General features: G+C 36.9%; 4 protein-coding genes across 5 annotated transcripts in view; all 4 read left to right on the top strand.

Moving 5' to 3' along the window:
- Window positions 1-274: 274 nt before the first annotated feature.
- LOC130216180 (uncharacterized) lies at window positions 275-1,552 on the top strand. Its single transcript, XM_056448073.1, has 6 exons — window positions 275-313; window positions 472-729; window positions 898-945; window positions 1,026-1,158; window positions 1,293-1,396; window positions 1,470-1,552. The coding sequence occupies exons 1-6, from the start codon at window positions 286-288 to the stop codon at window positions 1,481-1,483; spliced, it is 585 nt and encodes a 194-aa protein (XP_056304048.1). The 5' UTR covers window positions 275-285; the 3' UTR covers window positions 1,484-1,552.
- A 12,275-nt stretch (window positions 1,553-13,827) lies between these two features.
- On the top strand, window positions 13,828-21,003 carry dnal4b (dynein, axonemal, light chain 4b). Its single transcript, XM_056448039.1, has 4 exons — window positions 13,828-13,929; window positions 14,471-14,553; window positions 17,237-17,320; window positions 19,997-21,003. The coding sequence occupies exons 2-4, from the start codon at window positions 14,482-14,484 to the stop codon at window positions 20,159-20,161; spliced, it is 321 nt and encodes a 106-aa protein (XP_056304014.1). The 5' UTR covers window positions 13,828-13,929; window positions 14,471-14,481; the 3' UTR covers window positions 20,162-21,003.
- A 7,650-nt stretch (window positions 21,004-28,653) lies between these two features.
- Window positions 28,654-42,114, top strand: fam20cl (family with sequence similarity 20 member C, like). The gene is made up of 10 exons (XM_056448041.1): window positions 28,654-29,030; window positions 35,317-35,492; window positions 37,459-37,537; window positions 37,796-37,888; window positions 38,401-38,516; window positions 38,590-38,770; window positions 39,566-39,675; window positions 40,938-41,019; window positions 41,100-41,159; window positions 41,827-42,114. The coding sequence occupies exons 1-10, from the start codon at window positions 28,654-28,656 to the stop codon at window positions 42,074-42,076; spliced, it is 1,524 nt and encodes a 507-aa protein (XP_056304016.1). The 3' UTR covers window positions 42,077-42,114.
- Window positions 42,115-53,667: 11,553 nt separating this feature from the next.
- The window catches only part of LOC130215478 (sialoadhesin-like), a 16,646-nt gene continuing 4,885 nt past the window's right edge, over window positions 53,668-65,428 (top strand). Inside the window, exons 1-8 of one of the 2 annotated variants that reach the window (XM_056447285.1) lie at window positions 53,668-53,734; window positions 53,857-53,918; window positions 54,052-54,393; window positions 54,468-54,701; window positions 58,461-58,790; window positions 58,858-59,067; window positions 59,149-59,239; window positions 59,330-59,562. In XM_056447285.1, coding sequence (XP_056303260.1) covers window positions 53,873-53,918; window positions 54,052-54,393; window positions 54,468-54,701; window positions 58,461-58,790; window positions 58,858-59,067; window positions 59,149-59,239; window positions 59,330-59,399 — 1,323 coding nt within the window. In that variant the 5' untranslated portion in view covers window positions 53,668-53,734; window positions 53,857-53,872 and the 3' untranslated portion in view covers window positions 59,400-59,562. Of the gene's footprint in view, window positions 53,735-53,856; window positions 53,919-54,051; window positions 54,394-54,467; window positions 54,702-58,460; window positions 58,791-58,857; window positions 59,068-59,148; window positions 59,240-59,329; window positions 59,563-65,428 lie in introns of those variants that run through there. The other variant, XM_056447284.1, reaches the window with a different exon arrangement.

Genomic DNA, 65,428 nt, shown 5'->3' on the forward strand with positions numbered 1-65,428 from the left:
GAACATGCCCATTTCAATGCTTCTGTAAATAAATACATTTAAAAAAACACCAGTTTCCTTAATTTGCATGCTGTAGACATTTCTCTCAATTTAGTGTTTATTAGCACCTCTTCAGAACTGTTTAAAAAACCTATCCGCTGGTCACTCCTCCTCCTCCTGTTGTCCTCTGCGGGACTGCAGACGGTGTGGCAGGCACACAGGTGTCGCTCATTACCACTCACACCAGAGACCTATAAATATGAATCAGTAAAGACTACATGCATCATTGAGGACGACAGCAGAACCATGGTCTCTCTCAGTTTGCTGCTTGCCTGTGAGTTTCTTGTTGGGTTTGACAAGCAGATGTGCAGTAAATTTTCTTTTTGGCTGCACTGTTGTGAATATTTTTTTTTTTTTATTAGGCTTTGTGCTAATGATTATGTGATTTAGCAGTGTACAGGTGTCTTAACAACTCTCTGTTTGTGTTTTTAGTAATGCTTCTGAACTCCAGCCTGCTGATATCAGCAAGTGGTGGTCGTTATCGTGATGGTCATGGTTATCACGATGGTCATGGTTTTCACGACCACGATGGACACGGTTTTCACAATGGACACGGTCATGGATTTCACGACCACGATGGACACGGTTTTCACGATGGACACGGTCATGGTTTTCACGATCACGATGGTCATGGTTTCCACGGTGGACATGGTCATGGTGGCCATGATGATGGCTGCAGAAGGTCTACTGGTGAGTTTCTCATGTCTCCCAAATTTGTTTAATTTTAAGGCTTAAGCAGACCGTTTTCCATAAGTGATGCGGGTTTTTTTTTTTTTTTTTTTTTTTAAGTATTAAAATTCTCAAGTGCACTGACTAAAATCTACCAGTTTGTGACTAAAGTGGCACTTTATTTTACAGATACTGAAACTGTATGTGAAGACCATGTCATGCAGCTGTCCTGTCCTGGTAAGATTTAGTCTGTTGGGTACATACTTTTTTTTTTTTTTTTTTTTTTTGTTACATGCACTTTGTTCCCTCCCATGTAGGACGCAAGATCAAGATACTTAATGCAAACTATGGACGTACTGATAGCAGTACCTGCATTACGAATCGTCCACCAGGTCAAATCCTAAACACCAACTGCCATTCATCCTTTTCTCTGTCTGTTGTGTCAGGAAGGTATGGATTTAACAACTTTTTGTGACGTACATTAACTGACATCTGGCTGCTAAAGGGTCAGTTTATGAGCTAAACAAGCATCTAGAATGCACAACTACTGCTTCTCAAATGAGTTTGAAGTTATTTTTGTTTAGCTGTGATGGACATGAGAGCTGCTCTGTACCAGCCACCAACGGTGAATTCTCTGATCCATGCTTTGGCACATACAAGTTCCTGACAGTCAAATACTGCTGCAGATGTAAGTCATTACACCAAGCAAAGTTGTAGAACTGGTGTTTTGTTTAACTTTAAGCTTTGGTTTTCTTTCACAGATCGTTGGAGCTGATCTTGTGGTTTCTCTCTCTGCCAGCATCTCCACATTGGGGTTTACTTGAATAAAAAGCTTTAATGCAAACGAGGTCTTAGCTTTTTTTTTTTTTTTTTTTTTTTTCCCTTCCTTAAGCTTTTTATTATAAACCGTCTTTTGAAACCTGTTACTACTGGTGAGATGAATTTAAGTCTGTTTGTGGTGAAATATGAAGCATATAAGTAGCAGCTACTTTAGTCCCAGATTTGAACTCTTGTGAAACACAAAGCTGCTGCAACAGAACCACACTGGTGTCAAGTCCTGTCTGCCAAGATTTACATGATTAGATGAAATTAGGCCAAAAGAATATTGGATGGGTTGCTGGGTCTAAATCATGATTGACTTCTATTGGTCAGTTTGAATTTCTCAGCCTTTTGGTCGCAATGTTAAGGAAAGGAAAGAACTAGATTGTAATATTGCTGTGTTACTCTTGCTTGGACTTTTTTCTTTTTACATATGGGGTATAATTAATGTTTATCCTTTCATGTTTAATTTTATACAGTCATTTTGTAACCAATTCAGTCACCACCATTTCTAAATATCATATTTAACGTTTAATTGTTCCATGTTGCAATACAAAAACCTCATAATGGCAATGCTCTCCCACGTATTTAGCTACTATAACTTGCGCTTCAGTTATTTGCAGGGATGTTGCTAGTAATAAAGCTCTACTGGGGCACCCCTCTCCCCCATCAAAAAAAAAAATATATACATATATATTATAAATAAAAGTATTCTTGTTAAACAATTATTCTAAATCTTAAATGTTACTGGAAAACTGTTTAAAGACAACTGGAGTGATGCTAAGGTCATTTTAAGAAATCTCTTGCATAAATATTTCATTTTAATTAAATTCTATAGACAATTCAATAAAATACAAAAAGAGATGTTTTATAGAATTATCTGTTGTCTTAAACTTGACACATGGCAGAGAATTAGGTTTGAGTCTTTACCTCCCTGACTCCTCCTCCCTCCTTTTTGCTTAATATAAAAAAATATATCAGAATGCATGCTTAGTATGATCACCGTCATGCATCATATTGTTTAAACTTTAGTTTTGTCGACTTGCAAAACAAAAAAAAGGCTGTTACGCTGGTTTTACAATGCATGTAGCCTGCTTTTTTTTGGCACACATGTTAACTACCGGGACTTGCATCGGGAGAAAAGCAGCGCATGTGAAAGGCACGTGGGTTCTCTGCGCACACGCGGAGATGCATCAGTTTGCTTTTTGATTAAACGCATTGCTTTCAACAGCGTTGGTTCAGTTGCATATATAGAGTGTCTTATTTCAGAATTGCCACTCTTAATAAATACACTTGCATATGAAGTAAATCCAATCTCAATTCATTTACTGGGGCACTGGAGATTTTTACTGGGGTACGTGCCCCAGTAAATTTGGTCTAGCGACGCCCCTGGTTGTTTGTATAATATTGCAGAGGGTTGATTTGGCCAGTAATTGTTCAGTTATTCATCATTCTTACATTCGTAAAATACAACATTGACTATGTTTACATGGACATCAGTAATCGAATTATTTGCCCTAATCTAATTAAGACAATAATAAGATTAAGGTGTTTACATGAGTTGCTTTTTGAATTGTTTCTTTCATGATCCCGTTTTACATGTTATAGCAGATACTTAGATTAACGTCATTGCGTTACCGCGCTTTACATTTCCTCCGGTGTGTAATTTCGGGTGTTTTATAATTAATTTGTTGATTTTTAACTGCAGTTTTGCACTTTCATTCAGGCATGCCCCCCTGTGACAAACGAGATATTGAATGCAACTATAAACTGCTGCAAGACTGTTGTTTTAATGGAAGTTCGTACCGCATGCTGAATGGAAGAAAAAAAAAACCTCTGCATTTCACAATGCCCGTTTCTGTGGTCTCGGTAGGTGCAAAGATTGTCAAACAGCCGTGTGTGTGTGGACTATCCTGTCGCAAAATGCGGCGAAAAACACTACATAACGGTTAGAGAATAGTTCGATTAAGGGGTTTACATGTCTGTACAGCAGTTCAATAATGCTGGGTCCCACCCCCCCCACCCCCCCCCCCCCCTTCGTGTTAAGTGATCAGTGAGTGAAATCTAGCAGTTTAAGTGACTAATGTGGCTCTTCTATTTACACTAAAACCGTATGTGAGACTCTATCCTGCAGCTGTCCTGTCCTGGTAAGCAATTTAAGTGTCACAATCTGTTAAATCTCTGTTGGTTCCATAAAACTGCCATTTTGTTGTTGCATGCACTTTTATTTGTGTTCCCTCCATGTAGGTCGTAAGATCGAGATACTTGCTGCAAACTATGGGCGTACCGATCGAAGAACCTGCATTAAAAATTGTCCACCAGGTCAAATCCAAAACACCTACTACCATTCATCCAACTCTTTGTCCGTTGTGTCAGGAGGTATGGAATGAACAAACTTAGTCTTAATTCAGAACCAATGTCTGTTTTTTTTAAGTGTCTTGGATTTCCATTTGACTTTGAACCATGTGATAAGCATATTAACTGATGTATTGGTGCTAATGGGTCTGTTTACGAGTATATTGTATTACTAGAATGAACTGAATCGAGTCCTGTTTACTCAAATGGGTTTCATGAATTGTCATTTGTGTAGTTGTGACTGACTTGAGAGCTGCTCTGTACCAGCCACCAATGGCGTATTCTCTGATCTGTGTGTCTGCACATACAAGTTCCTGAGGGTCACATACTGCTGCAAGTGTAAGTTTGTTGTTCTGAGCAATTGTTTTGTGTGGTGTGTATGTGTGTTTTATTTTATTTGTTTATTTATTTATTATTATTATTATTATTATTATTATTATTGTAAATATAAAATCTCTCTCTGAGCATGCTGGGAGTGAGTGTGTTGTGTGTGTGACTCGGGTGCTTGAGTGCCTTTTCAAACTTTTCCTATTCTTATACTCTGTTATATGATGTAGGAGATTATTCTTTTTCTTATTTGCTTTGTTTTTTTCGGGGGGAGGGGATTGGGTTGTAGGGGTTTTGGGAATGGAAAGCATGGCTGGAGCTGGTACAGCGTCAAGGTGTGAAAGTGGCATCTGCAGTGAGCGTGGAGAGCTGTTGTTTAGCTGTGGGGGAAATTGTGGGACATGAGAATATTTTGTCTGCATCTAAAATTAATAGTGCAATAGTTATCTTAAGCACAGTAGAGAATGTAAATTAAGTGGTTCAGAGAGTAATCAAACTGGAAGGTGTCCTTTTACAGCTGTCAAAATGAGTAACTCTCTCACGGATGACCTGCTATTTATTAGTGGTGAAGTTTTAACACAAGCACTGTCTCGCTGTGGTAAACTGGTTTCCTTGATTTAAAAAAATGCCAAATGGTCCGTGTTTGCCCCAACAAACACAAAGAAAGCAATCGCCCCGCTAATGCGGGCGGCGCAGCTAATGGCGACGAGCAACCGACTGATGAGGCCGCCGCGGTGGAACCTGCGGTGGTGGTGGCGACCGGTCATGATGGTGATCACAGTGTGGATCCTGTGGAGAACGCATCGGTTTCAGTGGAGGTGGAAGCGCAAAATGCAAAAGATGTTGAAGACGAGGAAGCCAAAAGTGAGTTAAGCGATTAAACACAAATTCGAAGTTGTTTTGGGGGATGTACAGGAGGTTGACGGTAGGCATAATAAACAGACGTGGAGAAAACAGTATTTAAGGTGCCATTAAAAAGGAATAAGTCAGACAAAGTGCATGGTTTTCGGCAAGTGAAAAAAGTTGATATGGAAGATGAACTTGAGTCAGAGAGTGATTAGGGAGCTCACTGATTCAAGCCACTGTCTAAAAGTGAGTTTTCCAGTCGCAATTATGGAGTAGATGACATCAACTATTTCTAAGGTCAACGAAGAATAAGAGGGGGGTCTTGGTAAATGAATACTTTCCAGATGTTGAGCAGTTTGTGGATAAAGTTGAAGGTTTTATGGCTGAAGGTTGATTTTAAAACAGTGTACTGATTGAAAAAAAAAGAAATGTAGAAACTTAATGCAGACCTGAAGGATGGAAGTGAAAAAGCATAAATTTATGAATATGAATCACAATAGTTTGTTTCTTTTTATGTTTGACAATGGCTGAAGTGTGCATAGCATCATTAAATGTGAATGGTGCACGAAATTGCAAAAAAAAAAAAAAAAAGCTGAATTGGTTGGGTTTATTAAACAGAAAAACATAGATGTTGTTTTTATTCAGGAAACACAGTGACGTTAAGAATGAAGTTAATTGGATGCAAGAATGGGATGGGAATGCTGTTTTTAGTCATAACACCACACTCGGTGGTGGAGTGGGCATTTATTTACAAAAATTTTGTCCTGTATCGTTTCAAGTAGAGGTGATTGTGAAAGGAAGACTTTTGTAAATAAGAGCAATCTTTGAAAAATACATTCTCATTTTTATATGCGTTTATGCTCCAACATCAGCAATAGAAAGATTAGTGTTTTTATATACGCTTAAGACTGTGCTACAAAAGTGCAATACTGAAGAATATTTGTTTTTAGGTGGAGACTTCAATTGTACAGGAACCATATTAAACCTCATATGCCTTCACGTGAAACTCTCATCAAATTTATTAATATGAATGATTTATGTGATATTTGGAGGCATTTTCATGAAGGACAGAGACGGTATACATGGGCTCATGCTCGTGATAATTTTCTTTCTCTTGCGAGACTGGATCGTTTTTAAACATCAGTTGAGCATTTTTAAAAGTTGTATTACTTCTCCAGTCAGTTTCTCTAATCACCTTATGGTTTTGTTCCTTTTTAATTGAAGTTAAGCCCCGCAGTGCATTTTGGCACTTTTAACACCAATCTACTATGCAATAAGCATTTTAAGGAAGGTTTTTTTTTTGGGAAGATTTTAGAAAAACAAAAGATTCATTTCGAGATTTAAATCAATGGTGGGATTTTTGGGAAAGTCCAAATCAAACAACTGTGTCAACAGTACACTCGTAATGTCACCAAAGAGTTAAATAGTTCCATGAAAGCCTTGGAGACAGAGATAATCAAATTGCAGATTCTAGCTGATTCAACAAACAATCAAATAGAAACTATTTCAAATAGAAAAACTCAGTTGACATACCTACTGGGGTTGAAAACACAAGGGGCTCTAATTCGTTCAAGTTTTTAAAGTATTGAACAGATGGATGCACCATCTAAATATTTTTTTAATCTTGAAAAGAAAAACCTATTCTACATGTATTACGCACTGAGATGGGGGATATTTTAATTAGACCTGAAGAAATGCGTAAAAGAACAAACAGTTTTTATGAAAATTTGTATAAGAATGAGTTGGGTGCAGAGTGGGACTCAGAGAGTGCCTTTTTTACAGGTTTGAATCAAATGACTGAGGAGGCAAATGCTGAGATCTCTGGTGTTTTAAGAATGGAACAGTTGTATAAAGCATTACAAAATATGGAATCTGGCAAAGTGCCAGGACTGTCTTTCAGATGATTTTTATAATTTTTTTTGGACCGACGTGGGTGATGACCTTTTGCAGGTACTTAATGACAGCCTAGCATCAGGCAGGCTTCCATTGAGTAGTCATAGAGCGATCGTCACACTCCTTCCCAAAAAAAGGAAATCTTTCAGAAATTAAAAGTTGGCGCCCTGTCTAACTTTTTATGTGCTGACTATAAATTGTTATCTAAAGTGTTTGCTAACAGGTTAACAAAAGTAATAGATTTAGTGGTGGATCCAGATCAGACTTTTCTTGTCCCCTGAAGGTCAATTTTTTATAACCTTACCCATATGCGGGATATTTTTGGTATCTCCTTGTTACTTATTATTAAAATTGGTCTTATATCATTAGATCAAGAAAAAGCTTTTGATAGGATTGAGCACCTTTATTTGTGGAGAACATTTAGAAGCCTTTGGTATTTGTCAAGATTTTATTGATAAAGAGAAAGTACTTCATGGTGATGTTGAAAGTGTGCTGAAAAACGGTAAACACAGTAAGTAGTAGTAAAGAAAAAAAAATATATAATAATTAAAATATCAACAAACATCATATTATTCAATATATCATAATGTTATTCAATATATCACATCAATATTTAATATATCTTATTATTATTCAACATATCATTCATACAAATCGATACAAAAATAATAATAGATCAGAATAAACTGAACAATCAACATTTTAGGGTAAAACGGTAATAAAAACAATAAAATCAGTATATTTACAATGATTCATTTATAATTGTATTATAATTGTGTGTTTGCAAGCACATCACTGATGTTTTTACTGGTCTGCTCTCTCTTTTTGTGACAGGCATTAATGTATTGCGCCGCTGGGACACAGTCAGTTTTTTTCCCCTGGTAAATATTGCAGTTGTGTTTTATTGTCTAACTCTGAATTGTTGGTAAATGCTCTGTAGTTTGGGGTAGAATGTTTCTCTGATGTGCTGATAGTTTGTGCAGTGGGTGAGGAAGTGTTCCTCCATCTCCACCTCTGCCTGGGCACAGTGTGGGCAGATGCGGCTCTCTCTGGGTTGCCAGTTCTGTCTGCATCTGCCCGTCTCTACAGTCAGACTATGAGCACTCAGCCTGTATTTGGTGATTGTTGTTCTTAATTTACAGTCCTTTACTGCACTCAGATATGTTGCTGTGGTATAAGCTCTATTTAGGTGTAAATAACATTTAAAGTTTACTTTTGTTTTCCTGCTGCTTCATTCCAGTAAATCAGATACTCTTCTTTTCGTGCATTTGTCATTTGATTGGGCTTAATTCTGTGGATGAGCATGTCTGTGTCCTGATGCCGCCTGCTGTTAGTCATATTCATTGTTTTGGTTTGTGTTTGTAGCTTCAGGACCATCTGAATCAGGGGACTCAATCTCCATCTCTTGGTTTTTGAAGGCTTTAAAATGATGAGTTGGGGTCAGTCATTTTTATGTGCATTATTCAATGTGCATGAGTAAAGGATACTGGCCTAATTCTGCCCTGCATGCGTTGATGGGTGTGTTCCTCTATACCCTGAGGATGCTCCTACAGAACTCCTGCATGTAGGCTTTCAATTGGATTTTTATCCCACTTATCAAACTTATGACTGAGGAGAGGACCCCACACTTCGCTCCCATATAGCACGATAGGTTCAATCACTGACTGGAAAAAGGGTTCCCAATCTCAGGCCAACTTTACAGTCTAGTTATTGAAACTCTACTTTATAAATTAAGAGAATATCTGAGTGGCCTACAAGTAAATTATTTCCAAAGACTTTAAGGTTTCAGCGTATGCCGACGATATCTCTGTGATTATTAGAAATGATGTTAATGTATTATGGCAAAGCTTCATCTGTGAAGGTAAATTGAGAGAAAAGTGATGCACTATGGTGTGGTTTTATTCAGAAAGGTCCAACTCTCCCTGGTGAGTTAAAATGGGGAAATTTTAGTTTAAAGTATTTAGGAGTATTTTTAGGGACTGAAAAATTTAAGAAACAGTGTGTGCACTTTTGTCTAAATGACATTGGCTGCTGCCCCAGTTATCTTATAGGGGAAGAGTCCTGGTCTGTAATCACCTGATAACTTTAACTTTGTGGCACAAAATGAATGTGATTGAACCTCCTGAAGATCTTATAAAGAGTACTCAAAGGATAGTAGATGTTTGTTTGTTTTTGTCTGGCCAACATTGGATCAAAGCACCTGCGCTGTTTACCAAGAGTAGAAGGCGGTCAGGGCCTGGTGGACATTAAATGTAGAGTCATGGCCTTTAGACTACAAACAGCCAAAAGACTTCTCTACAGTGAGGACATTAGCTGGTCTGATGTTGTTTGTGCTCTGCTGAGAGCTGGAGGGATGGGACTAGACTGACATTTGTTTCTTATGGACATGGAAATTACGGATCTTTATAAATTAACAACTTTTTACCATTCAGTGATGAAAGCCTGGAGAATTCTAACTATTAAAAGGAACGTAGAAGTGAGAGACCTTTGGGGTAAGGAAGAACCGCTTTTCCATTATCCTGTTATCGATGCAAAAATGCTCAAATCAACAGTAATGAGCAATGCTTTTTAAGAAGGTGGGAATTACGAAAATTGGACATATTACAACCTCAGATAGATGGATAACTCTTGAAAATCTAAAAGTAAAACTTTGATTTAGGACTGACACAGAGACTTGTTAGTTAGATACTTGCAGTGTTGCCAGCAGATTTTAAACACATGATGGAAACACATCGAAGGATCTACTTGCTCTTTCCCAGAACTGAAGATTGCTCCTGCAGTAAGGGAGTGGGAAAAAAAATGAAGAGTTTTTTACTTCATTTTAAGATCCCAGAGTTAGACACTTTGAAACAAACGGCGAAAGACTAAGTAAACGTGTCTAAATGGACTGAATCTTTTTGGACCAGCCTCTTTCCCTTAAAGGATGATGGAGGGCCTTGTACAAACCTCCAATTGAAAAAAGGTTTGGAGACCTTCAGTGAAGAATTGTGCATGGATTGATTGCTACGAACAGATACAGGACGCATAGATATCAAGGTAGGGGAGGGCTGCCCTTTTAGTGGGCTGACTGAAACGATGTTGTACTTTTTAAAATGTGCGAGACTTGCGCCTGTACTATCCAAAGTAGAAGGGTGGTATACTGTACTAGGTGAAGTGTTTACACCATTGTTTTTTTATTTATGGACCTAAATATAACAAACACAAAAAACAGATACATGTACTACTCAATTTCTTAATCGGACAGCCGAAAATGTCAATGTGGCTTTCACAAAAAGGTAAAATGTACAATGAATGATCCTCTGATGTAATGATTATTTTAAAAGGTTTAATAGCATCAAGAAATAAGGCAGAATACGCTCATCAGGTCAAAGATCTACCAACCTTTAATAATATTTGGGGAATAAATCTGTGTGTGTGCAACAGACATTAATGGTTGTTTGGAACTATATGTATACTTTGTTTCATGTTGAGCATGTTTCATGTTGATATATAGTCAGTCAGTCATGTTTACTCTGTTTCATTGACTGCACTGCAAGCCATTAGGCATGGGCTTTTTTTTTATTATTATTTGAAGTATTTCATTTAGCAAAACCTAAAATATTTTGGAGAAGTAAACCATGTCAAGCTGCTGTCTTGTTTCAAACACATTTCTTTAAAATTTAAATGGCATTTTTGGGTATCTTTTCTGCTAAAGATACTGTTGTCCTTCAAAAAAATCTGACATATACTTAAGAAACAGTATAACAGAATCTCGGCGGTTTTAAAACCATGACTATTCCAAACCGTGGTATACCTTAAACTATTATCATCCCATGCCTACAAGCAATACACCATTGTAATGGGGAAAAAAATTGGGATGTGAAATCTCAAAGGTGTGCGGCGCAGTAGGTAGTGCTGTCGCCTCACAGCAAGAAGGTCACTGGTTCGAGCCTCGGCTGGGTCAGTTGGCGTTTCTGTGTGGAGTTTGCATGTTCTCCTTGCATTTGCGTTGGTTTCCTCAGGGTGCTCCGGTTTTCCCCACAGTCCAAACACATGCGGTACAGGTGAATTGGGTAGGCTAAATTGTCCGTAGTGTATGAGTGTGTATGAATGTTTCCCAGAGATGGGTTGTAGCTGGGAGGGCATCTGCTGCGTAAAACATATGCTGTATAAATTGGCAGTTCATTCCGCTGTGGCGACCCCGGATTAATAAATAGACTTAGCCGAAAAGAAAATGGATGAATGAATCTCAATGGTGTTTATTTAGCCAAGAAACCTTAAAATGTCAAAATAAATAGTTATACAGTTTCAATTGGCTGCCTTTTAGATTAATGAAGTTGCTCCTTGACTGTTGTCACTGCTGTGCTCTGTTGATGTTTGATGGTCCGTTTGTTGAATTAAGTTACATTGCATCTACATGCCAAGTAATTCTCATTAGATAAGTAGAGGTTGGGGTTAGGGTTAGTGTAATTTACCATGTACATGCAAAGTTTCTTATAGTCAGTTAAATGTCTGTAAAGGAGCAGTATATGTAGAGAGAGACAGACACACACACCTGCCAACGCAACACAACCGATATTAAGCAGACAGTCTACTTGCACTCAAATGGACCAACAAAATAGTGTTACCAAAAATTCTGCAGCTATATAGTTTCATTCCGCCATGGCTACATTACAGCTTCTCATTCAAAACATTCAGTCGTGTTTTTTTTTTTTAATAGTGGCTTATAATCACACAAAAATGTATTTAAAAGGTAAGTGAATTATAACAGCGCAAACTCTTCTGTAACCGTAGTAGTGCTGTGCTTTATTTGTTTAACTCTTTAAGCTGACTGACTGACAGGTGCGTGATGTGTGAGGCCAGCAAACACTACATAGCTTTCAGTTAAGATCAACACGGTTTTCCATAATTATACTTCATTTACAGATAAAGGTCTATGGCTCTGCAAACAATGACTTCATCTTGCTGGAGTTTATAGCCGTTTCACTTAACTTCAGGATGCGTTAATGCTGCTCTGTAGCTCTATTGGAGACATTCATAAATAATCCTAGCAAATCTAATAAATGTTGGAGACATACTCATAAACGCACTAAATCGCACTTCAGCAGCATTTATTTCAGAGCGCACAAGAAAATATCATGCAATTCCTTGGCCCAATACTGGTCCTAGATAGAGCATCCCTGCCAAGGAGTACCGAAGCATTCTGAAGGGCCATGTGCACCCAGTGATTTAAACATTGTATCCTGAAGGCGTGTATCAGGATGATAATGCACCAATACACGCAGAAAGACTGGTGACAGTGGTTTTATGAACATGAAAGTGAAGTCTCCCATGGCCTGTACAGTCACCAGATCCAAATATTATTGAGCATTTTGGGGAATGAGTCAGGAATTGTTTTCCTTCAGCAGCATCACGTAGTGACCTAAACACTATTCTGCGAGAAGAATGGCTCAAAATCCCTTTGGCCACTGTGCAGGACTTGTAATTCCCGAGATGAACTGATAGTAGATTGTTTGCAAAAGGAGACCCGACACCATACTAATGAATTCATTCATTTTTTTTCTTTTCGGCTTAGTCCCTTTATTCATCAGCGGTCGCCACTGCGGAATGATCCGCCAACTTATCTAGCATATGTTTTATACAGCCCATGCCCTTACAGCTGCAACCCATCACTGGGAAACACTCATTCACACACATACACTATGGACAATTTAGCTTACACAATTCACCAATACCACACATGTTTGGACTGTGTGGAAACTGGAGCAACCAGAGGAAACAGATAAATCTCAGCCTTACACGTGCAAAAACTGTGTGGTTATGCTTAGTAATTTTGTAAATTGAGTTTAATAAGTGTGTTTGAGTTTGCTATTTTTTTCTAATAAATATCTAATATTTCTCTACATTAACACTGATTCATTGTCATTTCCACAACACCCTGTCGTTTCCATCACCACACACATTTAAAAAAAATATTAAAAAAATTCTCATCCCACATTAAAAGTGTATTCCCAATTTATGAGTTCATGCTCTATTCAATATACAAATTCAGTATATTTATTTTCCAATGAGCTCGTAACCAAATTAATATTAAGTTTTAGAGTGTGTCAGGTGTACAATTCAGCATTTAGTCCTCAGAGACTAATTTATTTCATTGACAAATGTATAATTATTGTATATATTGTGGAAAGATTGGTTAAACTAGATAAAAGCTGTATGTTGAGATGTGGTGGAAATGACTTTTTCTTTTTTTTTTTTTTTTTTTCATTTCATGTCAGAATTAAAAAAAAAATATATATTAACAATTTATCGTCTTATCTACGTTTGTCCTCTTTTTTTGTCTTGTCTTTTTTTTTTTTAATCTTAATGTTTGTCCAGATCTTAAAACTTAACAAATTGTTTAAACTTATGAGGCTATGTTGTTACTTTTGAACAAGTTTTTTTTTTGTTACTCAACTTCACAAGGCTAAAAGTGCCTGTAGTTGAAGAATTGCCTATATATATATAATTCATTCAAACAACAACAAAACAAAAAAACGAATGAACAAACAATGGTAATATATTTACAATCTGTAAAATTGGGTTTCTTTCCACAAACGGTTCTAGCTTTACATTTTCCTAACACATTATCAAATAAAGAACACATTCAAATCTTTTTTTTTTTATTAATTATTTTTATCATAATTATTTTATTATATTCTTTTCTCATTTAATCCTTCTTGTTAAGGAACGAGAAGTGATTTTGTTGTAAAATAATACTGTACGTGCTGGCTCTTATTATATTATTCATTATCTCATCTTATATATTAATAGAGCAAAAAAAATCACTACCTCGTACCACGTGTTCTAACAAATCCACGCCCACTAACCAATCACTACACGCGACGCATTACAGGGGGCGGAGTTACACACACAGCTGTCGGCTAGGAATGGTTGCCATGGTGGACATGTCTCCATAGCGACGTCGTTTTAAGCACATAAAACTTGTTTTCTTTGATTACGGTACGTAAATGTCTCGTTGTGGTCTCGTTTTCGGTCATTTGCATTGATAAACAAACAGATAGCGAAAAAAAACATTAATTGAAATGAAAACAAATAACAAAAAAATACAAGTTAGCCGAAGATGCTAGGAAGCTAGCAGGTTTCCTTAAAGCTGCTAACGTTATAGTGTTCGTTTTGTTTTAACTAGGCTAATGATCACTTCATAAGCAAGTATAAACTACATTCCCAGTAAGCACGATAAACTATCGTTTTATCCAAAATTGATGTCAACGTGAAATACTATGATTTGGTATGCTAACATTTCATATTATACCATGGTGATGTATACCTTGTACTGGGTATTTTATTGTATTCTTCGTTTAAAACATTTTAGTGGAACGCTAAAAGTTATCTGTCCCCAAAGCACCATATTATTACTGACATAAAATTTCTGAAGCTATTATACAAATATGAATATTTGATTTATTAAATCTGATTTTATTATTATTATTGTTATTAAATTTTTTATACCTTTAATCTTGTCCATATTTCTCTCACCTAGCGCTGAACATCATGGCAGAGACGGTTGATGGCAAGAAGGAAGAGGCAGATTATAAGAGACTACACAACTTTCCTCTTATAAGGGTAAAAACTGCTGCATGAATGCATTTGAATGGACATTGGTCTGGTGTTAGGGTCAGAATCAGGGTAATGTTCATTTGCTTTAATACAATTCACCCATCACAATAAATAATATAAACAGTATTTAAGTTAGTTTTAAACAGACGTGATTTTCAATCAATAAATGAATCAATCAATCTTTAGCTTTGTTTTTCTCCCTAAGAAAAATTTTCTTCTCAGGCAATCGAAATTACATTTAGTAACAAAACATATATTAATAATATTTAAACAAGACGGGGTGACACGGTGGCTCAGTGGTTAGCATTGTCACTTCTCAGCAGGGAGGTTACTGGTTCGAGTCCTGGCTGGGACAGTTGGCATTTCTGTGTCGGGTTTGTATGTTCTCCTCGTGTTGACGTGGGTTTCCTCCGGAATTTAATAAATAAAATTGGCTGTAGAGTATATGTGTGAATGAGTGTGTATGGATGTTTCCCAGAACAGGGTTGCTGCTGGAAGGGCATCCGCTGCATTAAACATATGCTGGAGAAATTGGCGGTTCTTTCCGCTGTCCTGATGAATAAATGGACTAAGCTGGAGGAAAATAAATTAATATAAACAATATATTAGAGGCACTATGCAAAAACCCCAACACTTTTCCCACAGAGAGACACATAAAAACTATTTCTTAATATTCCATAAAGTGATTGATAAGGTGAATTTTCAATGAGAATTTATACCCATTTTTAATAGGGTATGAATTTTACCATTTTTACCTAATTTATACCTTGGGTTTTATTCCCAGGTAAATTAACAGGCATAAAAGCATGTAAATATACAGTATAAAAACCAAATGCTAAAAAAGTTTTTTTATTTTTTTTATTAATTTTTTTATCATTTCAGTCATGAAATATCTAGCTCAGAATGACATGCAAATATAATTAAAACACAAATTCACAAAATTAGTATCGACACTTTACATACATCATTATAGTTCTGATAAGACTTTTTCTTTCTAAGGCTTTTTCTTTGGCTTTTAAACACATTTGGTCTGTCATTGATCTGTGATCAATTATATAATAGGTAGGTCTGGCTCTAGGGCTGTAAATCTTTGTTGAGGTCAGATGTCAACACTGAAGAGCTGTTTTTATGTTCACATTTTTTATTGCAAAAAAACAAACACCATTTCAGTACAAATAGTTACATCTTTGTTGTTTGTTTTTTTACAAAAGAGAAGAAAAAAAATACAAATAATAATAGGGGAAAAAAATGGAAACGTAGTAGAATAGGACGCCTAGCTGATAATGAGGTAAATGCCAAAATATCAAGTTGTTTACAATCAAACTGGGGCCAAATCTTTGGAACCCTAAAAATGGCAACATCAGGGAATGGGTCTATATTTACCTGCAACACCATTTACATAATTGTAAAATAATGAATCCAGTAATTCTGAAAGAGCTGTTTTTATGGGAAAAATTTGTAATTCTAGTGTAATTCTATCTGGGCAAAAAAGATGTGTTGATGAACTGCAAAAAATAGGACGATTCCATAAACCAATCTATTTTATAAATGTGATATCCTCATTATTCCCATATCCACCTCTCAGTTGACAGATGCTTTCTTTTCTGCTATTCCCAGCACCTTAATTTAGATTGTTTATTACATTGTTGAGGGGAAAACGTGCAGATCATACAGCGGGGAAATTAAGTATTGAATGTGATGTTTTTTTTTTCTGGGAATAATATTTCTAAAGAAGCTGTTGACATGGAATTGAACCAGATTTTGATAAAAACCAAACAATACAAACATAAAAATACAACAAAACAAAAAATCTGAAAAATGAGGTATGTGGAATAGTGGAATGACACAAGGAGAAAGTGCTGAACTACTGAATTCTATTTAATACTTTATATAAAATGCTTTTTTGGTGTTGGCAGTTTAAAAATACCTCTCATGTGGAGAATGAAGTCATCTGCATTGCTCAGGTGTGAGTTTTTCACAGACTTCAACAAATTGTGAAAAATCTTGATGGTTCAGTGGGTCTCGTATATCTTTACTCTGTACTTTCTATTGGATTTAAGTCAGGTGATTGGTTGGGCCATTCTACAGCTTGATTTTCTTTCTCTGAAAGCATTTGAGAGTTTGGCTGTGTTTTGGGTCATTGTCTTGCTGAAATGTCCACTCTGGTTTCATGTTCATCATCCTGGTAATGTAGATATTGGACTGAAGCAGCTAATATTGATTTACAATGAGGAAGGACAGAGGATTGCTGAAGAACTACTGAGAGATTTCAGCTGCTGTCTGGGATTTCTCTGCCTTTCTACACCTTCCTTTCTTCATGTGTTCAATACTTTTTCCCTGTGTTATTTCATTTTATTACACATAACTTGATTTGTAAACTAATTTGATTTATTTTCTTTGCATATATGGATTTCTTTGGTTGTTACCAACATCCGGGGAAAGTTTCAAGTCAACAGCACCTTTAGAAATATGTTTTCTGAGAAAAATGGTGACGTGTTCTTATTTTTCCCACCGTATATTCACACATTCATCACACCATTCTCAGCAGGGTGGCCAGTGTAGGGATGTTTGCCGATATTATATGTTCAGTATTACAAACTTCTTTTTTTTTTTTTAAAGCTTAACAAAGATTTCAGAAAAAAGTTAATCAGGGCCTTTAATGATGATTAATCCTATATTTCCTCCACAGCACACTGATATGCCTGAAGAGATGCGGGTGGAGACCATGGAGCTCTGTGTTACAGCATGTGAAAAGTTTGCCACTAATAATGAGGTCAGTGGTCATTGCTATCAAAAAACTAAACAAACAAAAAAAAGAGATATTTATGAGGAGGGTGACGCGGTGGCGCAGTAGGTAGTGCTGTCGCTGGTTCGAGCCTCGGCTGGGTCAGTTGGCATTTCTGTGGGGAGTTTGCATGTTCTCCCCGTGTTCGCGTGGGTTTCCTCCGGGTGCTCCTGTTTCCTCCACAAGTCCAAAGACATGCAGTACAGGTGAATTGGGTAAGCTAAAATTGTCCGTAGTGTATGTGTGTGAATGAGAGTGTATGGATGTTTCCCAGTGACGGGTTGCAGCTGGAAGTCCGCTGTGTAAAACATATGCTGGATAAGTTGGCGATTCATTTCGCTGTGGGGACCCCAGATTAATAAAGGGACTAAGCCGAAAAGAGAATGAATGAATGATATTTATGAGAACTCCTTTGTGACATTTAAAAAAAGTAGTTACAAATTACATAATTAAAATAGTATTTAAATTACTTTTCAAATTACTATGTCTGAAAAGTAACAATTCGCTTATGTTTTATGCACTATTTCTGTTTAAAGGTGTAGTAGGTGACTGTCTTCGGAAACATTTTTTGTTGTGCTTCTTTAAAGTCTCTTCACATTCCAATAGTAATGATCCACAGTAAATGTAGTTATATGTATTTTTATATTCTGAGTACGGCATAAGACTAAAAAATGTTCATCCAGTTTAAATTTGTCGGGCCAACAGTTCCAATAATTCTGATAAGTAGCCCAAATTGCCAACAAATGTAGATTTGTACATCTGCACAGCCGTTCACGCAGATCTGCCGTTTGCGCTTGCACATGCGCCGCGTTCATGATGTGCACACGAGAGAGAGAGAGAGAGGGAGACCAGTAAAAAAAATGCTCAATTAAAACTTTTTAAAATCCTGAATTTTTGCGCACTGGAGGAAGGACGACACCATGGCTGAAGTATTTCTTAAAGACAGGTAATGTTATGTTTTAAACCTATTTTAGTCACGCAAAGCTGATGCAGATTGTGTTGTGTTATGAATGGGTTATGCACAGAAGTGTTGTTCAGCCACTGAAATCTACCGCCAAAAGATTGATGTGACTATTTTCAACTTTAAAGGGACCTTTTACAGCATCGATAATGTGGATTTTTATTCAGTTTAACAACAAAACTTAAGTAAATAGCACTATTCCGCCTAGCCTGCTTTACTGAGGTGAACTTGGTTTTTATATTCACATCACATGGGTTCATTTTTGAACAATAACAACCTGTGACGCGCTCCCTACATTCTTTACCATGCTACTTTGAATATTTGGTTTAAAAAAGCATGTATGTATGGCTTAGTAGTAAGCGTAATTCCTGCATGCCGCTGGCCAACCACTAAGCATGCAGTAGTCGCTTTAGTACTGTGAGAGAGTGAGAAAGTGAGACCAGCGATCCTTGCATGCATGAAATATTGCACATTATGACAAGTTTTGCTTGCTACACAACTGAAAACGTGCTAGATATAATAAATTTTTTTGTTAGGAATTGTAGTATTATAAAGTACTATAAAGTTTTCTATCGTAGTGGGTTATCAACTGCCATTTTTAAGGAGTGCGTTCATGATATCAGGAGACGTGGCTTTGGATGGCAGGGGTGGGACTGTGTTTCAAAGATTCTGCAAACCGGTTAGCAATTTGGAAGATCACCTACTGCACCTTTTAATAAGCATTTTGGGTGGATATATTCACAGATGATTCACAGTTACAGTTTAGCCTATAGGTTATTAGCCAAATAGCCTAAATAAAAGTGTCATTGTTACAATAATCAATATATCGACTTAATGCACAACACATGGACATGACCTCAATCATTTTTTTTGGTGATGCAATATATATTTCCCATACATAAAAACAATTTTAGCAACATTGTAGCTGAGTGTAGACCTCTCTGGTTCTATTGGAGTTGCCAGTGTCAGTATGGCTACAAAACACTATAGTATGTATTATAAATTACTATACTATATTTTGTGAAAATAGATCTGGTAGCAAATATTGCATTCTGTTATTTTTTTATGTTGCACTTTTTTGTTAACATTTATTATTATTTATTTAGGATATGCGTTTCACATTCTGATTCCAATTATTAAATGGTTAAAATGACTATAATTAAAATAAATATTCCTAACAATCAAATAGTATGTGTTTTTTGAAAGAGTGTACTTGCATTGTGATGATATTATATGGTCATTCTGGAATTATATAATGAGTGGCATAAAATGGTAATAAAAAGACATTTATATAATTTATCGCAATATATCGTACAACAAAACAATAGATATCGTGACAGGCCTAGTCATTGTCAATCTCCAAAAATGTGTTTGGGGGTTTCATGACCCGCTAATCATTTTAAAGTAATATGCAAAAAAAATAAATTCAAGTTTCAAATACTCAATTCAATGTTTTTTTAAACATGTGCAACTCTCTTGATAAATATAACCTTCTCTAGGTTTTATTTGTACAACAAAATACTACTCTGCTTATCAGACTCTATTTATACAGAACTTATTTAAGGCAAGTACATTGTAAGTAACTGTAACTAATTGTCCTAAAAATGAACACTATTACCCTACTTTTTTCAGGGGATAAGTAATTGTAACTAATTCCACCAAACACTGTCCATTCCTTCCGATTGTCTGTTTTTTTTTTACAGAGCGCAGCTAAAATGATAAAGGAGTCGATGGATAAGAAGTTTGGGAGCTCTTGGCATGTGGTTATTGGCGAGGGCTTTGGGTTCGAAATCACACATGAAGTCAAGAACCTGCTTTACATGTTCTTCGGTGGAAGTTTGGCGGTTTGTGTATGGAAATGTTCCTAACTCGAGCACTCAAAAGACTTTTTAAGAGCTTCCAGACTTTAAAGTGGATAAGCCACATGGACATGGTTCTTTATATTCAATACCAACATGATCTCCTGGAAAGATGTAACTGTTTTACAATGTGGCAATGTTGGTTAATTTATGCAAGTGGACTGTGTGAAAATGTATGAACTAAAGCTTACAAAATTCTAAAGAATCAGCCACAAACTTAACTTTAGTAGTTACAAATTGCCATGCGATTATGTTGTCAACTGAACAGGGTGCATTATTTTTCTTCATTTTGAATGTAGCATTCTATTTTCATCTCAGTTTTCTCAAAACCACACGCCATCTGTGGGTTTTATTGTCCATTTCAGCCACTCGTTTTCCTGTCTTTTATTTGTCCACCTTCAGTTTCTTATCGTTATGTCCTTTCGTCTTTTTTCTGAAGGATAGAGTATTTTTATAAGCAAAAATGATATTTTTAATTACTATATATGAATACATTCGATCAGTTTTAAAACTTCAGATATTTTATAGGTGTACGTTTTGCACAGCTCTAATGTGTTTGTTTTTATTAATGACTATTACGTCATGTTCTTGTGTAATAAAACCCCATTAGCGAAGTGAAACTCGTTTTTCATGCTGTCTTACACCATTGAGATGACAGGAAATTGATTTAAATAATATATGCTGAACGCTTCTCCCAAAAGCGGCGCTTAAAATGTCTATAATGAAATATTTATACTTGCAGAAGTCAGTGAAGAAAATGCCTTATTTCGTTGGTCTGAACCAAGTCGTTTGTCTGTTAATTTAATAGATTTAATGTATAGGTATGTATTAAAGTAAGTGGATTTATAGAGCATAGGTTTGCTTCATTGACAGATTATTGCACAAGGGACTGTTGAAATCTGGCTCGCAGCATCTGTTTACACACACGTGTACACACACATTGACCTGCTGTCAGGTTAGTCTGCCCTCCATACTCATAAACACACATCAACCTTTTTTTCCTCACCTTTTCACTTTTAAATACGCATCCCTGCAGCCGTAAGGACAGTTTTCTTTGCACTTGGCTTCTCATATGATATTTAAAGTAAAACTGCACTCAAATATGCATTCATGTTTTTGTAGAAACTTATTTGTAATGTTTAGTAGAATATTTAAGCTGCTTCATTTCCCCGTTGAATAAAAAAAGCATCTAAAAGAAATAGAATTAATCTATTTCCGAAACAGTTTGTGCTATATTTTATGTTCCATTATTGAAAGGAATTTCTAAGTTGTATCTAAATTTGATTTAAATTTAAATATCATAGGTACCAATCTGCCATCCCTTAATTCATAAATGCGTTATTGAGTCTTTCAGTGTGAATTTTGAGTGGATTTTAAATTCAGTTAAAACACCTTTAATTATTTAAGAATTAGTATCAAAGTTAAAAAAAAATATTATAATAATAATATTGACTTGATTTGACCAAAATCTAACCTTAACATTTTAGGAAGGATTTTTGTAACTATTTCAATGCGTAGTTCACCTAAAAATGTAAATTCGGTCATTAATTACTCACCCTCATGTCTTGGAACAAGAGACTTTGAACACATCTTTAAACACAAATGAAGATATTTTGTCTGAAATCCGAGTGCTTTCTGACTTTCCATAGACAGCAATGATGGCAAGATGTCCAGAAAAGTATCAAAAACATCGTCAAAACAGTCCATGTGACTTCAATTGTAATGTTAAAAAGCTACGAATATTTTTGTGTGCACAAAAAAAAAACTAAAATAATGAATTTATTAAAAAGTTTATTCTCTTCAGTGTACATCTAGTGTGTATGTCAGCAGTGTAAATGAGCACAACACACATACAGAGCACATTACTTTCCTGAACGTGCACCCTATACTGACACAAAAGAGAAGAATATGTTGCATGCAAAAATATTCCTGTAGTTTCATAACACTTTTTGTTTTGTCTCCTTTCTTGATCTTTTTGTGATACTTTCTTTTTGAGAGCTCTCAGATTTCACTAAAAAATATCTTAATTTTGGTTTGAAGATGAATGAAGGTTTCAGGGGGGTTTATATCAGGGCGAGTAATTAATTACAGGTTGTTTTCATTTTGGGGTGAATTAATTATTTAAATAGAATATTATTGTAGAAACCTAAAGAAGATTTTTTTTTATCTATTATTGTTAGCTGGAAAATTGTTTTGTAAGTAGAAGGCATTTGTGTGCCATATTATCAACCCACTGTCAAGTAGTCCACAACACTAACCAAATGTCCTCCCACACTCCAAACTAATTTGCTGCAATCATTTGGCCCTTTGGCATCTTTCTTTTGATCAGCTTCATTTTAAAACTGTTACTTAGCAACACGGAGAGACATAATTGACCTTTAGCTGATACTGCACAGCCTTTAGATTATTTACTCAAAATATTACATATTTAAAAAAAGTTTTGAATGAAAACAATTGCGAACACCACACAGTTATTTATATATTACAATCATAAATGAGAAATGGCTTTCAGAAAATATCAAAAACACGAGTAGTTTACGAGTTCCAGACATTTGGCTGAATATAATATGCATATTAGGCATGCTGTATGGGGAGAGGTCTCCAAGCTCAAGGCTGATGTATACTTCTGCGTTAAGCGCATGCGTATGGCCCAGCACAGCCTTCATGCAGTCACATAGCCCTCACCATGACTAGCGTTGACGTGCGCCTCTCAAAAAATTTAACTACACATCGCAACATATGGCACAAGCTCTGTCTGTGCTGGGAGCCGCTAGCCAGATGGAGCAAGTGTTTACAAGTGTCGAGTCCCGTAAAGATGGAAACTTTTGTTTTGTGTTTACCTCATGATTAAAGTTGTTGCATGTCCGCCGGTTTCTCAAATGAGCAAGTTTTAGCTACTTTTACTTCAAGGTAGCGTTCAGAAAAAACAAAACACCGGCGAAAAACAACAAAACATTTAAATCTACTGCCAACTAGCATTTCATAAGTGCTCAGAAACACTTCCGAAAAACTAGCTGGCAGTAGGTTTTATGTTCCTCTGTGTCGAGTTTCTTGGCGGGTGTTTTTTTTTTTTTTTTTTTTGAACACTACAATAGCTAAAACTCGCTCATTCAGAGGTGGGAACTGGCAAACATGCAACAACTTTAATCATAAGGTAAACACAAAACAAAAGTTTCCATCTGGAGCTTCTTCGCAGGACTCTACAATTGTAAACACTCACTCCGTGTTCGCACACTGGTCACAGCTACCAAGCCGACCAATCACCGAGCTTGCGCTACACGTTAGAGGTCTGCATTCCCGCGGCTGTACCGCGGGAGCCGCGGGACCCGACCAGATTTCCCATGGCGCGGGAATAAATTTCCAAATAAAAGCGTGGGGCAATGCAATGTCAACATTGGGATGTGAAAATAAGGGATAGGCCCACCATAATAAGGGACTACCCCCCCCCCCACATTAGCAGCAAATGCATTAGCAAACAGCTCGAGCTATCAAATCTCATTAGCCATTTCTTCACTGGATAACTTTCACATTCTGATTAAAGAGCAACGAATGAATCTCTAATTTACTTTTTTTCGTTTGATTACATTATATAACAGGTGTTACTTTAAAAAGGCACACATCTAATGTTATAATGAAAGCTTTCGATTCCTTTCCTAATTGTACTGATTTAGGATAAAATTTGTTGCTTCAAAAAAAAAAAAAAAATCACCAAGATCGATATTATTAGTATTATTATAATTAATTATGTGTTTATGTCTGTTCAAACACGCAGCCAAAACCCAGACTTTCATGTGTGTGTGTGTGAATGAGAGAGAGCGTGATGCTGTCTGTGTGTGTCACTTGCTTGGTGCCTATGTGTGTGTGTGTGTTTATACAGACAGCTTGTTATAGGCTGTCTGGACTCTGTATAGCTGGGTGGTTTTCGGTTTTCTTCTCCCCCTGCCATTCGCGGGAACAGGCGCAGCGTCTAGAAAACAGGGCGGGTCGGGCAGCGGGTCAACAAATCCTGAATATAAGTTGGTGTGGTTTTGGGGTTTAAAGTCTCTAAACGTCAATTAAATGTCACATTACAAAAGGTTTGAAAGAGTTTAAAGAAGAAAAAAGCCCTGACACCCATCCCAAAACAAACTCAAGGGTCTTCGGTTTATTTGTTAATATTTTGAGGAAGCTGAGGCAAAGGCATTTTTTTTTGTCTTTTCACACTTGGGTGCCCATATTAGTGCTGTAAGTATCAAGAACGTGTTCATGTATCTCTATTTATTTGTCAGAGTCACGCCATCCACTTCCCCTTCTGCTGCTGAATAATTGCATGATGCTAGATTTGATCATAGAAGCAGCATGCGGCGTGTGGCTTTCTCTGTTATTCATCTGTTGGGGCTCAGTCAGATGCGTGGTGGATGTGGGGGCGCATGTATGTTTGACAGACTCACATGCCGATCTGTCTAAGGATTGAGATGGTGAGGAGGATCCCCAGCCCACAAAACAAAATTTATGCTCGTCTCACCTCTAGAAGGTTTATGTTGGCTACAGTGTTGGTTTTCATTTGGGAAATAATGTGAAGCCTTACATGTTAAGGATTATAGTGTGCAACACTCTAAAATAATTTTAATTTCAAAACTAAATAAATAAGTGAATCAGTTATTAATATATTAACATACACTTACTGACAAAAGTCTTGTCGTTGATCCCAGTTGTAAGAGCAAAATATAAAACAACTTGACTTCTAGTTGATCATTTGGAAAAGTGGCAGAAGGTAGATTTTTTCGATGAATTATCTGTTGAACTACATCCCAATCATCACAATTACTACAGAAGACCTATTGGAACCCATATGAACCCAAGATTCTCATAGAAATCAGTCAAGTTTGGTGAAGGAAAAATCATGGTTTGGGTTTACACTCCGTATGGAGAGATCTGCAGAGTGGATGGCAACATCAACATTTTGCCGCCCATTAACTTTGTGCTGCCAATTACATTACAAACCACAGGAGAGGGCAAATTCTTCAACAGGATAGCACTCCTTCTCATGCTTTAGCCTCCACAACAAAGTTCCTGAAAGCAAAGAAGCTCAAGGTGCTCCAGGATTGGGCAGCCCAGTCACCAGTTATGAAAATTATTGAGCATGTCTGGGGTAAGATGGAGGAGACATTGAAGATCAATCCAAAGAATCTTGATGAATTCTGGGAGTCCTGCATGAACGTTTTCTTTGCCATTCCAGATGACTTTATTAATCAGTTATTTGAGTCATTGCAGAGATGTACAGTATGGATGCAGTCCTCTAAGCTCATGGGAGTTCTACACAATATTAGTTATTTTTCCACTGTACCATGACTTTATATTCTATACTGTACATTATTTCTGTTAAGTGACAAGACTTGTTTAAGCAAAGTCAGACTTTATTGTTCTAATAATTGATAATCAAGGCATGATCATGTTGTATTTTGGTAAAATAAGCGTAATCTAAAGGCCTTTGCCTCTCATAAAAGCCACTTCTGATACCAAATGATCAACTAGAAGTCAAGTTATTATTTGCTGTTCCTAAAACCTTGACATGTGACAAGACTTTTGCCAGGTAGTGTAGTATTGTATTGATCTTTCAACATCTCATTTTTAAATATTAAAGGGCACATAGTTTACCTCTTTTTATGATTTAATATTAATATTATGGTTCTTCTGAGTGTGCCAGTTTAGGTTCAGTTCAAAACACAATGCAGATTTGTTTTATTATAATGTGTTAAAAAGTGTCATGTTGGGGGCGTGTCCACAGCTCGCTGATTTAGGGGTGTGTTGCTTCACATGTTGATTAGTTTCGGCTTCCCGCCCAACGTAACAAGGGGGCGGAGCCATGAGCTCACCCGCTCTGTGTTTGCAACAAAGTCTGACAGGCAGACTGAGAGAAGGAGCAGGGGTGAGAGGATCAGCAATCAGTCGTACATATATGACTCAGGACACAGACAAAGCAGAGAGTACAAAATCATTTGTGTCTTTGTATAGTTTTACAGCCAACTGTGTGCTAGTTTCAAGTACCGAGCTTGTACACCGAGACTAATAACCACGCAAACTGAATTAACTTTGACTGAGGCACGGGATGCGTTCTCGAAGCCGCGACACGGCACACCAGACACTCTCTGTGGCACGGCAGAAACATGAAGTGCCGCCGACTTGAAGCGCCGTTGTATGTACCCTGATAGAAACCTATGTTTAGAATTCTAAAATGCATGGCGCTGCGTCAGGTACAGCAGCACCTAGTTAAGATCACAGGGAGCTTCTGTGATCACGAGAAATGCAAACGGCTAAAGTATAAGGTAGACTGAATGAGAAGTACACATGTTTGCAAACCTACCTAAAGATACAACCAATAATTCCGATTAGAGCGATAATGTGCAGAATATTGATCTTGTGTTGAGCCCAATGAGCCTTGCATCTAAAAATAGAGCTAGGGTGTTCCTTTAGTGATATCGCTTCGACTCACGCTGAAAATGGCGGACGTGAATCAACAAACTGAGGATATAATGACGGGCCTGTCAATCAATATTGGTGGGCGGGGGGACCGCACTCCGATGTAAAGTTGCGATCAATCTAAAAATCGCTCCAATTAGTCCACCGTTTTTTATGATGTTAAATTGAAAAAAAAAGCACTGGGTGTGCTTGTATCACCCCAATATGACGGTATATACACCATACCTACACACGTCTGTCCAAACAGCTTGAAAAGTAGATTTTTTACCATAGGTTCCCCTTTAAGACTTGTATGCTGTTAAAATATATATTTTATAAATATTTCTTATTTTCACTGTGAACATTTGTCAATTTTCTCTGTCATAAACATAACATTTCTTATATTTGTAAAAAAAATTGACAACAAATTTGTTGAAAATGACCAAAACACAATGCATTTTATTTTATTAAAATCGTTTATTCATCATTTTAATCAATATTTGACAAATAAACTATATACAGTATATGTGAATATATGAAAAGCATTCTTTCTAACAGAAGTCATTCTTTTATTAATATTAAAAAAACAAGAGAACACACCTTAAGATAATTACGCATTAACTTTATTTTTTTAGGAAGAAAAAAAACATGTTGAGTTGCTGGACTCTATAGGAAAACTTAGGTTAACAAAAAGGTAACAAAAGTTACCTCAAATGTACCTCATTCTCACCCATGGGCATTGCTAGGCCTATTTTAGGCCTATTGTAGCCCCCCTATATTTCTACTCAGCCCCCTTAAAACTTTTGTGATTAGCTCATAAACTATACACTAAATTATCATCTCAGTCCCCTTTAAATTTGATATAAAAACAGCGGAAGAATTCGGCCTTTTGCTTTTCATTTGATCAGCAAACCACAGCTGTGCAGAGTGAGAGAACAAGGTGTGTGTTTATTGATAAATTGTTATAATATCTGCTCATTTGCAGTTCTTTGCAATAGATACACTTGTATCACTTGTACCTCAATGTCACGGAGAAGCAATCGGGTTTCCCATCTACTGTTTCATCAGTGCTCACCTCATAATCACAGCTGTTTCCTCGAAAAAGTAGCTCTTATCGAACATTTTGCTATTTTAATTTCAAAATTATCTACCAATATAAAACACATTAAAGTGCATGTGGCATTAACTATACCATACAGTCTTACACAGAAAGGATTAAACACAGTGACAGAGCCACTTAGTGAATGTACTCATTTTAACCGTTAGAGTCACTGACAAAGATAGAAACATCATGTGTTGTCTTGTATTAAAAAAAAATCATATTTATTATTGTGATTCAGATCATGAAATATGTGAATTAGCCTGTAGGTTTAAAATATATATATATTTAAATTTGCCGTTTATTAGAAAAGTGGCAGTTTTATTTATTTAATATATGGAGATAAAAAATTTACATTTTGTTTTTTACTAAATGTGTTTTTTTACTACGGTAAACGGGTGTGTTGAGCTTATTTGGCTCACTCGGAACTCAAATGGCTATCTTTGTTTTTGCAGTACAATGGAATACTGCTAGTTTAGCATACAACCCTACCATATTAAACATTTTAACTTTTTAAATTTCTTACTACTAAATTACTATATATATATATATATATATATAATTTTTATTATTATTATTTATTTATTTTTTTTACCTCAGGAGCTGAGCCCCCTTAAAATGAAAATCCTAAAATTGCCCCTGTTCTCACCTATTGGTAATTAGATGTTCATCAGAGTAGAGAGTGCGCTTCCATTCTGACATTTGTGCTAGATGTTGGACGGAGGAGAGTAAACATGTCCACTTAGATCAGCCCAACCTGGCACCTCTGCTCTGTAATGTTTGAGAGAAACAGATAACAAACATGCGAATGAAGGTCTAAAGGACAATCTGAGCTTCCTTTTACTCGAAACACACGAAGCCGAAAACACCTTCAACGGGAAGGCAGGTACGTTTTGCTTTAATTTCCCTAAAAAGGATGACTTAATGACTAAATTAATACATGTTTCCATCTGATTTCAGTACAATGCGAGTATGCACACGTCGGCGTTCTCTGACTTTGCGTGTGTGGCTGTTAATTGTCTTCCTGAGCCTGCATTTGCTCGTGGTTTCACTTGTCCTGTCGGTCTACCACACTTCCTGTGAGCTCCCTTCAACCTATGGAATCCAGACCACCATCAGCTTCTCCACTCAAAATGCATCTACTTCAGAGATCACAATTTCCACTGCAGGAAGCATCTCAAAGGAAGTGCAAATGGTCGACCCAACAGGTGATCTCGCCAAACTGGATGCTCTATTCTCCCATCCGCTGTATAATTTGCCCACCCCACCTGTGCCTGATGGGGACTGGCTGCTGAAACTCCGAAAGAAAGTAAAAGAGCAAGAACGAAGCACACAGCAGTGGTAAGGGATTTATGACATCATTTACTGTTATCACCTGTGATGTAAAATAACGAATTACAAATGCTCAAATGAATGTAATTGAGTCGTTGTTCTTTACTAAGTAGCTTTTTACTTTACCTTGAGTACATTTTAAGTTCTGTACTTTACTGCAGTATTTTCCTTTAACCTGCAGTCACTACTTTATATGTTTGTTTTTAATATGACTGGCTAAGTATAACAGTCAGTCCTGTTATTTCTGTCCAATCAAACTGTGCATAGAAAAATCAAATCAAATGCAGTGAACATGTACAATGACTGTTTAGACTTCTTGAAGGATGCCCATTGTATGATGACTGAAATCGCAAAATGATCTGAAACGGTGTTGCCAACTGTTTTCAATGAAAAGATGCTAAATTCCGCTCAAAGTTGCTAAATGTCGCTAGATTATGTCATATCCTCCCCGCCCATTAACTTATGTCCTCTGTAGTGGACCTTGTGTTTTCTTAGAATTTTTTGAGCTACTCTGTCAAGTCCTGTTGTACTGTGCAGAGGACATCCTGGGCTTTCTAGTGATATGTCATTTGATTGGCTGGCATGCTAGAAACCACTTCTTACACTGCATCCACAATGGCCGGCATACAAACAAGCACATTTCATGAGGAGAGAGGCATCTAAAATTTTGCTTTTTAAATGCTTTTTTACTATTATTATTACATATATATTTGTTTATTAAAGTGTCAGGAACAATACATTTAGCTTTCAAAGATGTTAAATTGTTTGTGTTTCAAAATGTCGTTCTTTTTTGAAACGTCAACTATAGTGGACACCAGGACCATCTTAATGTAATTAATGACTGCATGTTGTAGGAGGCAGAACTGAAGCATAGAGGATTCTTTATAAGATAGTTGAGGGAGACTCTGACTTAGAGTCTGACTATCAGAGAATTAGAGAATGACAATCAGTTTTAAATCTTTTATGTGTTGAGTTTGTTTTAGATTAACATCACTTTTTTTGGTTTTTGTTTTGTTTTTAGTTCGGCTCTCTTTCAGACTAAACTGTTCCAGGAATTTCAATACAAAAGGAAAAAATGGCTTTTGTTTGTTTTTGGTACATTGATATTTGATTAATATCCCTTTACAGTCATATCCTGTACAGTTTTGTTGTCTGAGTTTGGCTGGCATTTCGAACTAAAATGGTCTGTAAAATTAAAAATAAAAACAAAACATAAAAACTCTAAATTGTAGATTTTTTTAAACCCAAAGGATGTAGGAAATCAAACACAAAAAAAAGCCTGATGTCATCACGTCTAGCAGTTGCTGTTTGTTTAACAGCCTATGGTTAACAAAGGGGTATTTATATTTCCACATGCATGTCAATTTAATTAAATTTATTGTTGTTTAAATACAGTATATCAGTATAGATAGTGTAGTGAATTTGCAATAATCTCTCTGACATAACGTGGCGCAAGGGGAGACTAAGGCTTTTTGTTGGTAGAAAGACCAATACAATAACTGGGACACTAGAGCCAAATTACCACTGAAACTATTGCAAATAAATCTTGATTACGCCACCCAGTACATTACCTGAAACATGAAATGCAGATTCTTACCTCTTCTCTAACAAAGACAATAATAATGACAATAATATATATGAAAAATTAATTATTTTATTACAATTCAATTATCCTTGGACCAAAAATATAAAAAAAAACAGGCACATACACATTTAAAATGGCACTAGTGGAGGCAAAACAACAACAAATAAATAAAGCTACATCCAACCAGAGGAGCTGGGGCTTACCACAGTCAGACAGGCTAGGCACTGGCCCCAAAAAATGACCCACCAAACATTCACACGTGCACACTTTTAGATTCAAAACATCACACAGTGAGCAAAAGGCTAACTATTTAGAAAAACAGCTCCACGCCACACAACGGCCTGACTGTCCGCATTAGACACCCCCAGCTCCTGAGAGAGCAGCGACAAGTTACCAGTGGGCTTGGAGAGGCGACAGGCCCCAGCGAACGAGAAGACAGCCATCATGGGAGCACGCAGAAATGTCAACAATGACACGACGAAGAGCACAGCACTATAAAGTATGATTCCATAAGGATCACAAGAGGCCAAGGCAGCTACTTTACAGTGCAAAAAGGAGTCGATCAGACACCAGCATTTCAAAGCAAAAATCTGAATTAAACCAAACGCATTTTTAAAAAAGAGAAAGGCTTAAACAGCTACTACATACCAGACGCATGGCAGGGACACACCCACCACAGAGAGGAGTCAACTGAACGATGACGCAATTTCCCCTATTCTCCGATGACCTTTTATACACCACTTAATAAGCCCTAGTTGGTAATGGGCGGATACGAATGTTTCATGCATAACATCCGCTACAATAATAAACTTGCACAACTTCAGATACTGTCACTAAAATCTCTGTGACTATGAACAAGAAAAGAATAAACTGTTAAATTTAAAAGAAAAGAGAAGCAGATCGGCTTGACTGTACACTTGCAGTGCTAAATTGTATGCTGTTGGTATGCAGAGGGCTGATCTGCTCTTATGTTGCGTTCACACCAGATGCGGATGAAGCGTCAAGCGCAAGTTTTAAATGTACATTAATGCAAAGATGCGAATAGACATCCTGCTGCACATTTTGCCCAAACGAGGCAGAGCGAATGACGCAATTTGTGCAAATGAAATGGCAGGAGTTGAGAGTTTTGCTCTTTTGACGCTGAGTGTGCGAATTGCTTGAGTTGGAAAATCTGAACTTCAGTGGACATTTGCGCTGTGTTAACCAATCAGATGCTTGTTATTGTAGAGGAGTGATTATGATGTAGTGCCTGTTGTTGGTATCCCAAGATAATCCTCTTGCTGACACCAGACAACAGCTCATCAAACTAGGCTTGGCTCAATCTGAAGCCCCGCTGAAAGCCTCCATCATCCAGGTATAATTTCTGGAGGAGTTGATGAACTCACAGAGCTGGGTGCACCTCTAAAAAGATCTAGTGGCGCTAAACGGATCTATGCTGTTATTCAGCTTTCATAAAGCATAGCTACTTTCTCAATAAAATCCATGTTAGCCATTTAGCATCAAAGCTACAGTCACCGGACAAGCCCTGCCCATGACGTGAATCCGCATATTGTATAGTGAATTCAACTCGTGAATGAAGCGAGTAAGCTTAAAATGTTCACGCCTCTATTTACATGCTAATAGCTTGATTTATTCGTGCATCCCACGTCTGGTGTGAATGCAGCATTAGGTTGCAGGTGTAAGAGATGGCTGTGTGGTACTGCCACCTGCTGTGAATGCTCTGAGGCAGGGGAGGGGTCAACGTGATCACCCGCAGCTCGTGGAGAAGAAAAAAAATAGTACAGTACGGATATCAGAATATATAAAAAAATCTCCAGTACTATAAAAAAAAAGTCGCTAGATTTGTCGCTAGTCACTTACTTGTAAATTTGTCGCTAGAGGGGTCTGAAAAGTCACTACATTTAGCGATAAAGTATAATAACTAAATGCACCACAGAATGTCCAACGCTATCTCACGACAATTCAGAGCTTTTTGGTTTAGTGGCTTTATCGTATGAATTTGTACGATCTGATTCTGCAATTTACTTATCCCACAATAAGGGTTGGGTTTAGGGGCGGGGTAGGGTGCCACGCTTCTTTTTAAAAAACGTAGATTTTCATAAGTCTAAACTCGTAGGAATTAGCCACTAAACTGATAAAATGTAAAATAGTTAATTTTCCTCGTGAATGCTGGAATGTAACGTTTTCAAATACATGCACAAATTGCTGCTCGAGCCTAGTTAGTGGCGCTAGCTGCAGGACATTTGGAGCTTGTTAGTCAGGGTTTAAATTGCATGACCTAACCGTTAACATATCATAGTTCGATTTTTTTTCACCTTTTTTTTTTTTTTTAAGTATTTTAGTTTAAACAGATTTCGCTCTGCGTGTAAACCCACCAACCTGCTTTCTGTAAGTATATTATAGTTGCATATAATAATGTAATGTGTTCTCACATTAAATATCACATTTAAAATTTATAATCCATGAATGGTAAATAATTTAACTTGCACTTGGAGAAATCCCTAAAAGAAAATGGCGCTAATGGAAAATACACTTTTAATCTGCAGGGTATTGAGATTTTTTAGAAGGGCAACTTTTTTAATAATTTGAGTAGTGTTTGCAACATGTACTTTTACTTGCACTACATTTTTTGGCAAGTACTGGTACTTAAGCTGATTTTTCAGTACTATTTCCATCATTGGTTATCACATAACAATTACTAGCTGGTATTAACATGCAAATAAATATTGGAATTTGTGATTACAACATAAGGTTTTTACCTTAATGTGACTCAATTAAATAAATGAACTTGTAATGTTAATTTGATTCAACTTAAAAACATATTTTGGATCATACTCTTTGATTTCGTCACCAGTGTTATGAGAGAGTTCGGTGTGATGCATTAGTTTTGTTGGGAGAATAAACCATGGCAACAGCTTACAAATTAACAACAAAGCAAGACAATAGAAATAATGAGGATGGAAACTATGATATTAATTGTAATCCTTAGTACAACACAGCTAAATATAAATTCTTAATTTTTACAACTTAAAGAGCCCATATTATGGGTTTTTGAAAATGCCCTTCCATGTAGTGTGTAACACCGCTCTAAGTGAAGTGAAATATCCAGCTAAGGCTTAAATCTGTAAGTATACAGTGTTTAAAATTATTGATTCATCTATAAAAGAGTCGACTCATAGTGCTTCAAATGAGTCGTCTTGATAACGAGTCATTAGGTGTTTCGCGATGACGCAGCTACGAAACACAAGCCTCGCCAGTAGTTACGCGCGCAAACCAGGGAGATTTGAAACCTGCGGTCCCGCCCACTAACACAGAAAAAACACTAGACACACACACACAGACGCCGCCGGTCGAATGAAGTCACGCTGTGCTCAGATGGATAATATTGACAGTCTCTACCCACAGATGAAACTGTGAAGAGTCAGTGGTTGAGGTTTATTCACTAGTGTAAGTAAGTGCGATTAAAATTGTTGCCTCGTTTACTCTAGCTTGCAAATTATGTATTTATTGTGTTTTGTTACTTGTTAACCTGGTACAGTACACGCGGTTACTCTTTATATTCTCTTATCGCATGTAAGCCACGTTAAAAACACGACGCGTGCCGCTTTGTTTACGGATTTAACGTTAAATGCTTTTGTGAGCTCGCGTTCCACTGCCGTTTGTCATTGCTATGGCCATCGTAAGCTAGGAGACAGGAGACACGTGTCGATCTCCCTAGTTCTGAGGAGGAACGTGATGTGTGTGTGTGTGTGTGTGTGAGAGAGAGAAAAAGAGCTGTTCGAGTGTGTGACGCCTAGGGGCTAGGAGACAGGAGACTCGCGTCGCTCTCCCTAGTTCTTCTGAGGAGCGTTGTGTGTGTGTGTGTGAGAGAGAGAGAGAGAGAGAGAGAGAGAGAGAAAGAGAAAGAGAAAAAGAGCAGGTAAAGTGGCGAGGAGACTTGCGTCGATCTCCCCAGTTCTTCTGAGGAGCGTTGTGTGTGTGTGTGTGTGAGATAGAGAGAGAGAGAGAGAGAGAGAGAGAGAAAGAGCAGGTAAAGTGGCTAGGAGACTCGCGTCGATCTCCCCAGTTCTTCTGAGGAGGGTTTTGTGTGTGTGTGTGTGTGTGTGCGTGTGTGTGCGTGTGTGAAAAAAGCCTGTGACTACTTTTATATAGTTGATTAGCAGCTGGGCATTTCACTCTGTCTCGTGCTGAAGCCTGTCACTGTCGACCAATCGCAGCAGGCTGTCATCGGTCCAATCAGCGCAGATTAGCTTCGCGCTGAGGAGGGGGTTGGGAACAAATGAATCGCTGAACGATTCATATGGGAGTCACTGGGATAATTAGGTAAAAATAAATGCAGATTATAAGACCATCAAAGTGTTTTTTGACCTTGCATGCATATTAGACTGTTGTTGGAGACCCTTACAACCTACATATGACCCTATTTCATGTATAATATGGGCTCTTTATTCACACAATCAGTTTTTACTCAGTAGACAGGATTAATGGGCCTTTTTTGCTGCTCAAACACATTCAATGCCTTGAGCGCCATCTACAGTACAGCAGCAATCTCTGAAAGTGAACAAGCCCAACAGATTCCAGAAACCACATCTTTATTGTTGTAAACAGGGCTTAGAATAGATGCCAGTCTAAGTTTTTAAGGGTACTGACAGAAAAGCATGGTATTTGGTGCATTTTTATTTATGACTGCTTAATGAATACTATTTTTAGGGTCAGTGCCAATGACAATGGCTTTGATCCTATCCTGTGGAACACCAGTACTGACACACATCCGCCTTGGCTCCGTTTTCACCTTGGTATATCTCGCTGGCAGATGTATCAGCACAAAGATCCTAATCTGTCAGCGCTGAATCAGCAGCTGGCATCTCATCGTATTGTCAGTGCAGGTAGGTGACCTTAAATTTCGCAAAGCAAGTCTTTTGTATGAGAAAAGGTGTGGGGAGGGGGTGTGGATGAGAACTGCATGGAAATAAGACCTTTGTTTCTTGCGTGCAGTTGACAGTTGGACGGTGGCTTAAACTGATGAAATACATGTAGTTGTAAAAGTGGGGGCTCGTCCGGGATCATTTAAAAATAAAAAGTTTAAAATAAGAATTAAAATCACACTATAAATTTAAAATGGCTGTTTAGTCATGACTCTCAAAGTCATGACAAAATAGATTTAAAAGGATATAGTTCAATCAAAGATAAAAATTGTACAATTGATTACTTAGCCTACTGTCATCCCAGAACTCTATGAATTCCTTCTGCAAAAGATGGAGGGTGATATTTTAAGGAATATTGGTAACAACGCAGTTTACTTCTATTGTAATTGTTGTCCATACAAGAAGTCAATGGAAACCAAACCCGCTTTGTTAACAACAATCTTCAAAATATGTTAACAGTAGAAATAAAGTCATACTTTTGAGTTTGGAACAATAAAGGGTGAGTACATGATCTCTTTAGTGGCCCGTTTCCACTGAGAGGTACAGTATGGTATGATACGGGTCACCTTTATCACCTTTACCTTTATTCCACTGCCAAAAGGCTACCCTTTTGGTGGGTGTGGTGTATGACAGAAAGTTTCAGATGACGTAATTATTACTCAAGGATATGTCACAGTAAAGCTGTACGGGTCGTTCACATATCATAGGACAAGCTCTTCTCACAAAACAGATGCTTTATACACATAAATACTTGTGTATAAATGTTTATTACTAACATTTTCTATGAGCATGATTTGATTATAACTGCAGATCAATGATAGTATGAATATAGCCTACTGTAAGGTCTGTGATTTATATAAAATAAACAAATAAATACAACATATATGAACACATACAGCCCCTTACAGTCTCCGATATGTTACACTCTCAGAAATAAAGGTATGCAATTTGTCACTGGGGTGGTACCTTTTTGAAAGGTACAATTTTGTACCTAAAAGGTTCATATTAATAGCTCAAGGGTACATATTAGTACCTATAAAGTGCAAAAGTGTTCCTCTTAAAATTTTTAGGTACTAATATATACTTTTAAGGTACCAATATGGGCCCTTCAGGTACAAATGTGTACCTTTTGTAAAGGTACCACCCCAGTGACAGCTCGTGTACCTTTATTTCTGAGAGTGTACCAACAACAGAAAAACTACACACAGCTTACATTTAGTTCTTATTAGGTTCAAAAACAACATAAAATATTATATGTATATATTATTACGGTGTAATGTTTTGGCTGTGTTTTTAAATATAGCGCTTTCTTTGTTTTCATTCTCCTGCTTCTGCGAGTGACGTATCGCTGTAAACCAATAGCATTCAGCTGCTCATCTAGCTCCACCTTATGGTACCCTTTAGGCCTGTTGGTACCCTTTGCAAAGGGTGACCAAAAAGTGGGACAGTACGGTACTTTTTGACAGTGGAAACGGCCATAAAAGTGTACTGTACTATACCACTCAGTGGAAACCATAGGCCATAGGAGTACATAATTTATAAGACTAGAATGTACATAAGAATGTCTTACTAGATCTACTACAGCAAACAAAGCCTTCTACTGAAATCTAGTCAGACTTGCACGGATTAGAATACATGTTGCAAGATAAAGTGCTCCTGTAGCAGATCTAGATAGGTGGTACTGGGAGGAGACCTAAACAAAATTCTCATAGATGTTCAAAGATGAAAACACATAAAAAAGAACCAATCAGCTTCAGAACCAAGAGTTTGATGGATGAATACATTTGTGAAAAATGATGTGCGAGACATTGCAATTGTGAGAAATAAGATCTCTGTTACAAGATTGAATGGAATTGTGAGCTGTAATGTTATTGTTAAATATAATTGTGAGTCTCGATGACTTGAAATGGTTTGTGGTGCTTTTCAGTGCAAAAATCAGGTGGGACTCAGCTGAAGTTGGTGATGTCTTTTCCTAATTATGGACAGGCGCTCTTCAAACCCATGAAGTAAGACCCATTCCCGACAAAAAGGTTTTTTCTTGGTATATAGTCCTTCTCTAATGAACCCTAAGCTGGGGTTGTGTGTGTGGATGGACTTAAATGTTTTCTTCAACAAAAGTTTGGGAACCACTGGTCCCATGCTTGTGCAGGAATTGATGGAAATGAAGTGCAATGGAGTAAAAAATAATGCGGTTTGGAATTGGATGAATATACCCAAAGGCTAATATGTAGTTTTAATTTAATATCGTTCTCATTCGAGTAAAGACAGGAACGGCATGAGGAAACCAATGTGAATCTGTATTACTTTTCTGACTTTGAGAGGCACAATGCTGAGATTGCAGCGTTCCACTTGGACAGGTAAAAACATGGATTTTCATAGGAATAAATATTCAAGAATATTTTTAAGATAACAACACTTAAGCTACTAATTAAAGCCCTGATTTACTTCAAGAAAAATAAATAAATAAATAATACAGATCATTTGTAATAAAAATCAGGCCAAAACGAAGTTCGTTTTGTGTTTCTTACAGTAGCTTTCTTAATGTAAATGTTCTTTCCAACACTTTTAAACACATGTGAACTCTTATTGGTCTGTGATGATGATGATGATGTAAAAAGCAGGTTTTGGCTCTGACGCTTGGCCTTTATTGCAATAAATGTTTTTTTTTTCCAGTTTGTTGAGATCAGACAAGTCAAAACATTAGCTTTTATTCTAATCGGAATGCTTAAAACATTACTTAAAGTATGTCAGGAGCTTTAAAATCATGTGACAATAATACAGCTAATTTTTACCAATGATAACTTAAGACTTTCTGCTATGTTTACTTTATGTTCTCTTCTTATCACCACTCTTTCATTCTGACAATAAGGATACTGGGATTCAGGAGGATACCTCCAGTGGTTGGCAGGCTTATTAATGTAATTAAAGAGATCAAAGAGGTCACCACTGACCATAAACTGGTCACAACATTTTTCACTTCCCCAGGTACAGTATGTCCCATTTGGCTCTTATCTTCCTCCATCACTTCCTCTCTACATGTATGTCTTTCTTTCTCCAGTGGGTAATACATGTTTTCACGGCCATTGTTCGTATTACTGCTCCACTGAGCATGCTGTCTGTGGGCGTCCTATCAAGCTAGAAGGCTCTTTGGCGGTTATGCTGCCAGACCTGTCGCTGGCGCCACGCCACTCATGGAGGAGTCCCTGGAGGAGGTCCTACAGTAGAACCAATCAGGCTGAGTAGGTGGAGTGTGTGTTTGTGTTAAGGGTTCTATGAAAGTGCTTTGATATGTCTTTTTGTTTTGTTTGACGTCATTTTAACTGAAACATGAAGAGAGGACGGGGCATAGAGTAGCCTCTTCCCATTTTAAAAAAACTGTCAATAGCTTTTTATTTATATCATAACTCTGCCAGTCAGAGATTTTGAGCTGAAGTGCATCAGAGAGGATTTGATTGGTCAGAAGTAAATAAAGTAAATTGTGTCATTTTGTTAACAAAGCACAGTAAAATGGAGATTGATACTATTTCCAATGCAATGGTCTTAGCCAATCAAACCATTGACCACCATTTACTGATTTACCCTTCAAAAATAACACCCCTTCAAAAGGACCACTTCAGAAAGAGGGACAGAATTCTGGATTTGTCATTTATAGATAAGATTGATATTTGAGAACACATACATTTTACAAATTTAGATATCACCGCTTAGTGCTTTTTGATGTTACCTTAACCAGAATTAAAATACAGCTTTGAGCATGTTTGACAAGTTTAATATACTCTGAAGCACAAACTTTACATTATGATATTTGAAAGAACACTTTCAGATTCAGACTTTCAGGTTATGAGTTGCTTAATTATCTGACAAACCTCTTCAAATCATGGAATATTTTAAAATAATCAAACTATCTCAAAAATATGAGATTCATTGGGATCCAACGTTTATTTAAATTTTTTCACTGATTTTTCAGCATATTCTCCTTTTGGTACTTCTTTTGTTGTGGTTTTGTACATGTGAAATGTGTGTTTCCAAAACAGATGGGAGACAAATTCCAACTACTGTGACACAGTAAAAAAGACTCCTCCGTATGACCGGGGCACTCGATTAGTGGATGTGATTGACATGAGCATTCTGGACTTTCTCATGAGTGAGTCATGAACCAGTTCAGATGATCTATGGGTTAACACTTAAAAAAGAATGATAGGTTCCTGATGTAGACCACAGAAAATAACATGCTTCTGAACTCCATGACTTTACTGATATGATGTACTACCACAATATATAATTAAAATATCTCAATAATTTAATATGATAGGCCTATACATCTAAGTAACATAATGCTTCTTTTAAATTTAAAGACACTTCCAAACTAAGGCTTCTTTCTTCTAAGGCCATGTTCACACCTGGTATTAAGATCCATTTTCACTGATCCAATCTTAAGTGGACAAGTGTCTCTTTTTTTGTCCACTTTCTCCCTTTTGCTTAGTTTACTAGGAGTGTCTATGGGCAGGTATTGACTTTCTCTGATCATTCAATGTAATACTGAAAAAAATTTATCTAAAAAACTTGGCCTACAGACTTAATTCTGTTTTACAGCTTTAACATGTATATACTTTTTTTATTGATAAAATTCATTTAACAAATATTTTAGAACATCAAAAGGAATTTAAAAATGTGATTAAAAACATTATGTAAAGGATCAGCAATTCAAATCAGCGAGGCTTAAACGTGTCCCTCAATGTTGCTTTGAATATATAACAAAATTATTAAAAGTACATTAAAGACTTCACACATTAAATAAAACATTATGAAAAACATCAGTTCACAGGCCCAGCATGAGAGCTGCTGTTTAAAGAAAATGAAGCAGATGTATTTTAAAAAAAATTGTGTTTGAACATGTACATACACACTGTTTAAGCAATTTGGTAAAATGTGTTTACGACTACCTCTGGAAGAGATCAAAAGTTAGACAAGCTTAAAAGTTTCACACCTGTACTTAATGATGTCTAGGTGTAACTTGTTGTATACAAAAATACACTAGATGTGAACAGGGCATAACTCGTGTTCTGTTTAAAAAACAAATTTGGAATCCAATGACCTATATCAATGCCTATATATATATATATATATATATATATATATGTATGTATGTATGTATGTGTGTGTGTGTGTGTGTATGTGTGTGTGTGTGTGTGTGTGTGTGTGTGTGTATATGTGTGTGTGTGTGTGTATATGTGTGTGTGTGTGTGTATATATATATATATATGTGTGTATATATATATATATGTATATGTATATATATACATATATACGTATATATATGTATATATATATATATATATATACATATGTATATATATATATATATATATGCCTGTCTCCTGATATTTTCTGTCTACTTTTCCTCAGGTAACATGGACAGGCACCACTATGAAACATTTGAGAAGTTTGGCAACGACACATTTCTCATACACTTAGATAATGGAAGAGCGTGAGTATTAAAAAAATAAATTCCATGACGTTGTGTTTGGGTTGGTTTAAAAACGCGTGCTCCTTCTGTGTTTATTTTAGGTTTGGACGTCACTCAAAAGATGAACCTTCTATATTGGCTCCTCTCGTGCAGTGCTGCAGGTAAAGTGAATATAAGTGAAGTTTATTTATAAACTAATTTCGAGAGGATCATGCTCTTATGATTGACCACATCTGGTCCTGCATTAGATAACACATAATTCACCATTTGGATGATTTCTGACTCACTATTAATAACCAGAGTATATTACCTCAGTTATTTTTGTCTTGAAGAATCCCCCTTCCACCCCTACTCCTCCTGGTGACCTCCGCATGGTGACCCAGTGGTTAGCACTGTTGCCTCACAGCAAGAATGTCACTGGTTAAAGTCCTTACCTAGCCATTCAACATTTCTCTGCAGAGTTTACATGTTCTCCCTGTGCTAGCATGGTCTTCCCCAGGATTCTAAGATTTCCTCCCACAGTCCAAAGACATGCGGCATGGTGAATTGACCAAACTAAAGTGGCACCATAGTTGAGCTCTAAATTAGCAGTAAATCTCTTCATAGCAATCCCTAACTGCCATTAGCCATAAATAAGCAGGGGAGTTCTCAAGACCTACCTGAGCTCAAACTCCCCTCTCGCCCTGCAAATGGGAGGGAGCCCCAGGTTTGAGGATCATGCAAAACACGCTTTATAATCAATCATCAGCTAAGTGTGAACTCTTGAAGTAACAATTTAAAGGTGCAGTGTTTTTTAACTTGCTAATAATGTCTCACTTTGTTCTCCAGGGTCCGTCGGTCAACGTTACTTCGTTTACGTCTGCTCTCTCTCCCGCCTTATCAGCTGAGTGATGTCATGCGCGCATCTTTGTCTCGGGACCCCCTTGCAGAGGTCGCACCTCTCCTTTCCGAACCTCATCTTTCTGCTTTAGATCGGCGCCTGAAAGCAGTCATGCAGTCCATCCAAGACTGTCTGCAGCAGCATCAACATCACAGTGATGTCATATATGATGACATCACGGATTACCCTCAGGCTTGACTTTGTAGTGTGTTGCATTGTATTCTTCACGTACAAACCATTGGAACCTTTTTTTTCTGCTTGATGTTGCAAATTGATATTTTTTTATTATAATATTACTCTTTTTATGTATGTTCATCAACACACTTGTTTGTAAAGGAAGTAGTTTGATTGTTTTTCTGACATTTCTTATTCTTAAGGCTGATTTATCCCTATGTGTCGAGCGCATGCGTATCGTCCGACGCAGCCTTTTGATGGTCAAAGCCCTCGCCGTGGCTGATGCAGATGTACTACTCTCAAAAAACGTAACAACAAGTTGCAACGATGCATAGTGCAAGCTCTGTGATTGGTTGGCTTGGTAGCTGTGACAAGAGTGGCCATTGTTGTGAGCCTGATGGAGCAATTGTTTACAATTCAATTCATGTTTATTTTTTGTATAGTAATTTTACAGATAAATTGTCAAAGCAGCTTAACATAGAAGTTCTAGTAAATTGAAAGTCCAGTTTTCAGAGTTTAGTTCAGTTCAGTGTGGTTTAAATTTTACTGCTGAAAGTCCGTACACTGAAGAGCAAATCCATCGATGCGCAGCTCCACAAGTCCCAACCAAGCAAGCCAGTGGCGGCAGTGGCGAGGAACAAAACTTTACCAGTTGACGAAAGTGAAGGAAAAACCTCTAGAGAAACCAGGCTCAGTTGGGCACGACCATTTTTCCTCTGGCCAAGCTGCAGTCTAGGCGGTGGAGTCTGTGTCAAGTCCTGTGAAGAAGCTCCAGATGGAAACTTCTGTTTTGTGTTTACCTTATGATTAAAGTTGTCGTTCGTCCAACAGTTCCCGCCTCTGAAAGAACGAGTTTTAGCTACTCGTACATTAAGGTAGCATTCAGAAGAAAAAAAAAACACCTGCGAAGAAACACGACACAGAGGAATATAAAAACCTACTGCCAGCTAGTGTTTCGGAGGTGTTATTGCAGAGCAGCACAAACAGGACGCAAAAGTATAAATGCATGACTGTGCTCTAGGCAGGTGCCATGGATCATGCCGATCACTCGATGCAGAAGTATAAACCAGCCTTTAAAGTCATTTCTCCCATAGGCAACTGAATCTGAAGTTGTAAAACAGTCCGACAAACAAGCACACTTCCGATTTGCAGAATAAGATCAATAACAAAACTGTAAATTATTTATATTTACAATACAATTAGATGTTATATAATTGGATTATTGCCGTCTGTGACTAGTTTTAAAGATGGTGTGAAATAGAAGTTGCAATAGTTTTCCTTATTGTGGCGTGTATTTAAGTGAAAAAAAAAAGTGGGACAGGAATTGTGTGGGAATTGTAGGAATTGAACAGATGGTAGGTTTACTGTTGGTTGATTGCATGATTGACAGCTTGGTCCCACCCTCGTCCCAGTAAACAGATCACCACAGAAAACATTTCACTGCAGAAAGAATGGAGGGCAGTTTTGATGAATTATTATGAGGGCACATTAATTTAAAGCAAAATTGTGTAATCAGTTTGTGATAAAATGGCAGTATTTCATAAATGATAATAATAAAAAGTCCCTGAGCACATTGTGGTGTATTGTAGTTTAGTATACTCAATTGAAGAAAACTACAGTATTGGGTCATTTGTTTATGAACTATAATTGCTGTATTATCCCAACAACTATAGAATCACCAAAACAGATTCATTGAAATGCTGTACCATAGTATGAACTGCCAAAACCAATATGGTATTCACTATAAGCTACCATATAGGCTGTTCTTTGAGTGTTTAGAATCGCTTGCAAAAACCCCTACTATGATACATATATACTGTACATTAATATAATTTCAGAGTGCCATATATTCATCAGTCAATCAAATTGCTTAATTTTTTCTTTTGGGTGTGGTCTTTTAGATACGTCCGGTGAAGTGTGACGTGAGTTTTCACTGCAATGGTTAACGGTGAGATGTTTTTTTTTTTTAATTTTTTTGTTTTTTTTTGAACTGGTAAGCGCTTAGCAAGATTTCACAAGTCTTTTTAAGTTGAATGTTTTTTTCAATGCTTTTGGTGTTAAGACGATCTTTCATCATGAACAAGAAAGGCATTGAATATCTGGACTGTATTGTGTGCAATTACATGATAATGACATTGGAGGCTCCTGTTTTTCTGCATTAAGCAATATTAAACTATATTGTTAAATAATTAACAACAAGAAATAGAAAATAGGGAATGATCTCTTTACAATCAGAACCTTATTAACTGTGTACCATAACAATGATAATTTTAACTCAATGTGTTATTCTTTAGGTTGTAAATGTCATGTGTCTTATAAAGCATGAGGTTTATCAATTAGGAACTTCAAAAACCTTTTTAAAAAACAGATTTTATATATTTTGTAGAGTTAAAGGTCCCATAAAATGCTTTAAAATATGCATTGTTATTAAAAAATTTACATAATTTCAACTGAAAATTGAACTGAGGGTGGGACACAGAGTAGCTCCTCCTCTTTCTGTAAACAGTCAATTTTGTTTTGTTTTTCCCTCACAGCTCTGCAAGTGAGAGTGGTTGAGCTCAAGCGCATCAAATGAAAAGCAAATGAGAAGCGTCTTGATGAAGGCGGGGCATGTCAGAAAGAGCATTTGATTGGTCAGGAGATTTGATGAGAAGCTGAAATATGAGCTGACTGGAATCGTTGATCAATTTAGTTGTAAGTGACAAACTGCAAACTTTGGATGTTTATTTCAGGTTTATATTTTCTAAATGTGAATTACAGTCTTATAGATAAAAACTAACATACTGACTGTAACATCTAAAAAAATTTTTTTTAATTTCACAGGACCAAATACAGTTCATATTGTTTCTGAGACAAGCACATTATTTAAAATTATTATTTATTTGCATTTTTCCCTCCCCTTAATTTTTGGACAACTGACAACTAAGTGAAAACATGAACTTTAGGCTCTTAATACTGATCATGCTGCTACATATTTCATGTAAGATTATATTGTTTAAATATTCTGATGCTGACAGCCTACTTGGTTTGTAATGTGAGGACCTGTTGGTTTTAGTATTATTACTTTGATTTATCAATAGTCCAACTCTGTGACTTGTGAACATTTTTGTACTCCGTGGGGAACTATTCCTCATTGTAGTCATAAGTTTGTGGAAACAAAAAGGTCACTTGATTCCCTGTTAGTAAAACCATTAAGGGTGTAAAAGTACATACACATACACAAACACAGCTTAGTAGGTTTTATGTTCAGAAAGGAGATAAAAACGAACCATTTTATTGTTATCATCTAATTTTTTTTTTCCTGAACAAGCTATGTGTTCAAATGTTTAAAAATGCCATACTGCAGCAACAAATAGGAGTTTATGATGCACAGTTTCAAACTGGAAGATACTTTTAGTGAAGTTTATTTATAAACTAATTTCGAGAGGATCACGTGCTTATGATCACTTGCAGCTGGTCCTGCATTATTCAATTTATGATTCACCAGTCAGATGATTCCTAAACCAAATACCCTAAGTTCCATTTAACAGCCATCTTCGTTTTGAAGAATTCCTCCTTCCACCCCTACTTCTCCTCCTTTTCTAGATGGGTGGCAAGGTGGCCCAGTGGTTAGCACTGTTGCCTCACAGCAAAAATATCAGTGGTTCTAGTCCTTACCAAGCCAGCCTACGTGTCTGTGCGGAGTTTACACGTTCTCCCTATGCTCACGTGGGTTTCCCCCGGGTTCCTCCGACCGTCCAAAAACATGCAACTGAAGTTGATTGACCCTTCGCTAAGCCACACCCAAAAACTTCCACACACAAATCGTGGCTTAGACCCAGTAGCTACGCGCAGGAGGCCTGTCAAGCTTTCAAGCAAGGGAAACATTCAAAGAATTGTGCATATGGACTGTGCAAATCTTATACCCGGTATCCTAAAAGTTTGGATGGGGTGGTGGAATTTTTTCCTTTTTAAAAACCTAAAACCCAAATGGAGAAATGCCAGCGTAGATCAAGCTCTGTGAGGGGTGCTAAAAGTGCAGAGTTAAGTTGGTTTTGTTTTCGATATACTTGACACATTCAGTAATAGATGGCAATAACTCACACATCTCTTACCCTAAAATGATCTAAACTGTGTTTCCTACAAAAATACAAAGCAGGTTATGTTTCGCAGCTGTCTTTTTCTTTTTTTTCCTGCTCGATATTATGAGCAGTGCTCTGTTTAAGCTCTCGCCATAGTAGGAATATTAATAGCAATCATATTTCAATGATTTATTCATTTTCATATTTCAAGCAACGAATATTTGGTATTACATATCAACAGAACAAAACCAAGATGTGATCACAAATTGAGCACTTGCGATCAATATACTTCACCCACAGCAGTTTTTCAGTCATTTATATCCCTCATGTCCATGTTAGAGCTACAGTTCACTGATGTTTTCGTTTGTTGTATTCACCTTATTCTCTGCGTACGAGTGGGCGCAGCCATTTGAATCATTTTGGCGCGAAACTTCCGGTCTCATTCACTTCCATTCATTTTAAACGTTAAAAACAGCTCGTTTTGCTGCTTGGTGTTGCAAACTGATATTTTCTTATTATACTATTTTACTTTGTCTGTATTCTCATGCAAACACTTGTTTGTAGAGTAAGTAGTTTGACTGTTTTTTTGCCAATTATTATTCCAAGTCATTTCTCCCATAGGCAACTCAATTGGAAGTTCTAAAACAATCGCAAAAACGCGCGCACTTCCGCATTGAAGAATAAGGTCAATAGAGATTTAGTCATTATACCGGGTTAGAGTCTGCTTTTGTGTTTCGTGTCTGATTAATATTTGCTGGTAGGTAAAACCTATTTGTTCACTTCTGCTATTTATACTTTGATTTGCATTTCCATTCATTTATTTTTTCCACTTAACTGCAAATTAGAATAGAAACGGTTTAAAAATACACAAACATACTGACATACTGAAAGGTACTGTACATTGTTATGGGTCAATGATGCTAATATTTGGCACAAATCCATCAATTTCCCCTTTCTGGCTTGTTCTTTCTAAGAATTAATTATGTAGAAGCACTGTCCATGTGCGTTTCCTCGTTGATTAGTAACGCTATATTTCATTGCACAACAAATAATCTATCAGGCTTTTTACCTAAAAAAAGAGAAATCACTGTTTAATTTGTTATTTTTAGATTATTTCAACATTTCACCTCTCCTGCTGTGCATGAACTAAGCTGTTGAATGGTTAGCATATGAGGCGGCTAGGCTAACCTAGCTGCAATTTTGATTAAATTATTTTCTGATCGGTTGCCTATTATGTCGTGAATATACCCCTGTAATGCATACTGCAGTCCTTTTTTGTCTGGCTTTCTCAGATATTTCACCTTCTTCACCAAAAATGACTAATTATATCCCTGGCAATGTCTGACACCGGTGCATACATATTGTAATAGACGTGCCAGGCACAAAAGCTTGACAGGCATAGCAACAGTAACTAAGGAGGGCGGGGCTTAGCGAAGGGTCATGCTCCTAGTAAGTAGATATCTCTTGAGCAATCACTATCTGTACATTAGCTACTACAGCAGGGGAGTTCTCGAGATCTACCTGAGCTCAAACTCCCCTCTCGCCTTGCAAACAGGAGGGAGCCCCGGGCACGAGGATCTTGTGAGCTCAGGGCTCTCTCCCGGGACAGCATGCCAAACAAGCTTAATAATCAATTATCAGCTAAGTGTGAACTCTTGAAGTAGTTATAATGCAATATATATACGTTAGCAAAATGTTTTATCAGATTTTTTTATGTTGCCCTTCTAATAAGCTCTAACAGGATCTATTTGATGTGTGAATAGGTGCCTGCACTCCTTCACTTAAGTCTACAATGTTAAACATACAACATACGCCAACCTGATTTCACCAAGTAGGGCATGTTCCGGGATTAACATCTATGTTTATCCTGGAACAATATTCCAATCAGCCAATCAGAATTAAGGAGTATGTTTACCGTTTATGTTAAGTTGAGGCTTACAGTTAGGTTTTTGCACTTCTACACGATTGTTATTCAACTATTATTCCTCTCTGATTTTGGAAATAATTTACTGTTATGATTGGGTTTTGTGGTAGGAATGGGTATGGATTACATTTTCAAACAAAAATAATGTTCCAGGATCAACATAGCTGTCAATCCAGGATCGCAACTTACTTGGCAATATCATGACGTGCTACAACATGAGCATAATATCTGCATAATGTTTTTGTTAGTGGATTTTTTTGGAAAGGACAAAAATAAGTTGCTAAGACACCGAAAGTGTAAAATGATCAAAAACATTGCAACATCATTAGTCTACAGACATTGAGATGCTTCTGTCAGCACAAAGGAAATTGTGGCTTAAATTGTATGTATCATGCTATCTGCTGCGCTACATTTTTTTTGGGGAAGAAACAACTGAATTTTGGTCTACTTTTGTAGCCTGGTGTTATTTGAACAGAACAAAAATAAAACAACTCAACTTATACTAAACGCTGTTACATGCTTGATTCTGATTGGCTGATGAACACTAAGAATGAGCTGTTCATTTCAGATAAACAGACAATTCAAGTAGTTTCAAGCGGGTCTTGACCTCATTACAGCTCCACATCAGTGTCCTGAATGATTTCAGTCTACAACAGTCAAAAGGCTAATTAAAAAATAGACAACAAGGCTGAGATGTGTAAGAATGTCTTACTCAACTCACTCATCCTTCAGCTTAATCCCTGTTTTATTAGTGGTCTGGGAAACACCCATCCAAACACCTACTCTAGACTAATTCAGCATTAAAAAAAACTGCAGAATGTCTTGAAATACAGTATCTGAAGTGTTTTAGCTATAATTAAAGTGGAAAAATAGCCTGCAGTTCATTTAATTTTTGACAAATAATGCAGACATGAAGTGTACATTGTGGAAAGGGGTGTGAAGCATAAATTATTTGTTACTTATATTAATATAATTCATTCATTCATTTTCTTTTCAGCTTAGTCCCTTTATTAATCTGGGATCGCCAGAGCAGAATGAACCACTGTAGAAGTCCATCTATTATCCCAATGATGAAACTAACTGCATGGTTGAAGGTTAAATGCATAAATGTAAGCCTTTTCTAGTGCTTCTGAAAAGAATTTTCTTATTTATTAAAATTTATTTATATTTGTTTTTTAGCTCCTAATTTAATCGGACTCCAATTCGAAGTAATCGTAAAATTTAGACTGTATGTCTAATTGTAAGAATGGATCACATTCATCATTTATTCAGAATGGATCATATTCATCATAGAGTTTTGATCTTTATCTGTTCCCACACTCTCCAGTTATACGTCATTAGGGACCAAAACGCCACTCAGAGTTTCTCGCCCCGGGATTGCGTGTCTTCTCACGAACAGTATGTCGACACTGAAGTTAGTCAGAGGATGTAGGGTCAGCTAATACTTAAATAGTCTGGTTGCCAACTGCTCACTCATCCTAAAAAGCAGCGGATTTAGCCAGTTCCATACAACTTGCTAATTTCAGCGATTAGATGATTAAAGATCTCCATGCTTTCATGCCAGAATGGCTCTGTACAGTCAAATGTGTCTTTACAATCGAAAGTCTAATCATGTCAAATCATAAAGGTAGTGCAGACTCCACTTAATCAACTGGATATAAAAGATTTCTGGAGAATTCAGAATGAATCAAAACTTAACATTTTATTTGTCAGGAAAAATTGTATTATGCCAATTACATGAAACAATCAGAAAGCCAATTCAGAGATGATACTATAAAAATACAACATCCATTACTCAAAGATAAATCAAAGAGTTAGAGATGCATACCTGACCAGAAAAGTACATTGCAGCATAAATCTTAGAGATGCTGCAACGGGGTGTCTTGGCTACAAGATCCCAATGATATTTGTGCACATTTCCTTTAAATACTCAACTCAGAACAAACAGCCATAAATTCAAAACAAAAGAAGCGTCACCGAGACCCTTGCCTGGTGAATTTGAGGAGTTCATCATTTCTAAGGAGGGGGAGCATCTGGCAAGGATCTTATCAAGGCTAAAAACCAAGTTGACGTATACCAGTGAAATATTGAAGTGAAATTAAGACCATTTTACCAATCACACAGAGAGATTTAAAATGATACCAAACATGAATATAGTGCTACAAGATACACCATATTAAAACCTTAAACATTCTGTGTGGAGCTGCTCTGGTGGAAAAGGTAAAGTTCAGGGCAAAGAGGGGGGCTCAGGATGCATGATCAAGACAATCTGAACAACAGGTTTCCTATCTCATCCTCTTCTCACATTAGAAAGTTTATTGTTTTAGTGCCTGACCATTCTCGTGGTCTTGTCTCATGTGGAGTTCCATAACATTTTTCAGGGTTTCATATTATGGAGCGATATAGCCATCCTTACACCACCAACTTATCCAGCATATGTTTTACACAGCAGATGCCCTTCCAGCTGCAACCCATCACTGGGAAACACCCATACACACTCATTCACACACATACACTACAGACAATTTTAGCTTAAGACCAGCTCACACTGCGTTTTATTTATTTTTTTAATATATAATCCTGAACGATTATATCATGTCAGACTGCACAAACAAGGCTCCCATGTCACACTGTAAGATCTCAGCTGTCATAATGTCAGACAGAACAACAATGAAGATGCACCAAACACGGAAGAAAACTCCCTTGGAGTTTGACGTCATCCATCCGTGCCACTTTCACTATCCCGCATTCTAAAATGATTCCTTCCAGTAAACATAAACAATCTATGTTTATAAACGATAGCGGCAATATCTCATGGATTGCGGCATCAGATACTGCACTCCTATTGGTTCTTGGATTGACGCTCATCGCAGCTGTTGTCACACTGCAGGAAAGTGTCTGAAATCTTCTGACACTGCTAGAATTTATCAGAGTGAAAATCTGATCTCAACAGGCATTAAGCAGCTGTCTGTGGTCATGTCAAACCAGCGATCAAAGACCACAGGTTTTAGCCTAGGATTTCAGGAATCTTTTAGGATTTCCCAAATTTGTCTCAGATGACAAAAATTGTGGCTGAAATCTCACAGTGTAAGCAGGGCTTTACGCGATTCACTTATACCGCATGTCTTTGGACTTGTGGGGGAAACTGGAGCACCTGGAGGAAACCCACTTAAAAACATGAGGAGAACGTGCAAACTCCACACAGAAATGCTAACTGACTCAGCCAAGGCTTGAACCAGCGACCTTCTTGATGTGAGGTGATCGTACTACCCACCGTGCCACCGTGACACCCCTATATTATTAATTAATTCATTCATTCATTTTCTTTTCAACTTAGTCCCTTTATTACCCTGCTGAAAAATCCAGCTTAAACCAGCCTAGGCTGGTTGGCTGGTTTTAGCTGGTTGACCAGCCTGGTTTTAGGCCATTTGGCCATTTCCAGGCTGGTCTTAGCTGGTCAGGCTGGAAAATGACCAGCTAAATCCAGCTAAAACCAGCCTGGTTTAAGCTGGACATAGCTGGTTTTGGCTGGGCTCCCAGCCAGGCTAGGCTGGTCAAGCTGGTTTTAGCTGGTCATCACCCAGCCTGACCAGCTAAGACCAGGCTGGAAATGGCTGGAAACCAGCCTGGAAATGGCCAAAACCCTTCTAAAACCAGGCTGGTTGACCAGCTAAAACCAGCCAACCAGCCTAGGCTGATTTAAGATGGATTTTTCAGCAGGGTAATCTGGGGTTGCCACAGCAAAATTAACTGCCAACTTATCAAGCATATGTTTTATGCAGCGGATGCCCTTCCAGCCGCAACCCATCACTGGGAAACCCATACACACTCATTCGCACACATACATACACTACGGACAATTTAGCCTATCCAATTCACCTGTACCGCATGTCTTTGGACTGTGGGGGAAACCGGAGCACCCAGAGGAAAACGCAGAGAGAACATGCAAACTTTACACAGAAACGCCAACTGACCCAGCTGAGGCTCGAACCAGCGACCTTCTTGCTGTGAGGCGACAGCACTACCTACTGCACCACTGCGTCGCCACCCCTATATTAATATAATAAAAAAGTTAATTCATAAATCCACGGTAAGATTTATTGGTATTTCTTTAAAGAATAATATCATCAAAACTGCTTTTCTGCATGTTAACATTCAAAAACAATAATAAAATATATATATATTTTTAAACTGTAATGGAAATTATGTTCACAGATCCCTAAAAAGTGTGCAGACAGATCTGCCTGTGCAGGTGTAACAGTTCCAAGAATGCAGTAATGAACTCACATGGGGCAGTTGCGCATTTAACATGATTGTTTTATTCTGAAAAACATGAAATAATTGTTTTAGTAGCGGCACTTGTGTCACGCATCAACTCTTGCTCTCTAATTCTTTCAGCATTTTGCAAATGTATCAAACATTAAATTTTTTTAACATTGCACTATCATCATGTATTCAGTACACATTACTTTGAACAACAACTTAATAAACAACATTTGTGTCCTCTATGAATCTATGCTACATGTGCAAACTCTTAAATCAACACACAACATAGTGAATTACATGCTTCACTTACTTCTTCAAACATGCTGGGAAATATACATATAACCATACAAAACATTAACACACTTATGCCCAATCCCAATTCTACCCCTAAGCCCTTCCCCTTAACCCTTGTTTTGCACATTCACGTCAAGGGGTAGGGGTGTCTCAATTCTCTTTAGCTTGAAGGCATAGGGCTAAGGGGAAGGGGTGAATAGCCCTTCGAACAAAGATTTTATAGGACCACACTTGAAACCAAGGCTTAAGAAAATTTCCCAGAATACACCAGCCACAACGGCAGTATTGCTAAATCCGAAGTAAAGAGATCCACAAGTTAGTATTTTTTGTCATTATTATGAATTTTTATGACAAACAAATGTTTTAATATATTCATAACCGCATTCATGTTTTACCGTCATGCTTAAAAAAAAAAAACGCTAAATTTTGCAATCTATAATCCATAATCATACCATAATCATACTCCTGCATAGCAGTCCCACAACATTCTGACACTCGATGACACTTAAATACCCTGTCAGAAAAGTCTAGTGGCTGAGATTGAGCTTTTTACAGTGTCTGCTATAATGTTAATGTTGTTTTTGGTGTGTAGATGATATGGATGAATATGGCCACTGTGTTAAATGCACAGTACAGTTACAATCTTATTGCCACATTAGATCATTATGATAACATAATACATGATTCAGTGACTTCCTGAAGATAAATACAAAAAAAATAGCACAACTGGAATAACTACAGCAGTCGCGATTGGTGATCTCATATGAAGCAAGAGATTGCGATGACATATGATGACGTGTGCTGGTGTGTAGTGCTGTCCCGATTCTTAGGGGTAAATTTTGAAGCCCTTCCCCTTAACCCTTGGTTGTTAGAGCTTTTCGTTTTTTGACCTATGTCTAGTTAACGTCAGAAACAGTTTGGTACTAAATCTTTCTTATGATTTACATTTCCTTTGAACTGCAACTTGTTTACCCATTGCGTTACACAGGCGGTTAGTTAACCGCTGTTGCTCAACAAGTAACCAAAATTACAGAACTAGGAAGGAAATAAGATCATCTGATTGCTTGGATCTTCAGACATTGACATCACTTTGTAACAACATATACAGCTCTGCAAGCTGGAGAAATATTAAAGTTTGTAAGTAGACATGTCTTTATATCTATATATATTTAAGAAACATGTTATAATGTAATAAATCAAAGGTAACTTGATTGAAATTAATGTGCTCTAATTTGTGCTATTTTCTCGACAACTCAAAGGTTTGAAAGTCAAAGCATGGACTTCAGGCTATTATTGCTGATCCTGCTTCTACACATTTCAGGTAAGATTATTTTGTTGATGAATTTGACATATTTTAAAGCTGACAGAGTGTTGCTTCACTGATTTTTAGTGACTTGGTTTGTCATGAGGTCTTTCTTTGGTCCACATTTGTAGTTTCTTCTTTGTTTTATCAGGCTCTCTAACATTAGACCGACTCTCTGTGACTTGTGAAAACATTTGTGCTCTGAGGGAAACCAGTGTGCAGTTGAAGTGCGCCTATGACAGCATCCCAATTAAATCTGTGTTCTGGTTCAGCTGGAAACAAAGTCCAAACTGGAGGAAAAACAATGAACCTGAAGATTTAGATTTAGATTCTGATTACTCGGGACGAGTAAAGCAGATTTTCAAACATGACTGTTCGACTCTCTTAATATCAGATGTGACTGAGCGAGACTCTGGAGAATATCAGCTCATGTTCATCATGAAGGATGGAGTTAAATGTCTCTCTTCAGTCGCTGTCAGTCTAACAGTAACAGGTAAAACTCAGTCTAGATTCTGGGCTTTTTAGCTGATTTTTCATATTGTTCTTACTAATTTTACTGTAATTTAGATTTGCAGGTAAAGATGAGTCCTGCATCTACAGACACTAGAGGTCCGGCAGTAAATCTGACCTGTGATACTTCATGTGATTTGACATTTAAGCCAAAAGATTACTTCTGGAAAAAAAATGGACAATATATAAAAGATCTTCATGCTAGAAACATCACTGTGGCTTCAACAGAAATGGATGGCAGTTACTCCTGTTTTCTAACACAAGACCTTAAAAATTCCTCCTCTCCTGTGTGTAAGTATGAAGCAGTTCAGCTTGCTTTGCTTTGGTTTTGCTTGACTTTTTAGAAATTGACTTTTTTTAGAAATCTTTTTACAATACAAAATAGTTTTTTAGTTCGTTATTTCCAATGGAGGCAGGCAGTTTTCACCTAGTTGAAAACATCTCAACTTTTCAGAATGCCAGAAGTGCACATCGCGAGTCACGTGACAAGAACTGATCATCTTCATACTTTGTATGGAATAAGCACATTTCGGTAGACTAATCACACCCAAACTCTGCAGTGCTTTTTCATCTTCTCTAAAAATAAAACTTGTATCAGAGCTGCAGCAATGTTTTGTTAGTTTGTCATCCTCTAAGAAACTGGTTGATGGTCATCTAGCAACGACAAATAAAGGAGTGCGAGCACAAAGCGTGTAGAAAGCGGTAAAGGAAGCGATCCACTCACACTTTCAACTAGCTTTTACAGGCGATATGTGAACAGCCCCTTATACCACTTATGCGGGTGTTATTATCACTAGTTGTGGCGACTCTACTACCATGACTTCCTGAGAAGCATTTTCATTCCAGGTCATCCCATCCTCTTGTTGGATCTGCTGCTCAGCTACTAACAACAAGAGCATCTGGAACTCTTCTACCAACCACAATGCTACCATTTCAGGTGTCTTTTCTTGCTGTGGTAAAAAAATCACCCATAGTGGTACTAAAAAAAAATAACCAGTTACCGAATGCAATAGAAAAAGCTCCAACTGCTAGCCATTCCCTGCAGTAAAAACCCTTTAAGGTCAGATCACACAATTTCTATTATCAGTTACAAATGTCACTATGTCAGTGTAACGTGAATTGACACTGGATAAGAGAGTACAGATCCAAATGCAGGTTTATTAAGAGAAGTCAGGCAAGCAACAGTCATCACAGGTGCAAACAGATGTATACAGGCAAATCCAGAGTCGTGGTCAAATATCAGGCAAGAGTTCAGAAGGCAGGCAGCAGACAATGTAAGTAAACAAAACAAGGCACAGGATCAAAGACAAGGCAAGACAAGGAAACCGCATTGTAATGTTCACCATACAGTTTAACAGACTCAGCACTGAAATGTGTATGTGTGCTGTATAAATAGTCCTATGAATCAGTCCATGAGTAGTTTCAGCTGTGTCTGTCTGCAATCATTGAGATCTAGGCCAGGTGTGTGAGTGGTGCATGACTGGTTCTTGTAGTCCATTTAATGGCAGATTTGTAGTTCTATGAAATACAGTGCAATACATCTGCACAGGCTGGATCGCTGGTCAACGTGACACAGACTGCAATTTTTTTTTCTTGATAAGATCTTGACTTGTCATGGGTAACAAATGTGCCAGACTACATGTTTCTTCTGGTCTGGGCGTGTTTGCGATTGCTTGCTCTTGCGCATCTGGTGTTCGTCTGTCTGCAGTGTGGTGTTTCATTCCCAGCATCTCAGTGTAGTTGGTTTCGGTTGTGGTCGGCGCTGGGATGAAACATGTATACTGCATGTGTGAGTGCACGGTGAGTGTTTTCATTCATTGTGTACTCGTGTCTTGCGTTCAGTCCTCTGTTGGTGTTGTGTTTAGCACGGTCAAGTGTTGTCATGAACATGCGGTTAATGAGTTATCTCATTGGCTGCGTGTTCTAGGGGCTGTTTCATAAAAGTGGTTAAGAAAAGCGGGGATTAAAGTCAAAAACCTGACTTCAGTGAGCCGAACTAAAGATCAACTCTTAAATTGGTTCCATAACAGCAAGTTGAAAATCATTTGATCTAACTAATCTGAGTTCAGTTTATATAATCTATATAACTGCTCGTGCATGCTACTGTCGGGAAACCCTGAAGGTCGAGCATAGATGCGTTGGCCATGTTGTGTGCTACCATGGCAACTTCGAGAAATGAAAGAGCTCAGAGATGAGACACAGATGTTCACAGTGAGTAAGCCATGTTGGTTTTAAACATATAATAACTTAAACATATTTATCAAAAACTACAGCTTGCTACAAAGCAAGTGAGAAGCAGACATGACATTGCAGATCGTCTCAATTAAAAAATAGACCATTATCTATTACTTTTAACGTTAAATTAAATATTTGTCGCAATACATTGAAATCGTACTTGACTGTGAGTGTGTGTGAGAGAGAGCTTGAGAGAATGCACGCTTACTGCCAATTGTTGCTTGCAAGGAAAAGTTTTAATGTATTGCAGGCTCACTGTAACATATAAAATGTGCTTAACTTCAGCACATTAAGTTTAACTTAATGCACAAGTGGTAAGATTTTTTAATTTGCTACCGAAACCGCTGTAGAATGCTGCTTTCCCTTTGACATGTGTGTTTCCTGGCCCTGTGGGAAAAAATCTTCACAGTAAAGTGAGGCTACTGCTCGGCCTAAACCTTGGAACTAATCTAACAACAAATAAACTGAAGATCTCAGTCCAAAAATTAGTACACCCAAATTAATATGTTGTGGTAAAATAAGTAAAATTTTAATAACCAGGAAAAATAAATCAACATAAACATTAAAAAAATTAGTTGAAATGTTGTAGTTTGTATGTTTTGTTTGCAATAACTTATTTTAATTTAAATGTTTATATCAATCTATTTCTAAAAATGTTTGGTATATATATATTTACTATTAAGTGAATTAAATTTTTAATCTCAGTTAAGAGAAATAAAATTGCATCAAATTACAGCAGGCGAATGTTAACATTACTTTGATTAAGCTTGAATTTGACGTAGCCTGAGAGTTAACCTGCCCCGGACCAGGCTAGTTTCCCAGCATAAGTTGCCAGAGTAACTGAGTTCGAACTATTGCAAATTTGATTTATGAAACAGAATCTGCCATTAATAAAACTGACTTACCAAAATAAGCCTGGCTTAAGCTGCGGTCACACTGGGCTTTTCTCCCCATAGACTTCCATTCATACGCACGCGAATGCGTCAGACTGGAAACGCAAGGTCATGCGTCAAGTTTCGCAGGTTGCTGCGGTGCAAAGTTCCAGCTTGGTGAACTCTGACCTGCGAAATCGCATCACTTGACTGTGTGAGACCAATCGAGGATCAAAACAGGACCTCTCTGGACAGAAATATAAAATATGGAGCAATCACTCATTTTTTTAAATGTCTAATCATTTTGTTTAATCTCGCCCCTTTTCGCAGCGCAGCACGACAGAATTTCGCACGCACAAACTCTAGTGTGAATGCAGCTTTATTCTCTAAATTGCTTGTGGTGTTTGTGTGTCATGTGCTCTCCCGTCTATTGACTAGTCCCACCCTACTTATTAACCCATTATTAGTTTATTATGTTCACCTGTTTGTGTGTTAATTATTTCTGCTTATATTTTCCTCATGTCTACTGTTCTGTGCCAGTTTGACGTCGTATGTTGCCTTGTTCTGATGTGTTCCAGTCCTGATCCCTACCAGCCTGCCCGGTCTAGTTTGTTTTGTTTGTTTATTTGTTTTGTTAATGTTTTCCTTCTTGAGATAGTTTGTTTTGCTATTTATTTTTTTTACTATTAATAAATACCCATTTACCCTGCACTTGAGTCCTTGCTCCTTTTCCCCTACACCAACTGTGACATACAGACTAGAAAAACTTTGGATTTTATTTGCAACTGCTCTGAGCGAATCGTATTGACTGGATTGTTTTCTTCAAAGTTAAATTAAAGAAGAAAGCCTTCTGCCATCTACAGCTAAATTCTCATGATGAGCAATTATATTGGTGTGAACAGGCCTTATTGTGAGTTCTACAGCAGTAATCTGTGACTTTCAGGTGTTTCCAAGAGTGGCTGCTGGGATGTGTCTTACACCTCTAGAAGAGTCTGTGCTTTGGTAAACTCAACAGTAGACATTTCCTGCACATACTCACATCCCTCTGATTATACTGTGAAGAAAACATTCTGGCATTACAGTCAGACTGGAAACTTCATGGGAGATCTGCTTGAGGAGCATCAGTTTGCTGGTCGTGTGGAGTTTGTGGAGAACAAACTGAGAATCAAAGAGCTTAAGATCAGTGACTCTGGAGAATATCAGTTCAAGATCATCACTGACAAAACAGGAGGAACATACTCTGGTTCACCTGGAGTCATTCTTACAGTTACAGGTACAAGGACAGTTTTATATTACTTGTGGTGACAAACTATTGACTTTTCTTCTTTTTTTTTTTTCAGATACAGAGGTAATAAGCAGACCAGACACTGTATCAGAGGGAGAAAAGGTGATATTAAGCTGTTCAACTAAATGCACTCTGAGTAGCAAACACACTTACATCTGGTACAAGAATGGACAGCAGGTAACAGATGGTTTCACTAAAGATAACAAGCTGTATCTGGACTCAGTCAGCAGTGAAGAGCTTCAAGAGTTCTCCTGTGCTGTAGGAGGTAAAATATCATCCATATATCATACATGCACATTACAGGGTTTTCTCTTATAGTCATGATTGTCTTCTTTGTGCTGTGCAGAAGCAGTGGACAGCACAGCGGTCAGCCATTATACAGTGACTCTGCTGGTGTTTGTACCTCAGTTTCTCATACTAGCAGCTGTGTGGATGTGGTGAGTGAAATATTCAGTAAAAGTCACATTTATACAGTGAACATACATAAATTCATTGGGTTTGTAAGACTGTGAAATCTGATTCAACAGGTTTTTCATCAGAGCACATCTCATCTCAAAAACTGAAAACAAAGATGAAGTTGAGAAATCAAGTATATAAAGAATGTAAAGTAAAATTCCATAATAGTGAAAAAAAACAACAACAACAGTGAAACAGTGTAAATATGTCTATATCTGTAACTTTTGTCTCAGAAGCGGTTGTTCCTCCTCCCTAGATCTGCTCTCTGTCCACCTGAGCTGGTGAAAAGACATTGCGTTTCAGTTGTGACATCATCACATTTATGCTTTGATTTATTCATTCTACTAGTTCATTATTTAGTGACTTATAGGAAAGTTTATTTTTTTATGTCACCAAAAATAAAGATATTTTAATTTATTCCTCTTCTTGCCAAAAATAACATTAGCTGTTTATCCTAAGATTATGCAAGGAACTACATGTTTAAAGTGTAAACCTTTTTGTGTGTGTTTTTATTATTATTATTATTATCGTGTTGCTTTATTTCAGTATTAGTGAACACTTTCATATTTTATGTTTCTGTAGATTCAGAAGTGTAACTAATTGTAAGGCTTGAAGCTTACACTGCTATTGTGAACCAATAATTGAGAACAGAAAGCAGCTGAAGGATGGCGTGTTTAAATAAATTATTTATCTGACTTTATTATAATTAATCTGATAATCAAAAGTTGTTATCATCATTGATGAAGAGAATCAACAATTTTTAACCCTATTGGGTTCTGCCTACAAGTGACTCACTTAGAACCAAATAACAAAATAACCTTTAAAAATTACAAAATATTCAATGCATTTGGTAGAAATGTTCATAGACCTTCAGGAGGATCAGCTATAGTAGTTAGAAGGGATATAATTCACAGTTATGTAACATTGAATACCAACTTGCAAGCTGTTGCTGTACGCGTAACCCTCCACAAAGTTATTACCTTATGTTCCATTTATATCCCCCCTGATGTTAGTATAACCTTACAAGATATGGATAATCTACAACAGCAGACACCATCCCCAGCCATATTCATGGGAGACTAATGGGAGACTTCATGCTACAGGAACTCAAAGGGAAAAGTAATTGAGGACTTCATTTTAAAAAATGACCTGTGCATATTAAATGATGGATCATATACATACCTGCACCCAGGACATGGAACTTACACTGCCATTGATCTAACACTCTGTCATCCTTTAATAGCTCCAGATTTTTCATGGGATATCTGGAATGACCTAAGTGGAAGCGATCATTTTCCATTGATTATTACCTTATTAGGTACTCAAAGACAAAGAACCCCAAGATGGAACCTTAACAAAGCAAACTGGTGCAGTTTTGAAATACAATGCAGTGAGAAATACAGAGAAATGGATCAAGTAAACCATAATTCATTAGAAGTTTTTACAAATAAACTGATTGAAATTGCAGAAGAAACCATTCCAAAAAGACCATCAAAGAACAGAAAAAGGCAGAAAGAATATTTAGCAAACATCCTACGAATGAAAACCTCATTAAATTGAAAATATTTAGATCAAAAGCAAGAAGGACTATTAATGAAACCAAGAAACAGAGCTGGAAACAATATACATCAAATTTAACATCACAGACACCAACTAAGAAAATCTGGGATATGATCCGAAAAATGATGAACAAAGAAGGTGGATCACTAATATGTCACATAAATAGTGGTAGCACCCAACTAACTACCGAACAAGAAATTGTCAACAACCTTGCAAAAACCTTTGAAAGAAACATCCATAGAAAATTGTCTTCCTCAATTCCAAAGAATACAAAGGCAACAAGAACAAAACCAGATTGACTTTTCCTCTGATAATGCTGAAATATACAACAAATCCTTTACAATGAAAGAACTACAAAAAGCTTTGTAAAATTCAAAAGACACTGCAGTCGGTCCTGATAAAAATCCATTATCAGTTTTTAAAGCCCTTATACCCTATGATGTGTTGTACCTCCTTTTAAATATTTTTAACCATATATGGACATCTGGAAAGGTACCATCTTGTTGGAAAGAATCTTTAATCATACCTATACCTAAACCAGGTAAAGACCACTCAGGTGTCAATAATTACCGCCCTAAAGCTCTTACCAGCTGTCTGTATAAAACAATGGAAAGAATGATAAATGATCGACTTGTATGGTCACTGGAGAAGGACCAAAATATTAGTAATTATCAGTGTGGATTCAGAAGAGGAAGAAGCACAATAGATCATCTTGTACGACTAGAATCCTATGTGCAAAATGGTTTTATTAAAAAAGAACACACTGTAGCAATATTCTTTGACTTGGAAAAAGCCTATGACACTGCTTGGAGATATGGCATTTTAAAAGACTTGTATGAAATAGGTTTTAGAGGACATCTACCTGTTTTTATCTTAAATTTTTTAACAAACGAATTGAACTGGCAGATGAAACTGCAAAACAGGCTATCTCCTTAAATGTGACCGAATGTTTAATTCCTCCTGAGGACTTGAAACCCACCATCAATTTGTACATAAACGAAACATGGCAAAGAGAATGGGACAACTGCATCAACAACAAATTATATATTATATATAATATATATAAATTATATATTAACCCGAAAATAAATGAAAGACATGTAGCAAATTATAATTTTGAGACCAGTGTAAGAGGCTAAATTATTATATGTGTTTGTTTATATGACAAAACATGTATTTTTGACTCAAGAAGGTCCATACTGACTCCAAAGGCAGATACTGATAAGATCAGGGCCTGGTATGTGGACTTTGGGGGTTTTACGATGTGGTCACATGTTGATTGGTCAGTTTGAATGTCTCAGCATTTGGGCTTTAGTCACATGGTCAAGAAAGATACAGAATAGGTGGTAAAACGCTGCTCTGTCTCTTTTCTTTTCCTGGCCTGTCTTTCCTGGTCTGCTTTCCTCCTCTGGTCCTCTCCACCTCTGAATCTTCTCTGACTCTACTGCAGTCAGGCTAACTTCTGGGCCTGCTCTCTTTGTCTCTCTCTCCCTCCCCCTGTGTCTCTCCTACCTCTGGTAACTTTAATTTTACATTTAAGCTGGGTACAATTTATATCATATGTTTATCATTTCATATTTGATCATTTTATACAGTTATTTTGTAACTAATTCAGTTGTAACCATAGAGAATTATTGTCATTAAATCATCTCATTTTCAAGTATTTGTGAGTTACTTTTGATTTAACATCAACACAACTGTTCCATATTGCAATACAATACAATCACATAATATCAACGCTCTCCCACATTTATAGCTATTAATACTGCCCATTCGGCAGAACTACAGTTCGAACCGCTGTGGTTTTAAAACCTAATCCTACACCAGGCATGATCAGATGGTCTATACCAGATGTCGAATTGGACATTCTATGTTGACACATTCATATTTATTAAATAATGAAGAATCACCTAAATGTAATAACACCCAGATTGCTCTTATCATCAAACATATTTTGTTGGAATGTAGAAGTTTAAATTCCTTTAGACAAATTTTTATAAGGAGAGTACTTTGATGGACATTTTTACCACCAGGAAGAGTTTTACATTTTTTATCAAATAAAGAACTGAAAAAATCATATTTAACTTTGAATACATTTTTTTGTGAATTTTATCTATTTATATTTTATATATTTGTCTAAGTAACTTTTTTAGTATAATACGAATTAGTTTTTATCATGTAATATTTTAATGTATATCCATTTGGCCACTAAATAGCCATAAGTTGCTGATGTGGCAATAAATATGTAATAAATAAATTGATGAAGAGAATCTCAGGCTGGCAAAGTTGTTTATTACATTTCATGTTTAAATATACAGACAGTAGAATGAAACAAACTAACATACTGTATAGACAAACTTAGCTGTAACATATAAACCACTCTGTAACAAAGACAGTGAAACTGCCTTTGTTAGCAGATGGGGCTACACACCGGTGTGCGGAAGATGCAGAGTTAAAGCCGTTCTCCCAGATCAACAGTTACCATTCCTTATTGTACTCTGAGCAAATCATTGTCAAACGTGAGTGAAAACCAATCCCAAAAAACAGCTAAACATAAAAGCTAAGTTGAGGAGACAAAGTGAGGGAGAAGAACATTAACATACTCTCCTCAGGCCATGACTCAACAATAGGAAATAGATTGTATATAGAAAGACATCAATGTTTCTGTTGATTTCATCACTACAACACTTAAATCATAAACTGTCAAATGACATCAAACATGACAAATTTATATGAAAGAAGATCACAAGCAGATTAATTGTGTGTGGTGAAAACAGGCCCTTGATTGGCTAATTGGGAGGACCGGGAGAATTCCCGGTGGGCCGGTCTGTTTTTTGGCTACGAGGGCCAGTGTCTCTAACTGCTTGCACTCTCAGCAGTCACACTTTTTTTCATTTATTTATTTGTTTGACCATAGCCTCACTCTTTTTATTCATTTTTTTGCAGCCCCGTGAGCAAAATGCAGTCTGCAGGTTAATGACGTAACTATCATTTGACCCAAACAGCGGCATCTTAGTGAAAATAAGAATTCGAATAATTAATAATAATGAATATTACACCTGCTCAGTGAAAATCAGATGATTCACTACATTAATAAATCTGACATAACTTGATCAGAAATCTAAAAGGGGGAGAAAAAAGATTAAGTCATCAATAGAAAGTAATACAGTGGTTCAGAGTCTTGCAGATAACGGTGCAATACTTATTTTTTATTCCAAACGCACCAGCGTAACAGTGCTTTTGTCGTGCAGTGGAATTTTTTATTTTTTTATTTTTAGTGTCAAGACATATAATAATGTTTGGGTTACTAATGTAGATGTATATATTTATTTTTTGTGTGACAACCGTTACAAAGGACTGGATATCTCTAAAGAATTTTGCACAGAATATATATTCAGATATTGCAGGAAAGGACATTATGTTTTAAAGAATAGTGCTGGCGATTTAGCTACCCTTTAATGTTCTCATATGTATGAAAAACATTTGAAGTTCTAAAGCAGCTGTTTCCTTGAAAAAGACGTCAAAGTGTCATTGGAAACTGAATAGGAAATTACATTATTTTAATATAGTCAGTCATGAACTGAGGTGGGCCGGTCTAAGGCTTGAAACTCCAGGGCTGAAAAGGAGTCCCACTCCAGCCCTGCGTGAAAAGCACATGGTTACTTCAAGCAAATGGCAGAGATGTGTACTGGAGATATAAGAAACTCTGCCACGCCAGGAGGACCCATCATGTGCTTGGAATGTCTCAGTAGTGCTTCAATAGCATAGGAGAAGTAGTATATAACATTTTCTCAGCTTACACTAATGTATCAATATAAGATCTGTTCACATTAAAAACAGAAACTGTAACTATATTGATGACAGCAGTGTTTGTGATAATAATGGCTTTATCTATTCATATACTGGATGTATCTGTTCTTGCTCTGTCACCTTCCCTAATTTGGTATTATAGGGCTGAAAATCATTAAAGATATTTGTTTTGATTGCAAATCATGTTTATTGTAAAACCATTAAGGGTATAAACATACACACACTACACACACAAACAACTTGGTGCATTTTATGTTGAGCAAGGAGATAAAAACAAACCATTTTATTGTTATCATCTAAATAAACACTATGTATTCAAATGTTTAAAAATTCAATACTGCAGCAACACATTGCAGTTTATGATGCTCAATTTGTAAGTGTAGGAGACTTTAAGTGGTTATAATGTAATATGCAATAGCAAAATCAGAATATTGATACTGCCCTTCTAATAAGATCTATTGATGTGTGTAGGTGCCTACACTCCTTCACTTAAGTCTGTAATGTTAAACATACAACATGATTAAAAAATCTGCATGTTTTTTGTGGTGGATTTTTTTTGAAAATGCCAAAAATAAGTTGACTATGACATCTAAAATGATCAAAAACATTGCAACATCATTAGTCTACAGACATTGCGCTAGTTTTGTCAGCACAAAGGAAATTGTGGCATAAATCGTATGTGTCATGCTGCACATATTTTGAGGAGGAAACAACTGCGTTTTGGTCTTTTGTAGCCTGGGGCTACTCAACTTATACTAAACGCTGTTAAATGCTTGATTTTGATTGGCTGATGAACACTG

The sequence above is a fragment of the Danio aesculapii genome, chromosome 22 (assembly GCF_903798145.1).
Source record: "Danio aesculapii chromosome 22, fDanAes4.1, whole genome shotgun sequence".
Lineage (NCBI taxonomy): Eukaryota > Metazoa > Chordata > Actinopteri > Cypriniformes > Danionidae > Danio > Danio aesculapii.

Bases quoted from the DNA above. Each gene is read 5' to 3' on its own strand.
- LOC130216180 (XM_056448073.1), top strand. From the start codon at position 286: ATGGTCTCTCTCAGTTTGCTGCTTGCCT. The intron at 946-1,025 runs GTAAGATTTAGT...CCTCCCATGTAG, and splicing joins CATGCAGCTGTCCTGTCCTG to GACGCAAGATCAAGATACTT. The intron at 1,159-1,292 runs GTATGGATTTAA...ATTTTTGTTTAG, and splicing joins CTGTCTGTTGTGTCAGGAAG to CTGTGATGGACATGAGAGCT.
- dnal4b (XM_056448039.1), top strand. From the start codon at position 14,482: ATGGCAGAGACGGTTGATGGCAAGAAGGAAGAGGCAGATTATAAGAGA. The intron at 14,554-17,236 runs GTAAAAACTGCT...TTTCCTCCACAG, and splicing joins ACAACTTTCCTCTTATAAGG to CACACTGATATGCCTGAAGA. The intron at 17,321-19,996 runs GTCAGTGGTCAT...TTTTTTTTACAG, and splicing joins AGTTTGCCACTAATAATGAG to AGCGCAGCTAAAATGATAAA.
- fam20cl (XM_056448041.1), top strand. From the start codon at position 28,654: ATGCGAGTATGCACACGTCGGCGTTCTCTGACTTTGCGTGTGTGGCTG. The intron at 38,517-38,589 runs GTACAGTATGTC...TTCTTTCTCCAG, and splicing joins AACATTTTTCACTTCCCCAG to TGGGTAATACATGTTTTCAC. The intron at 41,020-41,099 runs GTGAGTATTAAA...TGTTTATTTTAG, and splicing joins CACTTAGATAATGGAAGAGC to GTTTGGACGTCACTCAAAAG.